Source organism: Abrus precatorius, unplaced genomic scaffold (assembly GCF_003935025.1).
Source record: "Abrus precatorius isolate BTA unplaced genomic scaffold, Abrus_2018 Scaffold7, whole genome shotgun sequence".
NCBI classification, from domain to species: domain Eukaryota; kingdom Viridiplantae; phylum Streptophyta; class Magnoliopsida; order Fabales; family Fabaceae; genus Abrus; species Abrus precatorius.
In genome coordinates this window covers 16024426-16096514 of record NW_020874417.1, presented here as the reverse complement: position 1 = coordinate 16096514, position 72089 = coordinate 16024426, and the positions used below count along the sequence as shown (strand labels likewise).

The 72089-nt window shown below is 36.2% G+C and overlaps 2 pseudogenes; both read right to left on the bottom strand.

The window, feature by feature from the left end:
* Nucleotides 1-38385: 38385 nt before the first annotated feature.
* On the bottom strand, nucleotides 38386-40509 carry LOC113873877 (annotated as a pseudogene).
* A 505-nt stretch (nucleotides 40510-41014) lies between these two features.
* Nucleotides 41015-45084, bottom strand: LOC113871545 (annotated as a pseudogene).
* Between the last annotated feature and the right edge of the window lie 27005 nt (nucleotides 45085-72089).

Here is a 72089-nt window from a genome sequence, read left to right as displayed (position 1 = left end):
CATAAGCTTAGAGGACCTTGATGGGAGAAAGTACTTTCCCAAGAATTAAGTGAGATCCTCCCAAGTTCTGATGGAGTTGGCTGAGAGTGAGGCGAACCAAGCATTCACCTTTTCAGATATCGAGAATGCGAAAAAATAGAGTCGAATATGCATTGTTGGAGACTCCATTGTATTTGATGGTGTCTGTCAATCGGAGGAACTTTGTCAAATGGAGATTGGGTCTTCATTAGGCATGTCTCCAAACTGTATGGAGTTTTGGACCATGGTTATGAGTGTTGGTTTCATTTCAAAATTGTTGGCCTTCACATTAGGTGCTGCAATGCTTCCAGGAGTGCCTCTAGCAGTGGGTGTCATGTAATCTTGGATCGATGTCCTTCCCTCTACCATTCTTTGCTCTCTCACTTCTTTTCTTTGTCTACGCATTGTTCTCTCAATCTCCAGATCAAATAAACAAGCTGTAGAGCACTTATAACGAGTGAGTATACATTAAAAGAAATTGTGAAATAAAAAAAATTAAAATAAAATAAAAATGAAAATTATAAAATATAAAAGAAAAATTTAACAATAAACAAAACAAAATAAAATAAAACACAAATTGCTTAAATAAATTAAATTTGAAATTTTCTTAATATTGAAAAAGCAATCCCTGGCAACGGTGCCAAAAACTTGTTCGGAGGGCAAGTGTACCCATCGAGAAGTAATAAAGGGTTCTTAAATTAAGTTCCCGAAATATCGTCCCATAAGGATTGTTTTCCAATTACTAAGAATTTTCTAATTCAATTGTTTAAGCTTTTAAAGGTACGAGATTAATTAAAAACAAGAATTTATAAAATCAATTATAAAACTAAGAGCAAGGAATACAATGCACGTCTTGGTTAAACTTATCGGAGAGGAACCTAGGGCATATGGGTTTTCTCATTCAATCCTTTATGTTCTTTTTCTATTTGACTCTAAATCTGATTTCCTTGTGATTACCAATCATCATATGAATACTATTAATACCCAATGGTCATGCAATATTAATATTCTTTTCTTTAAATTAACATCCCCAATGATCATGCAAGACAACAATTTAAGAAAGCGTAAGGAACCTATGAACTTGTTAATTTACTAACGATTAGAAGAGAAAGATTGGTTTGGTCCACCTAATCCTTTGTCTCGTTTTACCTTATAGATATATTAATTAACAGAGGTATGGTCGCCTGACGATATAATTAATTAGGATTAAGAAAGAAGGCAACAGGATAAAATCTAATCACAAAATGAAAATCAAATTTAGATTCAAATATCAAAATTCCATAAATTTGAACAATAGTTCTCATAGCCTAGCTGTGGACTTAGTTACTCTTGCTAAAGAAAAGAACTAAAACAATCATAAACAAAGACATAATCAAAAGAAATAGCAAACTAGAGTATGAGATGTGTTCCTGGTCTTCAAGTACAATCGCTTGAAGCTCCAAGTCTCACCAAGCATATGCTAAGGATCCTGTGCAAAAGAGACGAGATCAAATGTATTCTAGAGTCAAAGCCAAGATGTGAAAACAGTTTCTTATGATGCCTGAGATCTTCACTTTTATAGAATTTGAAAATCCTAAAAACTCTTCATAATTGGGCTTCCCGCAGATGAGCATGGCCGTGCAAGGCCTTAAGCACGGCCGTGCATGGGCTCGAAACACCCCGTGCTTATTGAATGGGTCTGGGTGTGCTGACTGCTGCGAAGCTCTAATCTTCCATCAATTTGGGCCCAGAATGCATCCAAAATCCACTTGTAGCCTCTTTTTACCAAACTGCATAATTAATATATAAATTAATGTAAAACCCAAATAAAAGAAAAGTCAAATATGAATATATGGACTGTAAAAGATGACCTAATTACAAACTTATCAAGCGAGGAGCAGCTCGCTTGAGTGAGGAACAACTCACTTAAGCAAGGAACTGCTCACTTGAGCAAGGAACTACTTGCTTGAGCGACGAATGTCTTACTTGAGCACCACATATCTCGCCAGAGCGAGATATGCAAACAGTGGTCTCGCCCACTATTTCCTGATATGCATGCTTGAGCGAGCTCCATCTCGCCTGAGTGAGAAGGCGTCCAGAGAGCACGATATTTTTCCTGTAAGTCGTCACTTGAGCAAGATTACCTTCACCTGAGGGAGATTGATGATTGCTTTTGCTTGAGGTGTTTAAAAGATTTGCCGCAAATCCTCATCAAAATTTAAACAAATTAATGTAGTACTAGGGTTACCCTAGATTGTCTCCCATGAACATTGGATATTAATCTTTATTAAACATGTTGAACGCATTAATTGAACAAGCAATTTAAATAGGGGGTTTTGTGGTTTCAAATCAATATAAAGAGCAGCAAGCAAACAAGTTTAATTAATTCAAACAATAGAAAGCAACAATCCTTAGTTCATCCACACATATTCTATCCTCATTCCACTAGAGATTTAACATTCATCCTCTCTCCCATGAATTAGGTTAATTTAACAAGCAAAAATCAACCTTATGGTCCCAACAAAATTACGTAATTTGTTAGGCTCTAATCCCTCATCCCAAGATTATGCAACCTTAGAATTAAACCTAGGATTAAGCAATCCTTAGTTTACAATCTCCTTAAAATTAATTAGGGTTAATTAAGGAATGTCCCCCTTATTCACCATTAATTCAATTCAAGAGGCAAGGAAGAAGTAATTCATGAAAAGAAAGGAGTTATATTATCATTAAAATCAAGGAACTCAAGAATCCATGTGAACTCACTAAGGATTACACAAAAATTTAGCCCTCTATGGAAATGGGGTAAAAAACACAGCTTGAAAATGCAGAAAACTCATTGGCATTAATGTAAAAGTAAGAGAAATAAGAAACCAAACCCTAGGTTAGACCCTTACCTGTCACCCAAGGTTGCCCTAAGCTCTATAAAATGTCCTAAATTTAGTAAAGAAGAGAAAAGGTACAAAAAATGTAAGAGCTCTCTACCTAATTTGGCAAAAATCTATTTATACTAAGGCTGCCCCCTCTAAAGTGATTACTTTCATTCTTTCATAGTAGACACACGCAGCATCAGTTGGTTTTTTCCTTTCTGTAGTGTCCACTATCAACTTTGATAGTAGACACGCGCAACACTAGTACATTTTGGGCTCTCTGGAGTGACTACTATGAACTTTGATAGTAGCTAGCGCAGCACCTTCAATTCTGCATGCTTTAGAGTTGACTACTATGAACTTTTATAGTAGCCACGCGCAGGCTTAGTGGATTCTGGGCTGCTGTAGTTGTCACTTTTAGCTTTGAAAGTGATCACTTTGGTCCCTTTGCTGGAAGTAACTTGCTGTAGTGGTTACTATCAATCTTAAAAGTAGTTACTTTCACCTCAAATTCCTCAAAATCCAATAATTCTTCAAAATAAGCTTGGGGATTCCTGCCACATTATTCAAATGATCAAAACATGTAAAATAAACTATCTAAATTAATGTAAATTAACTAAAAACTAAGAAACCAATATTATTTAGCCTAATTGGAATATTCATCTTATTTACACTATCTAAGTCTATTCTTTTCTATAAAAAGTAATAAATGATGTATAAAAATTTAGTAAAATGTGGCTTCATCACAACCTCAAACTTAAAGTTTTGCTTGTCCTCAAGCAAACCAAAATTCAAGGACTTAAGTAACAAGAGTTGGACTTATCCAAAAAAAAAAGTTTTCTCAAAATTTTTCTGTTCCAATCTTTCAACTCTAAAATACAATTCCTCCATTTCAAAATCATGGAGTCATTCAACAAAAAAGCACACTCATCAATTAATTTTATGCAAAGTCCCATACAAGTGAAACAAAAATTCAACAAGGTTCATTATACTTCACACAATGCAAGGAAATTATCTAGCTCACAAGGTGGTGTTTCACTCTTCACTCGTCAGTGTTTCAGGTTTGGTATTTTCCCTCAATACATGCAATTTGCTCTACCCTACCATATGCTTGCCCATATTCTCAATCTCCTTTGCCTTAATACAATGATTTACCTATCAAAAGGACTTGGTTGGTCACAACTAGGGATAGGTAAGGTTCAATTTGATCAAGGAGGCTCAAAAGCTCAAGTGAGTTTTCAAGATAAGGGACTCCTTTTGAGTGAGTGAATATAACAATTAAAATGAAATGCATCAAATGAGGTAGCCTAAGAGGTTCAAGCATTCTTTCACCTTGTTTTTCATCATTTTTCATTATGTGAAGATCTCTTCAATCTTTTGGACCTTGCTTCATTTTATTTTCTTTCCTTTTGCATTCTTTCTTTTATGATTTCTTGGACTTTGGCAACCACTCTTTTTCTTCAAATTTAAGCAAATTTTTTTGACATGTATTAGTAACATGTATGATGTCCATCACCCCAAACTTGAGAGGTTGCTTGTCCTCAAGCAACTACAATCAAAATCAACACCCTAAACTTAGCTTTTGCATTCACTCTTGATGTTACTCAAAAGAAATACATTCTTGATGGAAGAAAAAAAATGTTTTGGCAGACTAAGTTTGGCAAAAGAAGGGGAATGTAATACAATAAGATGCAAGGGTGGGCAATGGTGAGTGGGTGTGTGTAAAGGAGGCCTCAATCATCTAGATAAAAAAAAATTGCATAATGCATATTCAACTAAGAAGTAGAGCAAGTTCTAGAGGATAGATGCAAAATTACATGGAATATACACAAAGAAAGAAAATTAGGGGCTCAATTCTCTACCGTGGTAAAAATGGTGATAACTACTTAACATCATGTGAGGATAATTCACCTTGCAAGAAAAGATATTCAGCAAGGCATGGAGAGAGAATTATTTACAAAAGTAGAGTGTGTTCATGAACTGAATGAAAATTGCAGTAAGAGTTTAGAATTGGAATTACAAAATTAGATTCAATGAAAAAGAGAAAGAATAAAGAATTATTTTTATATTTTGATGTATAATTGTGCAAGAAAAATGAGGTTAAGAGTATATGAAATAGAGGCAAAGAATTTCACCCTCTTTTCATGAATGATAGTGCCTCAACTCATGGGCAAAAAAATAATGCTCCTCTTGATGGAACTGAGGGCATTCTCTGCACAAAGAGACAATAAATTCAGCACCAAAAGAGATAAAATAAACTTAAACTCAGATAATATATATATATAGCATAAAAGAGTTAACTTGTTGTTCAGAGTAGAAGCAATAAAGGAAAATTAAAAGCAGGGAAAATAAATGGAAAATTGTACTAATTACAGGGAAATTAGCAGAAAAAATATGTACAATGAAATAGAAGGGTAAATAAATAACATAAATAAAAATTTAAAACTAAATAGCATCCTCATCAGAGCTGAAGGAGAGGTCATCATCAGCTGAGTCAGTGTCTGTATCTTCATCATCCTTCTCCTCTACTGCTGCGACTAGGTCTGGTACTTGCTCCCCCTCTGAGCTGCTATCTACCTCTTCCTCCTCCTCTTCTGCTGTAGGTGTGCAAGGCAGAAGATCATTCTGAACAGCTGCTCTGAGATAAGGGGCTGAGAAAGTGAGGGCATAGTAAATTTGTTCTGCAGTCATCCCGCCTTTTTCTCTATGTTGAGAAACATAGTCTCTGTAAGGGTCAAAGCAGCCTTCTAACCAACATGTATGGCATCTTATCGCAGAGCTATTTCTTTCAACTGGTCCTTTATGTTGGGAGGGAAGCATTTCTTTCCTGCAGCTTGGGGAGGTGCCTCTGGGGCTGGGCTCTTCTTAGTCTTGAACAGCTCCTTCACCATAGCTGTGGTGATGCAAGGAGCTGCTCTGATTTTTTGCTAATATTCCCCAAAATCAACTCCAGCATCTTGGCAGAGCTTAGTGATGATGGAAGGAAAACCCATAGAATCCTTCTTCCTAGCTAGGATCTCCATGATGGCATTACTGATCACATCGCAAACATGGATGGGAATCCCTGTCATGATAGCATAAACTAGCTTTGCTCTCTTCACTGCCAAGGTAGATGAATGCATGACTGGCATGAAGGAGCTCAAGATGAAGATGCTCCAGACTTTGGCAGGTGGAAGGAGGTGTTTTGTAGTAAGATTCTTGGGTTGAAGCTTCATGTAAAATTCCCAGTTCTCTCCAGCCTTGCATATCTCTTGGAGGATTGGCTTGTAGTCCTTCTCCTCCAAGTAGCTGAAAATAGTGTAATCCAGCTGTCCAGGCCTCTTTTCAGGAAGAGGAATGTTAAGGATCCTTTGGATGTTGGCAGAGTTGAAGTCTTTCACCTTGCCTCTGACCATGGAGTGCCTGTAGGGGAAATCATCTCCCTTAACCCTGAAGGCATTGGCATAAAACACCTGGGTGATGTCCTTCCACCCATGCCCAGCACATGTGGTGAACAAATCCTACCCACTCTTCTGGATTTCCTGCTCAAATTGGGGTAGGTTCCCTTTTGTAGGTCAAAATTCCTGTCTTGCACAATGTGTCGCCTGAGAATATTTGCCTTGAAGTAATTCTCGTGGGCTAGAGACCTGAATCTGGGATCATGGGTAAGCTAAGGCCTGGAGGAAGAAGCAGCAGCTGTTTTGGCTCTCTTGGCCCTAGGTGTGTTCTTCCTAGGAGTGTTTGCTATTAATCTGCACATAGAAAAAGGGATAAATCAGTGATAGTGCAGAAATAATCATGTAGCAAGAATTTCACACCCTTTGGAAATGAAAGAAAGAAAATTCAAGCAATTTATAGCACGGTTGCAGAAGAAAGTAGCTACTATAATGAAATGAAAGTAGTTACTCTGTCAATAAAGCATGATAGAATGCAAAGGTAATGGTGTGAGCATAATTTCACAGTAAGTGTGCATGAATTAAAGAAAATTGAGGCAAATCAGAGTAATTTTGCATACAAAAGTAACTACTATGCTAGTTGATAGTAATTACTTTGACAGTGACAAAACAGACAGTTAGGCACATACAGAGTGGTCACTATGAAATGAATTATGCTAGTTTTTGCAATATTCAAATGGTAAAAGTGGCCACTATGAAAGTGGACACTTTCAGTGAAGCATATCAGCATGAAAATAGCATGTAGACACAAAACACTTGCAAATTCAAGCAACAAATTAGGTCCAGTGTAGAAGGAAATAGTTTTCAGTTCGGAGTGATCACTATGTGTTGGTAGGTAACTACTATGACAGCAAAAGCAATTTCAAAATGGAATCCATAATTCATGTGTTTAAAATGCAGAAAAACACATATCCTATATTGAATCATGGTCTGCAAAAGAGGTTCATTGGATAGTAGTTGAATGTAAAATTTAAACATAGAGTGCATTTGGATCCAAACAGACTAATTCTCAATTTCTAAGTCAATCTGCAACATGTGGAATGCAGAAAATAGCTATGGACAAGATTAATTCAACTAAATCAGCTAAGATAAAAAGTATGTGCAGCAATATGGGTCCAATTTCCTTTCAAATTTCTAGAATGCAGGACATGGAGTGAGTGAAAATGTGATTACATAGTAATGCAATTGAATCAGATCAGCAATGAATGTAAAAAGTGAGCAGACACAAGGTATTCACAGAGAGTGATCACTATGAATGTTGATAGTGACTACTCCAGAGCAAAAACACTTCAAATTCACAAAGGAAAAATGCAAATCGATTTCTAATCATGAGAATTGGAATTTCAATGCATAGAAATTACTACGAAGATTAATCACTACGAATTATGAGAGTAGCTACCCTAGGGTTCAATCATGTCAATTTGTATACACAAAATCAAATTAATCATCCCACTAACTTAAAATCATGTAATTATCCTTGCAGAAACTTATTCTAACCAGTAATTTCAATTAAAATTGGTTCTAATAAAAAAAATCCCTAATTTAAAAATGAAGAACCCTAATGCAGAGAGTGACGAAGAGGAAATTACCTAGATTGCAGTTCAAATCAAGTGCAAAAGTGCAGGAAAGTGATGTTCAAATGCAAGGAATCGAATTCGAGGGAGTGAGTGCTTAGAAAATTTGAAGGGAAGTGAAAAATTCTCAGAAATGAAAGTGAGAATGAACGTGAGAGGGACCCTATTTATACGAAAATGATGGGCGTGGTCACTCTCAAGAACCATAGTAGACACGCGCAAGAAGTTTTGCAAAAATGGGGTGCGCGTGGCTACTATGAACTTTCATAGTAATCACTACAAAAGCGCCTTTTTTCAGTTATTTCAAAAGAGGTTGTGCGTGGTTACTGTGAACTTTCATAGTAACTACGCGCGTCAAGTGTTCAAAAATGGGTTATGTAGTGGTTACTATGCAAAATGACCACTACAGAGGCACCCTTCATGTGTATTTTCCTATAGTGTTGCATGTGGCTACTATGAACTTTCATAGTAGTTACGTGCAGACCAACGAATTCAAAAGCCTTCAAAGTGGTTACTATGAAAGTTGAAAGTGACAACTATAGAGAGTAAAGTAACATACCTTGGTGGAAAGTGACCACTATAACTTGGGAAAGTGATTACCTTCATGGCGAACCTTAAAATTCTTCCTAAAGTGAATGCTTGGTGCCATGGAAATGATTATTCCTCCTTCTCCACTTGGACTTCCATGAATATATGCATAAATTGAGTCCAAATAAAGCAATTTTTCCTCTACAAAAATTATGAACAAATCATCAAACAAATAATGAGTCAAGTGTAGAACAAAGTGTTTGTGCAGCATGAACTAAGCAACATGACTAGTAACACAGCTCAAATGAAAGAATGCTTATTGAAATTAAAAGAGAACTAGAAAGTGTTATACAAACTGTGAGTTATCTCTCACAAAGCGCTTCTTTAACCTCAATAGCTTGACGTTTTATGGAGCTCTCACTCCAAATAACCAAAGAATCTAGAATAGCTGGAGGTTGCTCTAGGAAAGCTTCCTCCACATTAGCCTCAAGTGTAGGATTCCCATGGAAAGGCTTTAGGCGATGGCCGTTCACTTTAAAAACCTTGTTTGTGGATTCACTTTTTACTTCCACTGCTCCATAGGGAGAAATGGTGGTCACAATGAAAGGTCCGATCCATCTAGATCTGAGTTTTCCAGGCATGAGCTTCAAACGGGAATTGAACAGCAAAACCTTTTGACCTATGAAAAACTCCTTCCTTGCTATTTTTGCATCATGAAAAGCCTTTGTTTTCTCCTTATAAATTCTGGAGTTTTCATATGCTTCAAGGCGAAGTTCTTCTAATTCTTGCAAGTGCAGTTTTCTTTGTTCCCTAGCTTTGTCTAGGTCCATATTGCAGGCTCGCACTGCCCAATAAGTATGGTGTTCTACTTCCACTGGAAGGTGGCAGGCTTTTCCATAGACAATTCTGTAAGGTCACATTCCCAAAGGAGCCTTGTATGTTGTTCTATGAGCCCAAAGAGCATCGTCAAGATGCTTGCTCTAGTCTTTCCTATTTGACTGAACAATCCTTTCCAAAATCTTCTTAATTTCTCTGTTGGAGAGCTCAACCTGCCCATTGGTCTGGGGATGATAAAGGGTGGTTACTTTGTCCACTACTCCATACTTTCTCAGTAAATTCTCAATGGTTCTATTGCAGAAGTGGGTACCCTGGTCACTAATCAAAGCTTGAGGTACTCCAAACCTACAAAACAAATGAGTACGCACAAAATCTGCAACCACTCTTGAATCATTAGTTCTTGTGGGCTTAGTCTCTACCCACTTAGAGACATAGTCCACAGCAAGCAAAATATATAAGAAACCAAAGGAAGGAGGGAAAGGACCCATGAAGTCTATACCCCAAGCATCGAATACATCACAGTATAAAATGGATTGTTGAGGCATTTCATGCTTCAAGGTGATCACCCCTTCAATTCTTTGGCATCTCTCACATGTAGAACACACTTGCCAAGAGTCCTTGAAGATTGTAGGCCAATAAAAACCTGCATCCAATACTTTCCTTGCAGTCCTTTGGGGCCCAAGGTGGCCTCTTACAGTGGATGCATGGCAGAAATGCAAAACTGATGCAGCTTCTTCCTCAAGAATGCACTTCCTAATCACTTGATCACTACAGAACTTCCACAAATAGGGGTCAAGCATCTGCTGGAAAAAATCCTGCAACTAAAAAGTTTACAATGTCAGCAAACCAAGGCAACTATGAAGTACATAACTCTAATAGTTGCTCATCAGGGAAATCATCTTTTAAAGGAGTGAGTTCAGGGACTCCCTCTATCCTGCTCAAATGATCTGCCACCAAATTTTTTGCTCCACTTCTATCTTTTATCTGCACATCAAATTCTTGAAGTAGAAGCATCCACCTTATCAGCCTTGGCTTCGAATTTGTCTTCTTCAAAAGGAACTTAAGAGTAGAATGATCAGTAAACACCACAACTTTTAACCCTAGCAAGTATGATCTAAATTTATCTAAAGCAAACACTATGGCCAATAGTTCCTTTTCAGTTGTGGTATAGTTACACTATGCAAGATCTAAAGTCCTAGATGCATAATAAATGACATGTGGATCCTTACTAAACCGCTGTGCTAAGACAGTACCCACAGCAAAATTGGATGCGTCACACATGAGCTCAAATGGAAGTGTCCAGTTTGGTGGCTGAATGATGGGAGTTGTGGTCAAGGCTGTCTTTAGGCAATCAAATGCCTCCTTGCACTTGGCTCCAAACTCAAAATCAATATCTTTCTGCAATAATTTGGAAAGAGGAAGGGCTACCTTGGAAAAATCCTTGATAAAGCACCTATAGAAACCTGCATGGCCAAGAAATGCACGCACCTCTCGCACACAAGAGGGGTAAGAAAGCTGTGAAATGACATTAAGCTTAGCAGGATCTACCTCAATTCCCTTCTCAGATATTATATGTCCTAAGACTACCCTCTGCCTAACCATAAAATGACATTTCTCAAAGTTCAGAACAAGGTTAGTCTCTATACATCTTTGAAAAACTCTATTAAGTTTCCTAAGCATGCAGAAAATGATGAACCATATACAGTGAAATCATCCATGAAGACTTCAATACAATGCTCAACCAAATCAGAAAATATGCTCAACATGCATCTTTGAAATGTACCGGGAGCATTGCAAAGCCCGAATGACATTCTCCTATATGCAAATGTACCAAATAGGCATGTAAAAGTGGTCTTCTCCTGATCCTCATGAGCTATGCATATTTGAAAATAACCAGAGAATCCGTCTAGGAAACAGTAGTGAGACTTACCTACCAGGCGCTCCAGCATCTGATCAATGAAAGGTAGAGGAAAGTGGTATTTCCTGGTCGCCTGGTTGAGCCTCATATAATCAATGCAGACTCTCCAGTTGTTCTGCACTCTAGTGGACAAGAGCTCATCCTTCTTAGTCTTCACCACTATAATCCCTGACTTTTTGGGCACCACCTGCACTGGACTCACCCATGTGCTATCTGATATCGGGTAGATGATGCCTGCCTGGAGTAGCTTGGTGATCTCCTTCTTCACCACATCCAAAATGATTGGATTTACCCTTCTCTGGGGCTGTCTTACTGGCTTGGATCCCTCTTCTAACAAAATTCAGTGCATGCATAGGGAAGGGCTGATTCTAGGGATGTCAGCCAAGGTCCATCCAATAGCCTTTTTATGCTTCTGAATTACATCGAGCAACTGCTCCTCTTGGTCCTTATCAAGCTCAGTGGATATGATCACAGGGAGCTTCTCACCTGCTTCTAAGTAAGTGTATTTTAGATGCTCAAGCAGGGGTTTAAGCTCCACGGTGGAAGGCTGCTCAACTAAAGGAAGTGGTTTAGCACTCTCATTTGAAATGATCTCTGCAATATTTAAATCATAAGGGTTAGATTCAACTACACTTGCTGTACTCAATGAACCATATTTTATCCCTTTTGACTTTTCAATGTCATTAATGTCAGAAGTTGCAGAATTTAAATCCAGAAAATCAGAAATACAAGTATCACATAAAGATGAATTAGTACAATATTCACAAATTTTAGTATCTATGGTATGTACACAATCAGAAAAATCAAAGAAAGAGTCTCCTAAAAATTCAACAAAATTATCATTTATCAAGCTATCAAAAGTATCAATGTGGAAAACTGAATGCTCCTCAGGTGAGTGCTTCATGGCATTCATTATGTTGAAGCGAACCACACCCTCTCCAAACTCCATAGTGAAAGTTCCAACATGTACATCAATCTTAGTCCTGGCTGTCTTCAAGAATGGCCTCCCCAAGATGATAGGTGCAACTCCTTTTATTGGCTCTTCTTCTTGCATGTCCAAGATGTAGAAGTCAACAGGAAAGATCAAGTCATTCACTCTCACTAGAACATCCTCCATAAGGCCGACTGGATTAGTGGTGCTCCTGTTTGCTAGCTGGATGATGAAACCTATGGACTACAATGGTCCAAGAGACAAAGATGTGAAGATAGCTAAAGGCATAACATTAATAGATGCACCTAAATTAAGCATAGCATTATCTATCCTATTGTTGCCTATAATGCAGGGAATAGTAAACGTCCCTAGATCTTTGCATTTCTCAGGCATGGAAGTTTTCTGCCTCTCAAAAAGGGCTGATACATTCCTCCCTATGTTCACTCTTTCATTACCCTTTAGCCACCTTCTATGAGTGCACAAGTCCTTAAGAAATTTGGCGTACTTTGGGATTTGCTTGATAGCATCTAACAAGGGGATATTGACTTCAACCTTTCTGAAGGTATCTAGAATTTCTTTGTCAACCACTTCTTGCTTTTTGCTAGGCTAAGCCGTTCTTTGAGGGAAAGGAATAGGAATAGGCCTCTCTTCTTTGTCTACCACTCTTGGTTGACATGGTGTGGGCGTAGGTGCAGGCCTCTCTTGGCTCTTAATCTCCCCTCCTTCATCTTCTGAAGCTAGAGTGCAACTAGGATTCTTCTCCTTAGGCATCTCTGGCTCTTGCATCACCTTACCAGATCTCAAGGTAATGGCACTCACATTCTTTGGATTTGTTACAGTTTGTGCAGGGAGATTGCCTGAACCTTGAGATTGAAGTTGATTCAGGGATGAAGCAAGTTAACCCATTTGATTCTCCAAGGTCTTGATACTTGCTTGAGTTTGTTGCTGGAAGGCCTGACTCTATTGCTAGAAATTGAGATTACTCATAGTGAGTTGCTTCACAAGGTCTTCCAAGGATGACTCACTCTTTTGAGGTGCAGGAGCCAGTGAAGAGGATGCTTGATGGTGCTGCTAAGACGAAGATGATGGATGGTGATGTTGCTGGGCTGGATATGGCTTGTTTTGTCCAGCTTGATGCGGTTGGAAATGGTTGTTGGTTGGTTGGCTAGAGCTTTGATGTTGTGCATTTCCTCCCCACCTTAAGTTAGGATGGTTCCTCCAACCGGGATTATATCTATTAGAAGATAAATCCCAGCTTTGTTGTTGTTGTGGCTGTTGAAAAGGAAATTTATTAGCAAAAATATTAGCAGCATAAGCTTGAGGATTACCTTCCGAAGATTCAGTTTCTTGCAATGTGGGAAAACTATCAGTGAAGTGATCCATAGATGAATAGATCCCACAAAGCATGGCTGGAAAAGGTGGAGGCGAAGGTGTATATGCAGCAAAATTCTTTTGGATATATGTCAATTGTTTTACCATAGAAGCCAACTCATCTAGCTTATGCTCCAGCTTGTGTGAATCTGAAGTTTGAATTTCATTGACACTCCTGGACATGATGGAATTTTGCCTTGTAGCAAACTGTTGAGAGTTAGCTGCCATATTCTCAATGAGGTTTCTAGCGGCGACGGGAGACTTATCAACTCGGGCTCCCCCGCTAGCTACGTCGATCATGCTCCTATTAATTGGGTGTAACTCCTCATAGAAGTATTGGATTAGCAGCTAGTCACTTATTTGATGATAGGGGCAGCTAGCACATAGTCTCTTGAAACGTTTCCAATATTCATACAAACTTTCCCTCTCCAGCTGCCTAATACCACATATTTCCTTTCTTATTGGGCAGCTCTTGAGGTAGGGAAAAATTTTTCCAGGAACATTCTCTTGAGGGTGTCCCAACTTGTTATAGAGCCATATGGAAGATAATACAACCAATCTTTAGCCAAATCCATAAAAGAGAACGGAAAAGCCTTCAATTTCACATGCTCTTCAGGCACACCTTATGGTCTCATTGTAGAGCAAACAATATGGAATTCCTTGAGGTGTTTATGTGGATCTTCACCTGCAAGACCATGAAATTTAGGCAAAAGATGGATTAGGCCAGTTTTAAGAACAAAAAAGGCATTCACATCCGGGTATTGGATACACAAAGTCTGGTAAGTCACGTCCGGTGCAGCAAGCTCCTTAAGTGTCAGGTCATTTTCTGTCATTTCTAAAGGTTCAGAAATTAAAGAATGCACAAAAGAATATATGGAAGATGGAGAAGATGGTTCCTTAGTATGTGCAGAGTTTTGTCTATTTGTCCTAAGGTTCCTAAGATTCCTACGGAATGTCATATCAATTTCAGTATCTAGAGGATATAAATCTCCCAGATTTGATATAGTTATTCATTAGGAATTAGCTATGGGAATTGAAAAGAAATTAAATGAATGAGGTAACTAAAGTGCAGATTATGCAGGAAACTATTATGCAGAAAAATTAAATACAATGTGCAGTGAAAACGAAACAAAAAGTGTGCAGTCTAATTGATTAAATCCTGTAGAATCATGTAGCAGAAACAGGGCAATTGTGTAGCAAACAAAAATGCAGTGCAACAAACTAAAGTGCAGAAATCAGAATTCACAAAATGTAGAAAACAGCAATTGGTTGTACCTAAATGCAAGATATCTCTACTTACCTATGAAACTACAACTATACTAAAGTATTCACAATGCAAAAGTTCAAAGAGAATTTACTAAACATGCAGAAAACGAAAATAAAAATAGAGCAAATAACATGTTTATGAAAAATCAACACCAATGTCGCCGGCAACGGCGCCAATTTGATTATTGCTTTTTCCTTGAGGTGTTTAAAAGATTTGTTGCAAATCCTCATCAAAATTTAAACAAATTAATGTAGTACTAGGGTTACCCTAGATTGTCTCCCATGAACATTGGATATTAATCTTCATTAAACATATTGAAGGCATTAATTGAACAAGCAATTAAAATGGGGAGTTTTATGGTTTCAAATCAATATAAAGAGTAGCAAGCAAACAAGTTTAATTAATTCAAACAATAGAAAGCAACAATCATTAGTTCATCCCCATAGATTCTATCCTCATTCCACTCGAGATTTAACAGTCATCCTCTCTCCCATGAATTAGGTTAATTTAACAAGCGAAAATCAACCTTATGGTCCCAACGAAATTACACAATTTGTTAGGCTCTAATCTCTCATCCCAAGATTACACAACCTTAGATTAAACCTAGGATTAAGCAATCCTTAGTTTAGAATCTGTTTAAAATAAATTAGGTTAATTAAGTAATGTCCCCCTTATTCACCAGTAATTCAATTCAAGAGGCAAGGAAGAAGTAATTCATGAAAATGGGGGTCAAAAATACAGTTTGGAAATGCAGAAAACTCATTGGCATTATGTAAAAGTAAGAGAAATGAGAAACCAAACCCTAGGTTGGACCCTTGGCTGTCACCCAAGGTTGCCCTAAGCTCTGGAAAATGTCCTAAATTTAGTAAAGAAGAGAAAAAGTATGAAAAGTGTAAGAGCTCTCTACCCTAATTTAGCAAAAATCTATTTATACTGAGGCTGGCGCCCTCCAAAGTGATTACTTTTATTCTTTCATAGTAGACACGCGCAACATCAGTTGGTTTTTGCCTTTCTATAGTGTCCACTATCAACTTTGATAGTAAACACGCGCAACACTGGTACATTTTGGGCTCTCTGGAGTGACTACTATGAACTTTGATAGTAGCTAGCACAGCACCTTCAATTATGCACGCTCTGGAGTGACTACTATAAACTTTCATAGTAGCCATGCGTAGGCTTAGTGGATTCTGGGTTGCTATAGTTGTCACTTTTAGCTTTGAAAGTGATCACTTTGGTCCCTTTGCTAGAAGTAGCTTGCTGTAGTGGTTACTATCAATCTTGAAAGTAGTTACTTTCACCTCAAATTCCTCAAAATCCAATAATTCTTCAAAATAAGCTTGGGGATTCGTGCCACATTATTCAAATGATCAAAACATGTAAAATAAACTATCTAAATTAATGTAAATTAACCAAAAACTAAGAAACCTATATTATTTAGCCTAATTGGAATATTCATCTTATTTACACTATCTAAGTCTATTCTTTTCTATAAAAAGTAATAAATGATGTATAAAAATTTAGTTAAATGTGGATTCATCAGAGATCACTCTCGCCTGGGCGAGGTGACAGTTGAGCTAAATTTATCTTATCTTGCCTGAGCGAGATTACCCTAAAATAATTTGTTTTTGGGTGCTCAGTCTCGCTTGAGCGAGATTCCCTGCACCACTTCTTCTGAGACTCTTCAATTCACTCCTAATCACATCCTAATACTATTTAACATTAAATAAAATATTATTTTCTGAATAATGAAAAAGAGAATGTTAAAGCAGTCGCTTCCACCCACCTAGAGACATAATCCACAACAACCAATATGTATTCATTATGAAAAGACTTAGGAAAAGGTCCCATAAAATCAATACCCTTAACATCAAATATTTCACAAACCAAAATATTGTTAGGGGCATATCATGCCTTCTAGAAATATTACCACTCCTCTAACATTTATCACATGATTTAACAAAATTATAAGCATCTTTAAAAAGTGTAGGCCAATAAAAACTGCTTTACAAAACTTTATGAGCTGTTTTAGTGGCACTAATGTGGCCTCCTACCTCTCTAGAATGACAATGCTCAAGAACTGCTGTAAATTCACTCTCAGTAACACATCTCCTAATCATATTATCCCCACTAATAGTATTTAACATCAGATAAAAATTTCCTCTTTTGTGAGGATAAAAGTCCATGGGGAAATATTATACCAGCCAAGAAATTTACCAAATCTGTATACCATGGTGCCCCAGAAATAGCAAAAATCCTTTCATCAGGGAATGCCTTTTTAATTTCTACCTTGGTGCTCTTCCTCACTGAGGGGTCTAATCTGGATAAGTGGTCAACAACAGAGTTCTCACTCTGTTTTTTATCTTGAATTTCCACATCAAACTCTTATAGCAAGAGAATCCATTTGATAATTCTTGGCTTAGCATCCTACTTAGCCATCAAATATCAAAGAGCAGAATGGTCAGTAAAAACAATGATTTTAGACATAATCAAATAGGAGAAAACTTTATCAAATGCAAATATCATGGCTAACATCTCTTTTTCAGTGGTGGTGTAATTTCGATGTGCTCCATCCAAAGTTCTACTATCATAATAAATGGCTTGAAAAATCTTGTCCTTTCTCTAGTCCAAAACTGCTCCCATAGCTGTATCACTAGCATCACACATAAGCTCAAAGGGTAAAGACCAATCAGGAGAAATAACAACAGGAACATTAATTAACTTACTTTTAAGGGTATTGAAAGCTGATAAGCAAGCATCATCAAACTTAAACTCTATACTCTTAGCCAATAAATGAGAAAGAGGTTTTCATATTTTTGAAAAATCTTTAATAAACTCCCTATAAAATCCTGCATGCCCTAAGAAACTTCTAACAGATTTAACACATTTAGGAGGGAGAAGTTTAGCAACAAACTTACCTTAGTAAGGTCTACCTCTATACCCCTACTAGAAACTTTATGCCCCAAAACAATACACTCATCAACCATAAATTGACATTTTTCTCAATTTAAAACTAAATTAGCCTTTTACAGATTGGAAAACCAAATCAAGGCTTTGCAAACAATTATCAAAAGTGTTGCCGTAAACAGAAAAATCATCCACAAAAATTTTAGTACAATTTTCTAATAAATCAGAAAATAAGACCATCATACATCTCTAAAATGTAGCAAGGGCGTTACATAATCTAAACAACATCCTTTTATATGCAAAAGTACCATAAGGACATGTAAATCTTCATATCTAAATCTTTATCTAAGTTTAAATTTTAAATTCAAAATTCAAACTCAGATTCATATAGCACAGTCAAGGACTAAAAGTATCTAATTTTATCCAGAATATCTACATAATGCGCTAATAAGAACATTCAGCTAAACTACAACAATTAATAACATAATTAGTGTAAATATATATAAATTAGGATTTAAGTGTATAAATATAAGTCATAAAATATATCAAAATATAAACTTATCAATGATTTTCAAGGAGAAGTCATTGAAGAGGCCACCTACGCATGCAGAGATGTTCATGGAGACACACACTCATAGAGGAGACAAAATCTTGTGGGTTGATACACGATCTAAGGCCATATATGTAAGTGGAGTCACTAACACTATTTTATTATTAAATATTTATTAAATAGTTATTGAGGCTAATATATAATTATTTGCACTAAACTATAGGATGACTATGTTTAAAGGCTAGAGGAGACATCTTCTCAGGATCGAGAGTCTGTTGATAAGGATGCTATATGGTCAGAGACGGTGTGTGACTTTTATAAAGGTCTCATTTATGGCATGGGAGACCGCTTTGCAGACTCCATGTCCCCTGCATCTGTCACCAGATATGCTTTGAAGAAGTGGAGGACATGGTCCGCACTCAGGTCCATGCCCTAAATGAAGAACTCCAAAAGAAGTAAAATGAAGAGATGTGGAAGACGAAGTAGAGTTTATGGAAGAAGAAGCAGGTGAAGAAAATAGAGAAGAAGATAGAGAAGAATGTGGCATCGAGCATGCAGAGGAAGGTGCAGCAACATATGTAGATGCAGTAAATGTATGCATACTTGAGAACAAGCAGTTCCACACCTTTTCCTCCTCCTCCACCATCTCTAGCACTATCAATTTTTGACTCCATGTGACATTCCTCCTCCTTGTCCTCTACTAATGGTGATGCTCCTTCCAATGATGATCACACCTACTATTCATGATAAACATTATTTTTTTTTTTTGACATTATTTATTTAGATGTTTACATCTTTAATTTTAATGACATTATTTGAATTTAACATTTTATAAATATTTTTGAATTTCAATTTATAATTTTATAATTTTTATTTGTGATAATTAAGAAAGTGAGCAATAATTATACAAATAAATAAAAAGTAGAAAAAATAAAAAAAAATATCACATACGGATTAAAAAGAAAAAACTCTCGAGTTATTGAAGAAACGAGTAAGTAGTTTATTTAAAAGCATGGTTTCAAAAGCTGAAGCCCACAACTTTCTTTAAATGTGTTGATTCAAGCCCAATTGCAAATATAATTCATAGCTTAACTAAAAAATATAAAGTACAATTTTATTATCAGTATAATCATCTATACTACGTATGATTTTTATTTTTTTAATTAAGCCTCTCTGTAAAATAAAAGTTCAAATTAAACTCAAAACAAATAAAAAATGGTTCAAAATTTCTTGCACGTGTTATAAAATCCTTCAAGCTAGAGTGAGAAAATATATTTTTTAAATATGGTAATTGGTAACCGATCGAACAATGTATAATTAAAATATTTGCTCAATCCAAAAAAATGCAAACGTCATTACAGTTCATTAAATAAAAGTATATAAACAGACGAGTCATTGAATGCATACTTTACTTCAGGAATATATATATGTATATAAATTAGAGAGACACAGGCATATATATAGAGTGAGAGAGAGAGAGAGAGAGAGAGATTGAAAGTGGAAAAAAGCTAAAGAAAAATGACTCTTGCACAGAAGTACGTCTTGGGAGCCATGATAATAGTTCTACTATTCTCCGTAGGTAAGTCGAATAAAATACTTTAGTAACATATTTTGTATTTAACGAACAGAAAACAGAGTTCTGTTATCAATTAAAGTATATTAAAAATTACTAAATTTGCATTGTGAGCAGGGATGAGCGCAATGCATTGTCTGGGGAAGTGTGCAGATATTGGAGACTGTAATGGCGCATGCAAAAGAGCTGGGTACGATATAGGGCGATGCGTTCCCCCTCAAAATTTCTTCTGCTGCTGTGCTAAGTACGGTTATAATAATAAAGTTGAAGACTCTAATTAGAGCTTTTCTTCTCATATGAAGAAACATTGTGATCTGTAAATAAATAACCTTTATTGCTCGGAATCAAATTAAGCATTATATTTTATGGAGAAACAGATTGTGTATTCCGTTTTTCTAATTAACTTTATTTCTTTTTTCCCTTTTTCGCTCATCAAGCTTAACCAATTCTCACCGCTTTTCAATGTATTTAATTTGTTTTTTGTTATAACAACACTATACGCAAATTGAAAAATAATGAAAGAGAAGGAAAAGAAAAACAATTACCAAAATATACATTAACAACCAATGCATATCTAAATGAAGATTTATGTTTATGGTCTTATTAATTATTTTAAATTAGTACATAGGCAGGGTTAGATGGATTATTTTACAACTGAGCAGGACAAGCCTTGGACTAAAGTTTTTTTTTTTTATTACAGCTCCAAATAGTAACACTCTTTACTCATATAATTTAAAATATTTATTCAATTAATACATAAGGAAGCATTTAATGTTATGAATATTTCTGAAATAAAATATAAATTTATATAATATATATATATATATATATTTGTTACTTTTTATTATTTTTAATAAATTATGTTTTTATTTCACATAAACAAAATTAAAGGTAATGTTTTATTATGTAAAATATATATGTTTGTTTAAATTTATATAAATATGATTATTTTTAATTCTCTTGCATTCTTATTTTTCACTTTGGTAACACTGTTTGTCAAATTTAAATACTTACATTTTTTAATAACTTTTCATAAACTGTAAGATTGACTAATTTAACCATTAGATTGAAAGTTAATATGATAAAATATTTTCTTTTACTTACTAAAAATGTTTAATATCTTTAAATGTACAAAATTTATTCAATTAAAAAAATACAACATATTTTATTTTGACAAAATTATTCTTTTTATCCTTTAACTTTAAGGTAAAATTTTATTTTATCTTCTAACTCTTTTTTTTTTGTTCACTTTAGTCCTTTACCTTCTACAAAAATTTTAAATAGGTCCTTTCATTGTTAAAAACCCTAACTCTAATATAAAAAATTTGTCATTTTTGTGTCACATGTACTATGTATACTATTCATTGTCTTCCTCCTTAGATCTCCAACCTTATCTTCGACACCTCTTGCTCTTCTTTTTTTCTTTCATCTTCATCTTCTTACCATCAACATCAAGCATCCACCCCGAATCTCAAACCATAAATAACTTAACTTTCTAAATACTCATTTCTCATCTCGAGTAAATCTGAATGCAAAAATATTCATGCTCTCATTTTTCATTTTATTGATTTTTCATGCTACCATGGTCTCACCCACCCCTAAATCTCAAACTGTAAATAACTTAACTTTCTAAATATCCATTTTCCATCTTTGGTAGATTTGAGTGCAAAAATATTAATGTTTTCATTTTTCATTTTATTGATTTTCATACTATCATAGCCTCTGAAGCCTTCACTAACAAGAATACCACATTTGAGAAGCTCAAAGCACAATTTAAAAACAAGGTTCTTTCAATTTTTGGTTCAAATCTACCTGATATGGAAAATGGGTATTTAAAAGGTTGATTTGTTTATAGTTTAAGATTTTGGGATGGGTGCTTGACGTTGATGGCAAGAAGATGGAGTTTTGAGTATAAGAAGATGAAGATGAAGTTGAAAAAGAGAAAGAAGAGGAAGAGGTTCCAAAGATAAGGTCAGAGATATGAGAAGGAAGACAATGAACACATAGTATATGTGACACAAAATGACAAAATTTGTTAACAGAGTTAGGATTTTTAATGGAGAAGGACTTATTTGAATTTTTTTGTAAAAGTTAGAGGACTAAAATGAAAAAGAAAAAGTTAAAAAATAAAGTCAAATTTTATCTTAAATCTAGGAACGAAAAAACTTATTTTGTCTTTTATTTTTTGTTAAGAACTACTTAAATTTATAAATATTTGTGTTGTCTACCAAAAAAATTTCTAATTATTTAATAAACATATTAAGGAAGTGGTCTGATAATAGACGCTTGAAAAACAAATATATAAATAATTATAAGAATAACTTATAATTTTTATAAAATTTTAATTTATTTTAGTATTTATAAATATGACTTATTAAAGTAAATTTTTCAGCATATAAAAATAAATGAACTATTTTTATATTTTATTTTAATATTTTTAATTCAATTTATGTCATAAATAATTTTTAGTTATTATTCTAATTTAAGCAAATCAAATAACAAAATAGCTTACAACTTTATTATATAAAAATTTATCACACCTAACGTAAAAATGAAAATGTGATTGCTCTGTGTTCATGAAACCATCAAAATGACTAAATTCCATTTCAATTACAATGGTGTCATCACATTTTATGTATTTTTTTAATATTTTTAAAGAAAAATTATATATATCTTCCTTTTTTTCTTTTTTTCTTTTATTTTTGGCCTATGTTTTAGAAACATCTTTTCAAAAAATATTTAAAAAATTGAAACAAACATGTTTTAAACTGTATTTAAGGTTTAAGAGAAAATTCTTAAACCAAATCAACACTTGAATTATGAGCCAAGACCAACACAACCTATTAATTAGTGAATAGTGAATAATGAATAATGAATAATTTTTTTTAAAATACTCAAAGATAAATAATTAAAAAATTAATAACTTATTAAATATTTAGATCCTATAATTTTTTAACAAAAACTTTTTTTTTAATACAACAAAATAATAAGCAACAAAAGGTCTTTGAAAATAGAACAAATGATATACAATTTTGGCAAAATCCATGCATGCACAAATGCTCTATTAGTTTAAGTTTAAATTTTAAACATCATAACTAATATGGAATTGTACGTAATAAGAAAAAGAAAAAAATATGGGATTGCACATATACCATTGTGAATGTAATATCCTCAATTTTTTATAATAAAAAAAGAAAATAGAAAAATTTTATTCTATTTTATAGATTTAAGAATTGAATAAAAGCAAAATTTACATTCCTTTTATGAAAATATTACAAAATTTGAAAGTATTTAAAACTTTCAAAGGAATAATTTTGAGACTTTAAAGTGATAAATAAAACTTAAATTTACGTCTAAAAAATTATTTGGTTTAGAATACATGCATATAATTCTGAGACATAATCAGTGACACTTCAAAAATTATTAATTACAACAAAATTTATCAAGTACTTTAAAATTCTAAAATGGAAATTTAAAATATTTACAGAACTTTGTCAACTTAAAATGTAAATCTAATAAAATATTACAATTCTTCAAATTATTTTAAACCCTATAGAGCAGTCTTCTTTCACAAGGTCATTGGATTATAGACCTATAACGCACGAACCACTTTTACCTTTTTGCTTCCATTACCTGAAAAATATTAATAAAGAAGAGTATTTCCCACCCCACTAAATCTTTTACTTGACATAAAATTTATCTAATACGAAAAATATTAGCTAACGCATTTCTAACATACATTGGTTAACAATAACACTTAAATCAGACAAGTCATTATTCCAACAGAGCACATACAATAATTCAATCACCTTTAAAATATCTATAATGCACTTTTCTACACTAATCTGAATGTCATAATACATGTATTCTATAACATCAATCAATATGTCACAATACATGTGTCCTAATCGCACACGTCGATGTATTACAACACATATATCATAACAACATCAATTGATATGTTACAATGCTTATATTATAATCATACAATATCTATACTACTTCATATTTGTGACGACCCCTTTTATAAGGAACCGAGAACATTGTTTCTACATCACAAACTTATTTAAGATAAATAAATAATAGAGAATATAAGTATAAAATTCACTTCTCATTCAAAATAAAACAAAGTTTCTTACAACAAATATCCAATAAAACAACATAATATTACATTTAGTTCATAATATTCAAAATACCCAAAATTATACTACGTAGCTCCCTCTACATGAGGTCTCAAAATATAAGGAAAAAGGACTTTGATGCAATATTACTTGACTCTAACTTCTAACATTTTTTCACTGGCCTCTTAGCCTGTGAAGTAGATGCAACACCTGCTACATCTGCTCACGTACCACCATACAATCATCGTAGTACACACGCACACAACGACATAGAAAGAAATGCAAGGGTGAGCTTACCAAACATAAAATAAAATCATATATATAAAGCAAAATATTTCTCACAGCAATGACCCCATGCATTTCCAGCCCATCTAATGAACAGTATGAAAATGGTTTCCAACTGGTTTCACAACCTAAGTAATCCAGAAGGAACCGAGTCGGTCCAGGAGTGACCCATTCCGGTATCTGGATCCAGACAACACAGCACAGCAGCTCAGCATGAACTTACCGTTACACGTCTACCCACCTAAACATGTAACTCGGCTCTATAATGATGCAAAGCATATATCTCAGCATGATGCACACTGCTAAAATTATTTTAACAGCTCAGCTAAGGCAAGTTTAAGATAGATCAGCCAAAATCTCAGCATTTTAAATCAATTAATAGCTGTTAAGCTTAGAAAATAGCTTTTATTCAATAGATCTAACAAAATCATATCAAAACATCTTGAAATAGCATATTAAACCATTCAAAACGTAGTTCATAGGTTAAAGTAAACTCCCCTTACCTCAGAACGATGATTCACACTAAATCTATCGGATATTACTTGTTTTATAGCAAGATTCACCGAAGATTTGGCTTTAGAACGGAGTTTCTCCTAAGAACACTATGAACTTCTATGAGAAAGAGAAGAAGAAGAGAAACGAACAGTAAATCTAGCTTCAAACTTAAAGAAACTTACTTCAAATCCCCCAAAATAGACGTAGAATCTCAGATCTGACGAGAAATCTAAGTTTAGGAGGGTCTAATATGAGAGAAAATGGTGATATATGGCCTTAGAACCTTTGAGAACCTTGGATATGAGGAAAAGGAATGAAAATTTCGTGTGAAGCCCCCTTTTTATAGAAAATTTTCAAAATTTACTGTTTACTGCCGAAATTTACTGTTCATCGTCGGAAACAATGTTCATCGCCTTACTGTTCACGCCGGAAACACTGTTTAGGACACTATTCACGCCGAAAACATTGTGCACGCATACTGTACATGCACTGTACGCGTATGTGACATCAGCCATGACGTCAGGATGATGTCACTGATGACATCAGCGGTCACTATACATACGCAATTTTTACTGTTTGTACGCGATTTTACTGTTCATCTGACACTGTTCATACAGTACTGTTCATTTTTTATTTTTATTTTTTTAAACTTCAAACTCCATCTAATTATATTCCAATACCAAATAATCCTTCAATTAACATTTAACAAGTATAAAATATTATAAATTACTCAATAATAAATCACAAGCCTGACAATTCTTCCCCCGAAAATAAATTTTCGTCCTTGAAAATTTTATCGCTCAGAGAAAAGATGAGGGTACAACTCTCTCATTCTTTCCTCTAACTCCCATGTGGCATCACCAGGTACTGGGTCCTAAACAACTTTTACTAACCGAATAGACTTGCCTCTAAGTTCCTTAACTCTAGTATCCTCGATACGAGCAGCTGGGACCTCCACAGACAAATCATCTCGTAACTCCACAACATCAGGCTCAATTACATGAGACGAACTAGAAACATACTTTCTTAGCTGCGACACATAGAAAACATTATGTAGTCCTGACAACTGAGGTGGTAACGCTAATTCATAGACTACTGGTCCTCTACGATGTAATATCTGATACGGTCCTATGAACTTAGGTGTTAACTTCTTGGCTCTTAAGGCTCGCCTCACACCTATAGTGCGTGATACTCTCAAGAATATATGATCACCAACCTCAAATTCTAGAGATCTTCTGCGTTGGTCAGCATAAGATTTCTGTCGACTCTGGGTAGCTCTCAGCTTTTCTCTAATAAGTTCAACTTTCTCCTTAGTTTCTTGCAGCATTTCAGGTCCAACCATCAAATGTACTCCATCTTGGAACCAACAGATAGGGGTTCTACACCTTCTACCATACAGAGCCTCAAATGGTGCCATATCTATACTCGAATAGTAGCTATTATTATAAGTGAATTCTACTAAAGGAAGCATATCATCCCAATTACTCTTCTGCTCTACAATACAAGTCTGTAATAAGTCCTCTAAGGTCTGAATAGTACACTCAGATTGACCATCTGTCTGCGGATGATATGCAGAACTCAACCTCAACTGTGTGCCCACAGCTTCTTGGAAACTCTGCAAAACTGGGAAGTGAATCGAGGATCTTTATCAGAGATAATACTATAAGGTACTCCGTGTAACCTGACAATCTCTCTAATGTACAATTCTGCTAATTTCTCCAAGCTAAAGGTCATGTTAATTGGCAAGAAATATGCACTCTTGGTTAGCCTATCAACTGTGACCCATACGACATCATGATTTTTAACTGTCCTAGGTAGATGGGACACAAAGTCCATAGTCACATGGTCCCACTTCCACTTTGGAATTTCCACTGTCTGCAACTCTCCTAGAGGGCTCTAGTGCTCCGCCTTTGCCTTCTGGCAAGTCAAACAAGCTTTAACAAATTCAGCTATCTCTCGCTTAATGCCTGGCCACCAAAACATCTGCTTTAGATCTTGATACATCTTGGTAATGCCAGGATGAATGTTGAGATTACCTTTATGTCCTTCTTCTAGAATTGCTCTCTTTAATTCAGTATCTTTAGGGACACTGATGAATCTATATTTTATTGGATTTTTACTTGTCATTTTAATGTTTCTTAATAGAAAAAGTAAACTTAGGAAGTGCAAATAACATAAAAACATCATTTTGGTCAAATATCATAGGTTTCTTAATTTTTGGTTAATTTACATTGATTTACATAGATATAGTTTGCAATTTTGATCATTTGAATAATTGTGCAGGAGTTTCTAGACATTTTCCATGGATTTTTAGCATTTGAGAAAGTTTGAGGTGAAAGTGATCACTTTGGAGTCCATAGTGAACACTACAACAAGTTAGTTCCAGAAAGGTAGACCAGAGTGATCACTATAAACCCATAGTGACAACTCCAGAAAGGCCAAAAAGTACAAGGTTTGCGCGTAGCTACTATGGAACCATAGTAGACACTCTGGAGCAGCCAAAGTTATCACTTTGATGCAAAAGTGACAACTCCAGAGAGGGCAAAAACATAGGACCTGCGCGTAAACACTATAGAGCGAGAGTAATCACTTTGGGGTGTTGCGCGTTATCACTATGAAGCCAAAGTGATAACTCCAGAGAGGCCCAAATCACAGATCTCGCGCGTAATCACTATGGAATGGGCGTAAACACTATGGAACGTTGCGCGTTATCACTATGAAACCATAGTTGTCACTTTGGACGAAAATTTCTGCACTATAAATAGAATTTGAGAAATTAGGGTACGGGGCTTTTTACACACTTTTAACTTCTTTTGCCATTTTTGGGGGACACTTGCAGAGCCTAGGGTGGCCTTGGGTGACAGCCAAGGGTCCAACCTACGGTTTGATTTCCATTTTCTCCTTACCTCTCTTTGACTTTTGTATTGATGTTATTGATTTCACTTTACTTTCATTTTGTAATTGTGAGACCCATCCTCATGGAGGGTTAATTTTCTTGTAATCTCTAGTGAGTTCATATGGATTCTTGAATTCTTGGGTTTTTGAATGTTAATGCAAATCTTTTTCTTCCATGAATTTCTTCCTCCCAAACTCTTAAATTGAATTAATAGTTGAATGAGGGGAGCATTGTGTAATGAACCCTAATTCATTTTAAGGAAATTCTAAATTTGAATTGCTTAATTCTTGTTTAATTCCAAGATTGCGTAATCAAGGAATGAGAGACTGGAGTTCATTGGATTGCTTAATCCATATGAAAACATAAGGTTGATTTTCGCTTGTTAAATCAACCTAATTCTGGGAGGAGAGGAAGAGTATTAAATATTGAGAGGAATGGGGATAGAGTTTATATGAATGAACTAGGGGTTACTACATTTTATCGATTGAACTTTGCAATTTAATTTTCTGCTTAAGTTGATTGAACTTGAAATCACAAAACCCCCCTTTTTACTTGCTTTCTAAATACATTGCACACTACATGTTTGATATTTGGTCACTCGTCCAATGATTCATGGGAGACGACCTAGGCTTGCATCCTTGACTACATAAATTTTTTTGCATATTTTGATGAAGGTTGACGACAAATCTTTTTGCAAATGAGAAAATATTTCGTTCATCAGACACAAACTCGACCTTGGCATCTGAGAATACCATTAGCACCTTTACTAAAAACCTTTGTCATATCTGTCCCTAAAAGAAATACAATTCGACATAACATCGGATCCCACAGTTGTTTGTCTTTAATTTCCTGTAAGAAATTATTAGTCACCACAATTCGGCTGCAACTAATCTTTTCAGGTGATAAGTCCACATGTATGTTCAAGTCTCGGAATTGTTCTACCAAAAGGGTTTCACTAACTCTTAAGGAGAATGCTTGAACCACATTCCTACTTAATGCATTGGCCACCATGTTAGCTTTTCCTAAATGGTATTAAAGCTAAAAATCATAATCCTTAAGAAATTCCACTTAACGTCTCTGCTTTATATTTAACTCTTGCTGATCAAATAAATACTTCAGACTTTTGTAATCACTATACACATCAAACTGAGCTCCATAAAGATAGTGCTGCCACACCTTCAAAGCAAAGACTACAACAGCTAACTCAAGGTCATGAATCGGGTAATTTCGCTCATGAGTTCGCAATCCCTGATGGGAAGCATCACAGTACACCTCGAACGGTCGACTAGTATCAGGGAGAATTAACACCGGCGAGGAAGTTAGTCTTTGCTTTAACTCATTAAAGCTTTGTTCACATTCCTCAGTCCATACAAAGGGTTGATCACGGCGAGTTAACCGTGTTAATGGTGCAACTATCTTCGCAAATCCCTCTATAAATCTCTGGTAGTAACCTGCTAGGCCCACAAAACTACAAATCTCTGTGGTTGTCTTTGATGAAATGATTTTTACTACTCGTCATGCAAAAGATTATCGTTAATCCTCATCAAATATGCAAAGAAATGAATGCAGTACTAGGGTGTTATCCTAGGTCGTCTCCAATGAATTTTTGGTTGGGAACATACATCGAACAAGTGTAAACATGTATTTTAAAGCAAGTAAATTGGGGGGAGGTTTGTCAATTTCCAGATTTTAATCAAGAGCAAAGTGTAAATTTAATGAAATTCAATCAATAAAAACGAGTAATCCCTAGTCAAGCAATGAGTTCTATCATTATTCTTTCTAATGATTCAATAATCCCCTTTCTTTCCCTTGAATTAAGTTAATCTAACAAGCGAAGACTAACTTTAACATCCCAATTAAAATTAAGCATCTTAATGGGCTCCAATCTCTATCCCAAAGATTAAGCAACCTCAAGGATTAATCAAAATTAAGCAATTTTGAATTAGAATTTCGTTAAGTAAATTAGGGTTCATTAAGCAATGTTCCCTTCATGCAAATTCCATTTCATTTAGAGATTGGGGTTAATAAATTCAAGGAAAGAAAGATTTGTATTGCAATTAATCCCAAGAATTCAAGATTCATGTGCATTGACTAGGAATTACAAGAAAGTTTAGCCCTCCATATGGATGGGCTTCACAAATGAGAGAAAGAAATGCAAGAACGTAAACATCATTAATGTAAACTTAACAAAAATCAAAGGAGAAATTGAAAATTAAAACCTATAGAGGACCCTTGGTTGTCACCCAAGACTCCAATGTCGTAAGCAATTATCCCAATTTGGCAAAGGAAAAATGTGTAAAGTGTCAAAAGTCCCGTACCCTAATTCCTAAAATCTATTTATAGTGGATGACATGTCACCAAAGTGTCCACTTTTGCCTTTGAAAGTGTCCACTTTGGGCCTTGAAAGTGTCCACGCGCAGAATGGAAGGAATGCCGCTTCTCTGGAGTTGCTACTATTTGTGCTGAAAGTAGCTACTTTGGTGCGCGTAGCTACTTTGGTGCGCGTAGCTACTTTGAGAGCCCATAGTAACCACGCGCAGGAAGGCTTCAAAATCAGCGTCCTGGAGCTTCTGAAGTTGCCACTTTTGGTCTTGAAAGTAGCTACTTTGGATGCGCGTAGCCACTTTGAGAGCCCATAGTGACCACGCGCATCATGCTTCAAAATTGGCGTCCCTGGAGCTTCTGGAGTTGCCACTTTTGCTCCTCAAAGTGGCTACTTTGTGGGCAACTTTCATCCAAGGACCAAGATTTCTCAAATTTAACTTGGGCATTCTGCAAAATCATCAAGATAATTAAAATTGCAATCTATATCTATGTAATTAAATGCAAATTAACCAAAAATTAATAAACCTATGATATTTATTCAAAATGTGATTTCTATATTATTTTCACTATCTAAGTCCATTTTTTCTATCAAGAAGCATAAAAAAGGCAAGTAAAAATATAATAAAAAGTGGATTCATCACAACCCCAAACTTAAACTTTTGCTTGTCCTCAAGCAAATCAAAATTCAAACAAAACAAATGAAGAGGGTTGGATTTATCCATTTTTTTTTTAAGAGATTTTCATTCCAACTTCATGCTTTAATTAGCATTTCCAACATCTTCACAACCAAAGACTCATTCAACAGAGGAATCATATTCATGTCAAATATTCCATGCAAAGTCCCACTAAATTGAAACAAAAGAATCAAGCAAGGTTTCATGTGACTCTCATAATGCAAAGAAACTATCCATCTCACAAGGTGGTGTTTCACTCATCACTCAACAACATTTAGGCTAAGTGTTTTCCCTCAATCCATGCATTTAGCCTCACCCTACCATAGGCTTGCCCATATTCTCGATCTCCTTTGCCTAGATACAACGAACCACCTATCATGAGGGCTTTGTTGGTCACAAATGGGGTTAGGATAGGCTCAAATTTTAACCAAGGAGGGTGACAAGATCAAGTGGGTACTCAAGAGGAGGGAGTTCTTTTGAGTGATTTAGTGCAACAACTAGAGTGGAATGCCCTAAATGATGTAGCTTAAGAGGTTAAAGCATTCTTTCACCACATTAAATTTTTTTTTTATTTGCCTTATGTGGAGATCCTTTTTCAACTCAAATGCCTTGCTATATTTTTCTTTCTTTCTTTTCTCCTTTTTCATTCATTCATATTTTTGTGATATCAAGGACTTTGACAATCAAATTTTTTTTTTTTTTTTGACATGTATTATGAACATGTATGCTGTCCACCACCCCAAACTTAAGACATTGCTTGTCCTCAAGCAACTACAAACATAATCAACACCCCAAACTTAGTTTCTTGCACTCAATCTTGAGGCAACTCAAAAGAAATACCTCTATTAAGGAAAGGGAAATATATTTGTTGACTAAGTTTGGCAAAAGCAAGAAGTGGGGAACAGGGAAGTGAAGTGCAAGGGTAGGGGGGAAAGGTATGTGCAAAGAAGGCCTCAATCATTTAGATGAAAAATTGCACAATGCATATTGAATTAAGAAACAGGGCAAGTTCTAGAGGATGAATGCAACAATACATGTAATATGCACACATAAAAAGAAGTAAGAGGCCCAATTCACTACCATGGTAAAAGTGATAATAACTTGCAAAATGAGAGCACAATTCACCCGACAAGAAAATATGTTCAAAATGGTAGGGACAGTAAATATGTACAAAAATGAGAATGAGTAGGAGTTAGATGGGAAATTCAATCAGAGCATAAAAGCAAAATACGAAAGAGAACTAGATTAAAATGAAAATAGAAGAAATGAAATAAGGGAAATATATTTTTTTTAATTTTTTTATTATTATTAGTATTGTGCAGGAAAAGTAAGCTACAAATAAATGCAAAATAGAGACAAAGAGTTCACCCCCCTTTTATAGATGGTGTATTCAAAGTTCAGGGTAAAATGATGCTCCTCTTGATGGAACTGAGGGCATCTCTGCACAATGATAACAAGAGTTCAAAAAAAAAGAACGAAAAGGGAGGTAACATAACTGTTTGAAGGAAAATAACATAAAAGCAGGAACGGAAAGACAATAAAAGGAGAAGTGGTTCCTAATTACTTGGGAAAATAAAAGAAAATAAGTACAAGCAGAGAAATAAAAGAAAACACGAAAAGTGGACTAAATGGCATCTTCATCAGAGGTGGATGAGGTGGCGCCTTCATCTTCTTCTACTTCTTCTGCTTCCTCTGAGGAACTGGAGTTGCGGACATCTCTGGGAGCATTGGGATTGAATGGGGGCAAGTCATTCTGAACAGCAGCTCGGAGGAAAGGGGCAGGGAAATGGTGGGCCTGATATATCTGGTCTGAAGTCATCCCCATCTTCTTGCCAATGTTCAGCATCATGGTCTCCATGAGGAGGAGCATGTTGGTTTGACCAGAGTGGATGGCAGACTGCCTCTGTGCTATTTGCTGCTGCTGCTCCTTGATTGTTGCAGGGGTCTCCTTCTTGTATTCGGGTGGCAAGGTGAGACCGGGGTCTGAAGACTTCTTTGGCTTAAATAGGTCCTTTACCAAGGCAGTGGAAATGGGAGGAAGTGCTCTAATTCTCTGCTGGTAATCTCCAAAATCAACACCTGCATCCTGGCACAACATAGTGATTAGAGAGGGAAAAGCTAAAGAATCTCTGCTCCTTTTAAGGACTTCCAGCATGGCGCTGCTGATGACCTCCCCAACATGGATGGGCATGCCAGTGAGAATAGCATAGATGAGTTCTACCCTCTTTACTGTAATGGTGGAGGTGTGGATGACTGGCATGAATGAGCTGACAACAAAGATACTCCACACCTTGGCAGGAGGGAGAAGGTGTTGAGTGGTCAGATTCTTGGGCTGCATTTTACAATCAAATTCCCAATTTTCTCCTTCAATGCAGATTGCTTGAAGTATAGGCTGGTAATCCTTTTCCTTTTGTTTGGATAATGCAGTGAAATCCAATTGGTCAGGTTGCTTCTGCAGAGGAGGGATGTTTAAAACCCTCTGGATGGTGGCTGGAGTGAAACTAACTTGCTTACCCCTGACCATGGTGTGCCTGGGGGGGTAAATGTCATCTTCCAGGCGCAGGGCATTAACATAGAACTCCTGGGTGATGTCCTTCCACCCATTGCCTGCACAAGAAGTGAAAAGTCCCCAGCCACGTCTGTCTATCTCCTCCTGAAACTGTGGAAATGTCCCCTGCTGGATTTCAAAATTCCTGTCTTGGACGATCTGGCGCCTCAGGATGTTCTCTTTGAAATATTGTTCATGCTCTGGGGACCTAAACCTTGGGTCATGAGTAGGAGGGGGTTGTGATGAAGAGGCTTCAGCTGTCCTACTCCTCTTGGTTCTAGGTGTGTTCCTTCGAGGATTGCCCAACATTATCTGCAGAGAAGAGAGAATATGTGAATGAATAGTGCAGGGGCTGCAAAATAATTTGATATCATCTTAAGTGATTTGTGTGCAATAGGGTGTGTAGTGCTACATATGACCCAGAGGGCAATCAATTTCAATCATAGCCTACAAACATAGAGCTCAAATGGTATAGACAAGAGCAATTAAGCACAAAGAATGGTGTGACATACGTACACTATGTATAGCAATCCAATGGATAGTAGAATATGACTATTAAAGTTTTGAAACTCAAGGATCATAATGCAGCAATTAGTGAAATTAAAGTCATGAAAAGCATGTTCAACACCCAGAAAGAGCAACAATTATGGTTAATTTTGTAATATGCATGAGAATCAAGTGCAGCAAAAGTAAAATGGCATGGGATTGAAAAGCAAAACAGCAAAATGGAGGGGTCACAACTAAATGGAAATAGGCACGAACCAAATTTAGGCATTAACACACATGAACAAGAAGTTTAAAAGCATTATTGGCATGTTTAGAGCATAAAAATGAGGGAGGGGAGCATAACAAAAACAACAAATGAGAGTCATGGCAAAGAGGAAGTGGGCGTGGCCACTATTGGGGCCAAAAGTGGGAACGCTCACTCGAATGGGATTAATACGCCCCTTTGGGTGTAGTTTAGTGACCTCTCCCTCTCTAATTCAAGTAAGAATGCTCAATTATACAAGAATTACACCTCAATTTCAAGAAAAAACAAGTAAAATTGAAAAGCCCCAAATTGGGGAATCTATGAACCCTAACCATAAATGGAGAGAAATTGAGAGAATTACCTTGTTTGAAGCCTTGGGTGTGGTGAGGGAAGGTGCGTTTTGGGCTTAGGAGTGAGTGGGTGTGAGTGAAAATGGTGCGTGTTGGGTGTTGGGCGATGTGAATGCGTCGTGAATGGGAGGAGCGTGTGTGAAATAGTGAGCGTGTTCACTTTGAAGGGAATTAGTGCCTACTATGGGTTGGGCCAAAGGGGAATAGTGCAAATGGTGTACGTGCCTACTCTAAACAAGTAACGTGGGGCACCTAAAAAGCTAAAATTTGGTTCCAAATTGCGCGTAGCCACTTTCATCCAAGAAAGTGACAACTACAGTGAGGGTGTGAGGCATGCCATTTGCGCGTGGCTACTTTGAAGCTCCAAAGTGGGAACTCCAGAGAGGCATCTTTTGTGGAGATTTGCGCGTGGCTACTTTGGTTCTCCAAAGTGGGAACTCCAGAGAAGGCTACAATGCAAAATGATTTGCGCGTGGCTACTTTGAAGCTCCAAAGTGGGAACTCCAGAGAGGCATCTTTGCAAAGAGAATTGCGCGTGGTTACTTTGAGAGCCCGTAGTAACCACGCGCATCATGATTGAGCTCCTGGGCGCCAAAGTGGTCACTCCCACTCTTAAAAGTGGGAACTACAGAGAAGGAGTTGCTTACCTTGAGCCAAAGTAGCCACTATAGCCTACGAGAGTGGCCACTTTCATGAAGGATGAATTCCATCTAGCAAGAATGAGTGCCCAAAGTGGTGCTGCTGCTAGAATTCCTACAAAATTGTGCATCCACAAAGAATTATTTACACAAAATTGAAGCATATCAGAAATTGCTTAGCTCATTACACCTCAAATGAAGACAAAAATGTAATTGAAAGAATGCAAAGGAGAAATAATGAAAAGACAAAATTGCTTATCCACTTGTGAGTTGCTTCTCACAAAGCGCTTCTTTAACGTCATTAGCTTGACGTGTGAAGTGATTTACTCATGGCAAGGGTCTTGGTTGGAGGTAATGATGGGGCAATACACATCCATCTCTTCAATCTCCTCCACAGGAACTGAGTTCTCTAAAAAATGCTTCAGGCGATGTCCATTCACTGTGAAACATTTGGTAGTGGATTCACTCTTGATTTCCACTGCACCATTAGGAAACACCTGTGTGACTATAAATGGACCAATCCACCTTGAGCGAAGCTTTCCAGGCATGAATTTGAGGCGGGAGTTGAACAAGAGCACTTTTTGACCAACACAAAATTCTTTCCTGGCTATCAACTTGTCATGGTATCTCTTGGTTCTCTCCTTATAAATTCTGGAATTTTCATATGCCTCTAGACGTAACTCTTCCAACTCTTGTAATTGAAGCTTTCTTTGCTCTCCAGCTGAGTCATAGTGCATATTACAAGCCTTCACTGCCCAGTATGCCTTGTGCTCTATTTCTACTGGTAAATGGCAAGCCTTGCCAAAGATTATTCTGTAAGGAGACATGCCCAAGGGTGCTTTGAATGCAGTTCTGTGTGCCCACAAGGCATCATCTAGCCTGCGACTCCAATCTTTTCTGTGGGGCTGTACAACTCTTTCAAGTATTTTCTTTATTTCTCTGTTGGAAAGTTCTGCTTGGCCATTCGTTTGCGGGTGGTAGGCTGTGGAAACTTTGTGCAGAACTCCATATTTTCTCAGCAGGACCTCCATTGTCTTGTTGCAAAAATGACTCCCTTGGTCACTAATGATGGTACCTGGGATGCCAAACCTGCAAAATAGGTTGGAGCGAACAAATTCTGCAACAACTCTAGCATCATTAGTCTTGGTAGCTTTAGCTTCTACCCATTTTGAAACATAGTCAACAGCAAGTAAAATGTATAAGAAACCAAAGGAAGAGGGAAAGGGACCCATGAAGTCAATACCCCAGACATCAAAGATGTCACAATATAGGATAGGTTGCTGAGGCATTTCCTGTCTCCTGGTGATCATTCCTCCTGACCTCTGGCAACTCTCACAGACAGAATATGTTCGCCAAGAGTCCTTGAAAATGGAGGGCCAGTATAATCCTGAGTCCAACACCTTTCTTGCTATTCTTTGAGGTTCAAGGTGTCCTCCCACAACCGAATTGTGGCAAAACTGCAGTATGGATGGGATTTCCTCATCAGGGACGCATCTTCTGATCACTTGATCATTACAGAACTTCCATAAGTAAGGGTCGTCCCACACATAATGTTTGGCATCGCTCTTAATTTTGTCCCTTTGAATTTTTGATGCATTTATAGGGAAAATTCCTGAAACCAAAAAATTAACCAAATCAGCATACCAAGGTACATGTGATGTGCACAACTCTAAGAGTTGTTCATCAGGAAAATCATCCTTGAGGGGAATGAGTTCAGGGACTCCCTCTATTCTGCTTAAGTGGTCTGCTACCAAGTTTTGTGCTCCACTTCTATCTTTAATCTCCAAGTCAAATTCTTGAAGTAAGAGCATCCATCTTATCAGCCTGGGTTTAGAATCTGTCTTTTTTAGCAAAAACTTCAAAGCAGAATGATCAGTGAACACCACAACTTTTGACCCTAACATATATGATCTAAATTTATCTAATGCAAATACGATGGCCAACAATTCCTTTTCAGTTGTGGTGTAATTGGATTGTGCAGTGTCTAAGGTCCTAGAAGCATAATAAATGACATGAGGGACCTTACCAACCCGCTGTGCAAGGACAGCTCCCACTGCATAATTTGAGGCATCACACATCAGCTCAAAGGGTATTGACCAATCTGGAGGTTGGATGATTGGTGTGGTGGTTAAGGCTTTTTTAAGGAAGTTGAAAGCCTCCTTGCAGTCCTCATCAAAGTCGAATTCAACATCTTTTTGCAGCAGCTTTGAAAGAGGAATTGCAATCTTGGAAAAATTCTGGATAAACCTCCTGTAAAATCCTGCATGGCCCAAAAAAGAACGAACCTCCCTCACGCATGAGGGGTAAGGAAGGTGTGAAATAACATCCAATTTTGCAGGATCAACCTCAATACCTTTTTCAGAGATTATGTGTCCTAGAACTACACCCTGCTCTACCATGAAATGACATTTCTCAAAGTTAAGTACAAGGTTAGTTTCAATACACCTCTTCAAGACTTTTTCTAAATTGACTAAACATGCATAAAAGGAGGTGCCATAAACTGTGATATCATCCATGAATACCTCTATGCAATGCTCCACTAAATCAGAAAAAATACTCAACATGCATCTCTGGAATGTGCCAGGAGCATTACATAGGCCAAAAGGCATTCTTCGATAAGCGAAGGTGCCAAAGGGACATGTAAATGTGGTTTTCTCCTGGTCTTGAGGGGCAATACAAATTTGAAAATAACCAGAGTAACCATCTAGAAAGCAATAGTGGGATTTACCTGCCAATCTTTCAAGCATTTGATCAATGAAAGGTAATGGAAAATGGTCCTTCCTTGTGGCCTGGTTCAGCCGCCGGTAGTCTATGCAGACTCTCCAGCTGTTCTGGACTCTGGTGGGTATCATTTCATTCTTCTCATTCCTGACCACTGTAAGTCCAGATTTCTTTGGGACCACTTGCACAGGGCTAACCCAAGTGCTATCAGAGATTGGGTAAATGATCCCAGCTTGAAGCAACTTGGTGACCTCCTTCTTCACCACATCTAGGATGATGGGATTCACCCTCCTTTGAGGTTGTCTCACCGGTTTAGCATCTTCTTCTAACAAAATTCTATGCATGCACATGGAGGGACTAATTCCTGGTATATCAGCAAGTGTCCACCCAATGGCTCTTTTGTGCTTTTTTATCACTTCTAGCAACTTCTCCTCTTGATCACTATCAAGCTTGGTGGAGATGATAACTGGGAGCTTTTCATTTGGTTCCAAATAGACATATTTCAAATGCTCCGGTAAAGGCTTTAACTCTAATGTGGGAGGTTGCTCTATAGATGGAAGTGATTTAGCCTTTTCATTTGACAAAATTTCTGCAACATTCAAATCAAAGGGGTTAGATTCAACTGTATTTGCTACATCCAATACTTTACATTCTACCCCTATGGAATCATCAATTTCATCAACATTAAAAATTTCAGAGCTTTCATTCAAATAATCAGAATTTTCAGCATAAGTATCATACAAAGAATTTTCATATGATTCACAAACAAAAGCATCTACACAATGGGAAAAGTTAAGAAAAGAGTTTCTCAAAATTTCGGTCCAGCTCTCATCCACTAATGCATCAAATACATCAATATGGAAGACAGAATGTTCTTCAATCGGATGTTTCATGGCATCCAATATGTTGAAGCGCACAATGTTATCCCCAAATTCCATGGTGAGTGAACCGGCATGTACATCAATCTTCGTTCTTGCAGTCTTCAAGAACGGTCTTCCCAAAATGATAGGTGCAGAATTTTTGAGTGACTCTTCTTCTTGCATGTCAAGGATGTAGAAGTCAGCTGGAAATATGAGGTCATTCACCTTCACCAACACATCTTCAACAAGTCCAGCTGGGTGTGTTGTGCTTCTATTGGCCAACTGAATCACTACACCTGTGGGCTGCAAGGGACCAAGAGATAGAGAAGAAAAAATAGACAATGGCATAACATTAATGGATGCTCCTAGATCTAGCATTGCATTGTCTATCCTATTATTACCAATGATGCATGGAATAGTAAATGTTCCTGGGTCTTTACACTTCTCAGGCATTGTGGTTCTTTGTTTCTCAAAAAGTGCAGAAACATTCCTACCCATGTTGATTCTTTCATTACCCTTCAGACGCCTTCTATGTGTACATAAATCTTTCAAGAACTTGGCGTACTTGGGTATTTGTTTAATTGCCTCCAGCAAGGGTATGTTTACCTCAACTTTTCTGAAAGTGTCCAAGATTTCTTTGTCACTCTCCTCAGCTTTCTTACTTGGTTTGGCAATCATAACCCTTTGAGGGAAAGGTGGTGGAATTGCCCTTTCAGCTTCTTCTACCACTTCTTGAGTGGTGGGTGCATTTTCTTCCTCCCTTTCATCAACCAAGGGGCTTGGGATCACCTTCTCCCTAGGCATTTCAGGCTCTTGCATTACCTTCCCAGACCGCAGAGTAATTGCACTGACATTCTTTGGGTTTGTGACTGTCTGTGCTGGGAGGTCGCCTGAACCTTGGGACTGAATTTGATTTATAGAGGAAGCCAACTGTCCCATCTGGTTCTCAATTGTTCTGATACTGGCCTCTGTGCGCTGTTGAAAATTAATGTTGCTCATGGCCATTTGCTTCACAAGCTCCTCCAATGATGGCTCATTTTCTGACAAGAAGAGGCTTGGGATGAGGATGCTTGCTGCTGTTGGTGAGGTTGTTGCCCATGTTGTTGATCATTCCATTGGCGTGGCTGATGTGGCCTACCTTGACCAGCTTGGTAATTGTTGCTTTGCTGATTTTGCTGGTTGGAATTTCCTCCCCACCTCAAGGTTGGATGATTTCTCCAGCCCGGGTTGTACCGGTTTGAAGAAAGATCCCAGTTTGGTTGTTGCTGTTGCTGCTGAAAAGGAAATTTGTTAGTGTAAATATTTGCAGCATAGGCCTGGGGGTTACCTTCAGGAGTATCTGACTCCTGCAATGTGGGGCAGCTGTCTGTATAATGATCTGCAACTGAGCATATTCCACAAAGTGTAGCTGGAACTGGTGGTGGAGGTGTTGCAGAGATAGCACTCTTTTGCATTGCAGCTAATTGCTTTACCATGGAGGCTAGCTCATCAATCTTGTGCTCCAATTTGTTTGGTTCTGTAGCTTGAACTTCATGCACACCTCTAGTAACACAAGAATTCTGTCTAGTTGCAAATTGTTGGGAGTTGGCAGCCATGTTTTCTATCAAGTTCCTGGCTGCCACAGGGGTCTTGTTTACCAAAGCTCCTCCACTCGCTGCATCGATCATACTCCTATCCATTGGGTGTAATCCCTCATAGAAGTACTGGATCAGCAATTGATCGCTAATTTGGTGTTGGGGGCAGCTTACACATAGTCTTTTAAACCTCTCCCAGTATTCATAGAGTTTCTCTTTCTAGCTGCCTAATTCCACAAATCTCCTTTCTTATGGATGCAGCTCGGGAGGCCGGAAAGAACTTCTCTAGAAAGAGTCTTTTGAGGTTGTCCCAACTTGTTATTGATCCCGGTGGAAGGTAGTACAACCAGTCCTTTGCAGTGTCCATTAATGAGAAAGGGAAGGCCTTCAATTTGACATGCTCCTCTGGGACACCTTGAGGTCGCATGGTGGAGCAAACAATATGAAACTCCTTCAAGTGTTTGTGAGGGTCTTCACCTGCAAAACCATGGAATTTAGGTAGAAGGTGAATTAATCCAGTTTTTAAAACAAAAGGGGCATCTACATCTGGATATTGGATGCACAATGTTTGGTATGTGACATCCGGTGCAGCTAGCTCCTTAAGAGTCCTCTCGTCACCTGCCATTGCTCCAAAACTAGAGTTAAGTGAAAATGGAGAAGAGTAAATAGAATTTGGTGTCACAGATTACAAAGATGCAGTAGGTGATGATAATGATTCAGAGTGTTCAGAGTGATCCCTATGTGTCCTAAGGTTCCTATAAAAAGTCCTATCAATCTCCTGGTCTAATGGATACAAATCTCAAGGGTTTGATCGGGTCATGCACTAGATATCAACTAACTAAATTGAAAGCAAATTGAGTAAATGAAATGACAAGAACAATTTAAAATTTCTTTGCAGAATTCTGCAGAATTATGCAGCAAAAAGTGCAGAAAAACAGAGAAATATGCAGTAAAATGAGTGCAGAAAATTGAAAGTGAGTAATTGAAAAATTGTGGCACTAGAATGAAGGGAATGATGCAGAAAATCATGCAATGATAATGTAGAAATAGACCATAAAATTCGTATGACTATCAACACAATACAAACACTCAAAATGAAACAAACGTACTAACATGCAAAACACAAAAACAGAGCACCAATCATGTTCAACATAAGTTCAGTACCAAAAATTCCCTGGCAACGGCGCCAATTTGATGAAACGATTTTTACTACTCGTCATGCAAAAGATTGTCATTAATCCTCATCAAATATGCAAAGAAATGAATGCAGTACTAGGGTGTTATCCTAGGTCGTCTCCAAGGAATTTTTGGTTGGGAACATACATCGAACAAGTGTAAACATGTATTTTAAAGCAAGTAAATTGGGGGGAGGTTTGTCAATTTCCAGATTTTAATCAAGAGCAAAGTGTAAATTTAATGAAATTCAATCAATTAAAAAGAGTAATCCCTAGTCAAGCAATGAGTTCTATCATTATTCTTTCTAATGATTCAATAATCCCCTTTTTTCCCCTTGAATTAAGTTAATCTAACAAGCGAAGACTAACTTTAACATCCCAATTAAAATTAAGCATCTTAATGGGCTCCAATCTCTATCCCAAAGATTAAGCAACCTCAAGGATTAATCAAAATTAAGCAATTTTGAATTAGAATTTCGTTAAGTAAATTAGGGTTCATTAAGCAATGTTCCCTTCATGCAAATTCCATTTCATTCAGAGATTGGGGTTAATAAATTCAAGGAAAGAAAGATTTGTATTGCAATTAATCCCAAGAATTCAAGATTCATGTGCATTGACTAGGAATTACAAGAAAGTTTAGCCCTCCATATGGATGGGCTTCACAAATGAGAGAAAGAAATGCAAGAACGTAAACATCATTAATGTAAACTTAACAAAAATCAAAGGAGAAATTGGAAATTAAAACCTATAGAGGACCCTTGGCTGTCACCCAAGACTCCAATGTCGTAAGCAATTATCCCAATTTGGCAAAGGAAAAATGTGTAAAGTGTCAAAAGTCCCGTACCCTAATTCCTAAAATCTATTTATAGTGGATGACATGTCACCAAAGTGTCCACTTTTGCCTTTGAAAGTGTCCACTTTGGGCCTTGAAAGTGTCCACGCGCAGAATGGAAGGAATGCCGCTTCTCTGGAGTTGCTACTATTTGTGCTGAAAGTAGCTACTTTGGTGCGCGTAGCTACTTTGAGAGCCCATAGTAACCACGCGCAGGAAGGCTTCAAAATCAGCGTCCTGGAGCTTCTGAAGTTGCCACTTTTGGTCTTGAAAGTAGCTACTTTGGATGCGCGTAGCCACTTTGAGAGCCCATAGTGACCACGCGCATCATGCTTCAAAATTGGCGTCCCTGGAGCTTCTGGAGTTGCCACTTTTGCTCCTCAAAGTGGCTACTTTGTGGGCAACTTTCATCCAAGGACCAAGATTTCTCAAATTTAACTTGGGCATTCTGCAAAATCATCAAGATAATTAAAATTGCAATCTATATCTATGTATTTAAATGCAAATTAACCAAAAATTAATAAACCTATGATATTTATTCAAAATGTGATTTCTATATTATTTTCACTATCTAAGTCCATTTTTTCTATCAAGAAGCATAAAAAAGGCAAGTAAAAATATAATAAAAAGTGGATTCATCAGTCTTCAGCCTTTCCCACTGCAACATTGCTTCAACTTTGAAAGGATCAACTGCAATTCCTTTAGCCGAAATAACATGACCAAGGAACTTCACTTCTTCTAGCCAAAACTCACACTTAGACAATTTAGCATACAACTGTTTCTCTCTTAAAATACTAAGTACAGTCCTCAAATGTTCTGCATGTTCCTTTGATGAACTAGAATAAATCAAAATATCATCAATAAAGACTACCACAAATTGATCCAAAAAATGTCTAAAGATCCGATTCATGTAGTCCATAAACACAGCTGGAGCATTTGTGACTCAAAGGGCATCACTATATACTCATAGTGGCCATATCTAGTGCGGAAAGCAGTCTTAGGAATATCTTCATCCTTCACTCGGATCTGATGGTACCTAGTCTTCAAATCAATCTTAAAGAATACCTTAGCACCTCTCAGCTGGTCCATCAAATCATCGATTCGCGGCAATGAGTACTTATTCTTAATTGTCAACTTATTCAACTTGCGATAATCAACACATAATCTAGAACTTCCATCTTTCTTTTTGTACCAAGAGAACTGGTGCTCCCTAAGGCAATACACTCGGCCTAATCATCTGTTTCCGAATTAGGTCCTCGATCTGCTCCTTAAGCTCCATCAACTCTTTTGGCGTCATTCTGTAAGGTGCTATAGACACTGGCTCAGCTCCAGGAATCAAATCTATAGAAAACTCCACCTCTCTACGTGGAGGTATTCTAGGAATATCCTCTGGGAAAATCTCAGGGAATTCCCGTACTACTGGTATTGACTGAAGGTTTTGCTCCACTTCTGCATTCATAACTCCCAACAAAACAAAACAAGATACTCCCTCACCTAAGGATGTTTCTACTTGGCGAGTATAAATCAATTCTACACAGCCTTGCTGCTTAGGAAAGATTAAACACCTCTGGCCACAATCAATTAGCACACGATTGGCAGTTAGCCAATCCATACCCAGGATTACATCTAACCCTGACATCGGCATACAAATAAGATTTACTTTGTACTTTTGTCCCTCAATTACTATAGGACACTTAACACAAACCGTTGAAGTCTTAATCGAACTTAAAGTAGGTGTCGACACTACCAATTCACATCCTAGATCGCTCAACAGTAACCCTAAGTTTCTCACACAAATGTCTACAATAAAAAAGTGCGTGGCTCCAGAATCAAACAATACAGAAAGAGAAGTACCTGCCACTACCACTGTCCCCTGAACGAGGTCTGCCGCCTGAGCTGCCTCTGATGCAGAAGTAGTGAATACACGTCCCTCTACTCTCGATCTGGTTGTCGTCGGAGCCCTAGTCGCTTTAGGCCTAACAGCGTGCAAGGCGCTAGCAGAAGATGAAACTACCCCATTAGGCGCAGGACAGTCCCTAACAAGATGCCCTGACTGTTCACACGAGAAGCAAACTCTGACATCAGTTTGTGGGCACTGGCTCAGGTAGTGTGGCCCACCACACCTGAAACATCTAACAATCTGCAGCACTGAGGCTCTAGGAGTGGAAGAAGTTGCTCCTCTAGGCTGAAATGCAGAAGTAGCAGTCTTTACTGGCACCAGGGCTGATGCTGCCGATTCTCTCGACTGAGATGGTCGAGACTGCTGTTGGCGTAGCGACCCACTGTAAAGGCCCTTCTTAGCACCCTTACTTCCATTACCATAGCTAGTAGTAGCTCTACTAGATGGAGCCTTCCCAACTCCACCAACATCCTCTACATTAAGACTCTCTATAATGGTGGCTTGATCTACCAAGTCAGCAAATTTCGTGATCCTGAGTGGGATCAAAATCCTCTTTATGTCAGTTCTCAGCTCGTCTGAAAACCTCTGACATCTCCACTCCTCCGAGGTCGGGTGAGAATAAAATCTGTAGAGCCACTCAAACTGTATTGCATACTCATAGACTGATGAGTTTCCTTGCACCAAGTTTAGAAACTCCTGCTCTTTGGCAGCACGAACATGAGAAGGGAAAAACTTTCCCAGAAAACTACTTCTAAGTACAGCCTAAGTGATAACTTCACCTCGGGCCTCCAACATAGCACGAGCTCCATGCCACCACATCTCTGCATCCCCTGTCAGCATATAAGTAGCATATAACACCTTCCTCTCCTTGGCGTAACCCATAGTTAGGAAGATCTTCTCGATCTCCCTAATCCAGAGTTCAACAGCATCTAGTCCATCCATCCCCGTGAATTGAGGAGGATCATTCTTCCTGAACTCTGACAACCCTTGGTATTCAGGAGGAGGTGCAGCTGAGGCAGCAGCTGCTGCTGCCTATGCTGCAGTAGCGGCTTGGTTTGCAGCTTGCTGCTACTGAATCATATCTAGACTCTGCCTCACAGTGGCTGCCATGGCCTCCATGGTGTGAGCCATTTGGTTCACGTCAGCAGGAGGAGGAGGGTTTGCAGTAGATCTTCTCGGTCTAGCCATCCTAATATATAGACTAGCTTAGATTACTAACGTTTAACACATTCAGCAATACCACTATATAGCTATATTCACAGATTCAACTTACAGTGATATATTCATGTGTAGTATATAATAACAATTTAATCAATTTAGCACTGAGCATAACATCATATCAGCATTCACATAGCATAGCAAACACACTTATCTCCGCAATCATTTACAGCATAGCTTAACAACCTATTATTCATGCAGCATGAATCGCCTATAGCTCACCCAAGTATCATATACCAAATTTCTTACATCTGTCGTGTCTGAGAACCAAGGTGATCAAGCTCGTTCCCTCATAACCTGATGATTAGAAATTATGATATATGATTCACAACTAAAATTCACATGTCTAATATGCACAACTGACGCCTAACAACCTCACCCCGTAGGTTTACCTAGACCATGCTCTGATACCACTAAAATGTCACGACCCCTTTTATAAGGAACCGAGAACATTGTTTCTACATCACAAACTTATTTAAGATAAATAAATAATAGAGAATATAAGTATAAAATTCACTTCTCATTCAAAATAAAACAAAGTTTCTTACAACAAATATCCAATAAAACAACATAATATTACATTTAGTTCATAATATTCAAAATACCCAAAATTATACTACGTAGCTCCCTCTACATAAGGTCTCAAAATATAAGGAAAAAGGACTTTGATGCAATATTACTTGACTCTAGCTTCTAACATTTCTTCACTCGCCCTCAGCCTGTGAAGTAGATGCAACACTTGCTACATTTGCTCACGTACCACTGTACGATCATCGCAGTACAGACGCACACAACAACATAGAAAGAAATGCAAAGGTGAGCTTACCAAACATAAAATAAAATCATATATATAGAGTAAAATATTTCTTATAGCAATGACCTTATGCATTTTTAGCCCATCTAATGCACAGCATGAAAACGGTTTCCAACTGGTTTCACAGCCTAAGTAATCTAGAAGGAACCGAGCCGGTCCAGGAGCGACCCATTTCAGTATCTGGATCCAGACAGCACAGCACAACAGCTCAGCATGAACTTACCGTTACACGTCTACCGACCTAAACATGTAACTCGGCTCTATAATGATGCACACTGCTAAACTTATTTTAACAGCTCAGCTAAGGCATGTTTAAGATAGATCAGCCAAAATCTCAGCATTTTAAATCAATTAACAGCAGCTAAGCTTAGAAAATAGCTTTTATTCAATAGATCTAACAAAATCATATCAAAGCATCTTGAAATAGCATATTAAACTATTCAAAATGTAGTTCATAGGTTAAAGTAAACTCCCCTTACCTCAGAACGATGATTCACACTAGATCTATTGAATATTACTTGTTTTATAGCAAGATTCACCGAAGATTTGGCTTTAGAACGGAGTTTCTCCTAAGAACACCATGAACTTCTATGAGAAAGAGAAGAAGAAGAGAAACGAACGGTAAATCTAGCTTCAAACTTAAAGAAAAATACTTCAAATCCCTCAGAATAGACATAGAATCTCAGATCTGATGAGAAATCTAAGTTTGGGAGGGTCTAATATGAGAGAAAATGGTGATATATGGCCTTAGAACCTTTGAGAACCTTGGATATGAGTAAAGGAATGAAAATTTCGTGTGAAGCCCCCTTTTTATAGAAAATTTTTGTAATTTACTGTTCACCATTGGAATTTACTGTTCATCGTCGGAAACACTGTTCACCGCCTTACTGTTCACGTCGGAAACACTGTTCAGGATACTATTCATGCTGGAAACACTGTGCATGCATACTGTACATGCATTGCACGCGTATGTGACATCAGCCATGACGTCAGGATGATGTCACTAATGACGTCAGCGGTCACTGTACATACGCAGTTTTTACTGTTTGTACGCGGTTTGCACTGTCAATAGGCAGTTTTACTGTTCATCTGACACTGTTCATACAGTACTGTTCACTTTTTTTTTCTTAAATTTCAAACTCCATATAATTATATTCCAATACCAAATAATCCTTCAATTAACATTTAACAAGTATAAAATATTATAGATTACTCAATAATAAATCACAACCCTGACAATATTCATCATACTTTAACATTCATTACACTTTTCATATTCATTGCCCCTGGGATCCCTTAAGGACTTCATAGCATAGATAGCTACTGTTAGCCGCAACAACATAGATACACGTATGTCAACCCAACCCCTTTTAGCAAAGGTATAGTCAGGAGTCTCGTTAGGAAATAAGTGTGTGGCCTGTTGATGGAATGATTTTTCACTACTCGTTATGCACAAAGATTGTCGTTAATCCTCATCAAATATGCAAGATATAAATGCAATACTAGGGTGTTGTCCTAGGTTATCTCCAAGGAACTTTTGGTTGGGAACATACATTGAACAAGTGTAAACATTTATTTTAAAGCAAGTAAATTGGGGGGAGGTTTGTCAATTTCTAGATTTTAATCAAGAACAGAATGTAAACTAATGAAATTCAATCAATTAAAAAGAGTAATCCCTAGTCAATCAATGAGTTCTATCCCTATTCTTTCAAATGATTCAATAATCCTCTATTTTTCCCTTGAATTAAGTTAATCTAACAAGCAAAAATTAACTTTAGTATCCCAATTAAAATTAACCATCTTAATGGGCTCCAATTCTCTATCCCTAAGATTAAGCAATCTCAAAGATTAATCAAAATTAAGCAATTTTAGTTAGAATTTCATTGGGTAATTTAGGGTTCATTAAGCAATGTTCCCCTCATGCAAATTTCATTTCATTTAGAGATTGGGGTTAATAAATCCAAGGAAAGAAAGAGTAATATTGCCATTAAACTCAAGAATTCAAGAACCATATGAGTTGACTAGGAATTACAAGAGAATTTAGCCCTCCATATGGATGGGCTTCACAAATGAAAGAAGGGAATGTAGAAACGTAAGCAACATTAATGTAAAATGAAGGAGAATTAAAGGGAAATTGGAAATTAAAACCTATAATGGATCCCTGGCTGTCACCCAAGAATCCTAAGCTTTGCAAAAAATGCTCCAAAAGTGGCAAAAGAATCTAAGGAAAATGAATCACCGTACCCTAATTTCTAAAAGTCTATATATACTAAGTCTGACATGGCCCTATAGTGATCACTCTGTAAAATAAGAGAGTAAACACGCGCAACAACTTTAGCTTTTTCCCTTTCTGGAGTGATTACTCTCATTTCTGAGAGTAAACACGCGCAGGGCACTTCCTTCTGGGCATCTCTGGAGTGATTACTCCCATTTCTGAGAGTGTTTACGCGCAGGACACTTGGGGTCTGGGGCTTCTGGAGTAATCGATCTAATATCTAAAAGTGGTTACTCTGGCCTATCCCTTGAAACCAGCTCCCTGGAGTGATTACTCTGGTATCTGATAGTAGTTACTCTCAGTTCATATTTTTTCAAAGAGCCAAAAATTCATAAAATTTGTCTATAATTTCCTGCACAATTATTCAAATGATCAAAATTGCAAAATATATTCACAAAAATAAATGGAATTAAGACAAAAATTAAGAAAGTTATTGTTTTCTACCTAAATAAGATTTTAATGTTATTTACAATCTCTAAATCTATTTTTTTCTATTAAAACTTTATAAAAACCAAACAAAATATCTATAAAGTGTGGATTCATCACAACCCCAAACTTAGACTTTTGCTTGTCCTCAAGCAAACTAAAACTTAAGAAAATTGAAGGTAAAGGGTTGGATTTATCCAAAAATTTTCTCAAAGATTTCCATTCCAATCTTAGACTCCAATTAGCACTTTCAATATTTTCAAAATTATGGATTCATTCAACAAAACAATCACACTCATATCATCTATTTTCATGCAAAATCCCACTAAACCGAAACAAAAGTCCAGCAAGGTTTCATGCAGTCCACACAATGCAAAGAAATCATCCAGCTCACAGTATAGTGTTTCACTCTCACTCATTAATATTGTAGGCTCAGTGTTTCTCTCAATTCATGCATTTTGCCTCACCCTACCATATGCTTGCCCATATTCTCAATCTCCTTTGCCTAGATACAATGAACCACCTATCAGAAGGGCTTTGTTGGTCACAAATGTGGTTAGGTTAGGTTCAATTTTTTATCAAGGAATGGCAAAAGCTCAAGTGGGTTTTTAAGAAATGAAAATTCTTTTGAGTGAATGAGCACAATAACTAGAATGGAATGCACTAAAGGATGCAATTTATGAGGTTTAGGCATTCTTTCATCATTCATTTTTTTTTATTTTGCCTTATGTGGAACTTCTTTTTCTATCAAAAAGACTTGCTGTATTTTTCTTTTTCTTTTCCTTTTTCCTCCATTCCTTCATTTTATTATTATTTTTTTTTCGATTCGTTGGACTTTGGCAATCATTCTTTTCTTCAAATTCAAGCATTTTATTTTTTGACATGTAATATGGACATGTATAATGCTCACCACCCCAAACTTAAGATCTTGCTTGTCCTCAAGCAACTACAGTCACAATTAGCATCCCAAACTTAGTTTCTTGCAATCATTCTTGACGCAACTCAAAAGAAATACCTCTCTTAAGGGAAGGAAACTATGTTGACAGGCTAAGTTTAGCAAAAGAAGGGAGTGTAGAACAAAGGAAATTTGGTGGGGGGTGTTCTAGGGTGGATATGTGCAAAGAAGGCCTCAATCATCTAGATGAAAAATTGTACAATGCATATTCAATTAAGAAACAGGGCAAGTTCTAGAAGATGAATGCAAAAGTACATGTAATGTGCACACAAAAAAGAATTTTAAGGCCCAATTCTGTACCATGGTAAAAGATGATAATTTCATAGCAACATGTGAATACAGTTCACCTTACAGGAAACTATGTTCAGTATGGTAAGAACGATAATTATTGACAAAACAGAGAATGATTGAGTTGAATAGGAAGTGCGATCAGAATATAAAATCAGAATTAGAAAACTAAATTTCATCAAAAATAAAAAGTAAAGAAACAAAGAGGTTGTTTTTGTATTTTATCTATGAACTATGCAGGAAAAACAGACTAAACAATGCAAAACAGAGGCAAAGAGATCACCCCCCTTTCAGAGTCACACTCAGAGATCAATTTCATGCTCCTCTTGATGTTACTGAGGGCATTCTCTGCACAAAGACGCACAAGGGATTCAACACAGAGTATAAGAATAGAATTTAAACTGCAAATAGTATATATATAAAAGCGTCAAAGAGTGTTCAAGGGGTGATGCATGAAAATAAAGGGGAAAATAGTACTAAAGATGATTATTACAATGAAAGTAGTATTTACTAAATACAGGGAAATGAGCTAGAAATTGTAGAAATATAAATGACAGAAAGAAAAGCAAAGCCATATAAGATCTTTATTTGAGTTGGAGGATGAAAGATTGTCATCATTCTCATCATCATCCTCTTCCTCCTCTTCCTCCTCTGAAGAACTAGAGCTGTTATCCTTCTCAGTTGCAGGTGCATGGGTGGTGGTGAATGGAGGTAAATCCTGGTTAACTGCTGCTCTAAGGAAAGGGGCAGTGAAGGTAGGGGCGTCATAAATTTGTTCTGATGTCGTGCCCAGCTTCTTTCCTATATTGAGGGACATAGTTTCCAGGAGGGTCAGCATGGATTTCTGGCCAGCATGGATTGCATCCTGCCTCAGTGCTATTTGCCGAACCTGTTCTCTAAGATTCAACTGGCTTCTCTTCCTATATTCAGCAGAAAGGGAGAGACCTAGGTCAGCAGACTTCTTCTTAGCATTGAAAAGATCTTTCACTATAGCAGTAGTGATGGGAGGGGCAGCTTTGACTCTCTGCTGATATTCACCCATGTCTACTCCAGCATCCTGGCAGAGCATGGTGATGATGGAAGGAAAAGCAAGGGAGTCCCTCTTGGTGCTTAAGATGCTCATGATGAAGTTGCTTATAATGTCTCCCACATGGATTGGCATACCAGTGAGGATGGCATATAGAAGCTCAGCTCTTTTGACAGCCAATGTGGAGGAATGGCGTACTGGCATGAAGGAGCTTAGCAGGAAAATGCTCCACACCTTGGCTGGTGGGAGGAGGTGTTTGGTGGTCAGATTCTTTGGCATGAGCTACATGTCAAACTCTCAATTTTCTCCTGGTTTACAGATGGCCTGGAGTATGGGCTTGTAGTCCTTCTCTTCTAGATAGCTGAATGTAGTGAAATCAAGCTGTCCAGCTCTCCTTTCCACTGGAGGTATGTTCAGAACCCTCTGAATGTTAGATGGAGAAAAATCAATTTCTACACCTCTTACCATAGTGTGCCGAAGGGCTAGCTGGTCTCCTTTTACCCTCATTGCATTAGCATAAAATTCTTGGGTGATCTCCTTCCACCCATTTCCAGCACAAGAGGTAAACAGATCCCAGGCCCTCCTCTGAATTTCCTCCTGAAATTGAGTATAGGTGCCCTCCTGGATCTCAAAGTTACGATCTTGCACTATCTGCCTTCGCAGGATGTTGGTTCTGAAATATTCTTCATGAGCTAATGAGTGAAACCTCGGGTCATGTGCAGGAGGGGGTCTGGATGATGAAGCTCCAACAGCTCTAGCTCTCTTGGCTCTAGGGGTGGTCTTCCTTGGTGTATTAGCCATGTTGCTGCAGATTCACAGTTTAAGTGATGTCAGAGTGTGCACTGTGAGGTGTTGTGCTGCCAAAGTGTTCACTATGCAAAATGACAGTAACTACTTTGGACACAGGGCAGCAACAATTTATGCAGAAAGGTTAAAACATATCAGTTCAAAAGGGCAAACTTAACAAGAAATAGTGTGTAGAACTGCTGCTGCATGTGTGGTGGCAGATATACTATACATATGCAGTAAAGAACATGGCAAAATGATGATCATGGCACACAGTAATCACTCTAGAATCTAATCCTGACAGGTATGATGCAGCAGATTGCAAAAATAACTAGGCTAAGCATGTGGATGAAGGTTCAGAGTGAGTATACATGCTTCAGAAATTGTACACACAGTCAGTGAATGCATTTGAGCATGAGAGTGAACAGATAGTGTTATGCAGTGTATGATTATGCAGATTTTCAGCAACATGAAAGAGGTGCTTAAGGGTGATTGAATGTGTATCATAAAAGTGCAGCAATGATAACAATCTATCACATTCAAGACAACAAAGAATCCCAAAATATCACATTGTGGTGAGGGAGGTGCAGACAAAATGGTTACTTATGTTCATGGCAATGATCAGTACAAGGCTTAATTGCTGTCAAAATAACTAGGATAGCACAAGGGAACTGTGTAATTAGTAGTGAATTCAGGAAATGCATCAAAAATTAAAAATTACATATCCTAGTTGAACTATGTAAATATCAGCACAGCAGAACACTCAAAGTGAAAACTATTGCAAATGGGAGTGGTTACTCCTAAGGTAACACTTCTTAATTCAGCAGAACAATCAGATGAAATGCCCCCTTCATCTTTCAATCATCCAAACATCCAATTAATAACTGCAGCAAGTTAACAATTTCAATCCAAAAGGTCCAAATGCAGAATATCCAAAGTGAGCACTCTGGGCACATAGGGCAACTACCCTAGGGTTTAAAATATCGAAAGTGCAGCAATTAAACGCAAGTGACTGGTCCATTAAGTCTGAAATGCAGAATTATTGATGGAATGACAGATTAAAACACCCAATTGCAGTCCAGGAAGTTGCGAAATTGAATTCCCTAATTTCACAGCAAGAGCCCTAATTCCAGAAATTAAAAGTTAAAAATTACCTGAATTGGATGTGTAAGGTGCGAAACAGATGTGAGCAACTGAACCTTTGGGGCAATGAATCAAATACGAATGGAGGAGGGGGATGAATTTGAGAATGGCGGTGAGAATTGTTCAGAACTGGGGTGAGAGTGTGTGAGAGAGTGAGCACTATATATATATAGGGGGCCAGAGTGGTTACTCTCAAAAGTTAACAGTGAACACGCGCACAAGGTTTTGGTGCAAATGAGCTGGGCATGTTCACTCTGCTTTTTAAGAGTAAACACTCCAGAGGCATCTAAGTTCAAAAAGAGGAATGAGTCTGCGCGTGTTTACTACCAACTTTACAAGAGTAAACACTCCAGAGGCTTCTAAGATCAAGGTGAGTAAAAAGCTATGCGCGTGTTTACTATCAACTTTTGAATAGTAAACACTCCAGAGGCTTCAGGGTGAAAGTGGGTAAAAAGCTCTGCGTGTGTTTACTGTCAACTTTTCAATAGTAAACACTCCAGAAGCTTCACCTTGGGCGCTGTGCTAAAAGGCTTGGGAGTGTTCACTATGATTTTTAACAGTAAACACGCGCAACACCTTGGGCTTACATGCAATGAAAGTAATCACTATTAAATGTGAGAGTGTTCACTACAGAGAGTGAAAATGCAAGTTAGAATTGAAAGTGATTACTTTTGTTCAGGAAGGTGCTTACTTTCATGATGATCTTTTGTTTTCTTACCAAGGGGATTGCCTTAAGCCTGAAAAATATTTACCATCCTGCTGCATTCAAACTTGCTTGACTTTGTGCAGCATTTAGCCCCCATAATCATGATCTCACTCTGCCAAAATGGAGATTATGCAGAAAAAACCATGTTAGTTAATGCAACAAGGTATCAAGACAAGGAAGTATCAAAATAGAGAGGCTCAAATGTAAGACCAGCATTTATTGCAGAAAAATAACTAAAACTTCCTAAGATCTTTTGTGAGTTGCCTCTCACACAGCGCTTCTTTAACGTCACTAGCTTGATGCATGAAGTGGATTACTCAGACCATAGGTTGTAGGAGAGATTAGTGCATGGTGAGTGCAGTTCAATCTCCTCAACTTCTTCCAAGGTAACTGAATTTTGTAAGAATGGCTTCAACTGATGTCCATTCACCATAAAGCTTTTGCTAGTGGAGTCACTTATGATTTCAACTGCACCATGGGAAAATACCTTCGTAACAGTGAAGGGTCCAAGCCATCTTGATTTGAGCTTTCCAGGCATGAGTTTAAGACGAGAATTAAACAAAAAAACCTTTTGACCAACGTAGAACTCTTTGCTTGAGATCTTCTTGTCATGATATTGTTTGGTCTTTTCCTTGTAAATTCTGGAGTTCTCATAGGCCTCCAGACGTAGCTCCTCCAACTCTTGCAGCTGTAATTTCCTCTGTTCTCCAGCTGAGTCATAATGGATATTGCAAGTTTTTACTGCCCAGTAAGCTTTGTGTTCTAGTTCAACTGGTAGATGGCAGGCTTTTCCATAGACCACCCTGTATGGTGACATTCCCAAGGGCGTCTTAAATGTTGTTCTATGTGCCCACAAGGCATCATCAAGCCTGCGGCTCCAATCTTTTCTATGGGGCTGCACTACTCTCTCAAGTATTTTCTTGATTTCCCTATTGGAGAGCTCAGCCTGCCCATTTGTCTGTGGGTGATAGGCAGTGGAAACTTTGTGCACAACTCCATATTTCTTCAATAAGACTTCCATAGTCCTATTGCAGAAATGACTTCCTTGATCACTAATGATGGCTCTAGGGATTCCAAACCTAAAAAACAAGTTGCTACGGACAAAATCTGCAACAACTTTAGCATCATTAGTCCTGGTGGCTTTAGCTTCCACCCATTTTGAGACATAATCAACAACAAGAAGTATATACAGAAAACCAAAAGAGGAAGGGAATGGTCCCATAAAATCAATACCCCAGACATCAAAGATGTCACAGTACAGGATGGGTTGTTGGGGCATCTCCTATCTCCAGGTAATTACTCTGCTTGCTCTCTGGCATCTTTCACAGGTGGAATATGCTTGCCATGAATCCTTGAAAATGGATGGCCAATATAGTCCTGCATCCAATACTTTTCTTGCAGTCCTCTGGGGTCCTTGATGACCTCCTACAGCTGAGGCATGACAGAACTGCAGTATGGATGAGACCTCTTCATCAGGCACACATCTTCTAATGACTTGGTCACTGCAGAATTTCCATAAATAAGGGTCATCCCAAACATAGTGTTTGGCATCACTCCTTATCTTATCCTTTTTGGCTTTTGGTGCATCTGTTGGAAAAACTCCTGCAGCAAGAAAATTAACAATATCAGCGTACCAAGGTGCCTGTGAAGCATACAACTCTAAGAGTTGTTCATCAGGAAAATCATCTAAAATTGAAATAGGGTTAGGAACTCCCTCTATCCTGCTCAGGTGGTCAGCTACTAGATTTTGGGTTCCGCTTCTATCCTTGATCTCCAGATCAAACTCTTGAAGTAGAAGCATCCATCTTATAAGCCTAGGCTTAGAATTTGTCTTTTTCAGTAAATACTTCAAAGCAGAATGATCAGTAAAAACCACAACTTTTGACCCTAACAAATATGATCTAAACTTATCCAGTGCAAAAATAATGGCCAACAATTCTTTTTCAGTTGTGGTATAATTACATTGTGCTTGATCCAAAGTTCTAGAAGCATAATAAATGATGTGAGGAAACTTACCAACCCTCTGAGTCAATGCAGCCCCCACTGCAAAATTGGATGCATCACACATTAATTCAAATGGTGTGGTCCAATCTGGAGGTTGGATGATGGGTGTGGTAGTCAGGGCTTCCTTAAGCATATTAAATGCTTCTTTGTACTTTTCATCAAAATTGAACTCAGCCTCCTTTTGCAAAAGCTTAGACAAGGGAATGGCAATTTTGGAGAAGTTCTTAATGAATCTCCTGTAGAACCCTGCATGACCAAGAAAAGCACGAACCTCTCAAACACAATAGGGGTAAGGTAGTTGTACAATAACATCAAGTTTTGCGGGATCTACTTCAATTCCCTTTTCAGAAATGATATGGCCTAAGACTACACCTTGTTCTACCATGAAATGACATTTTTCAAAATTTAGCACAAGGTTAGTATCAATACATCTTTTCAAAACTTTTTCCAAATTAACCAAACATGCAGAAAAAGATGGGCCATATACAGTAAAGTCATCAATAAAGACTTCTATGCAATGCTTCACTAAATCAGAAAAAATACTGAGCATGCATCTTTGAAATGTGCCTGGAGCATTGCACAAGCCAAACGGCATTCTCCTATAGGCAAAAGTGCCAAAAGGACATGTAAAAGTGGTTTTTTCCTGGTCTTCAGGTGCTATACAAATTTGAAAATAACCGGAAAAACTATCAAGGAAACAATAGTGAGACTTACCAGCCAACCTTTCCAACATCTGGTCAATGAAAGGCAATGGGAAGTGATCCTTCCGGGTCGCTTGGTTAAGTCTCCGGTAGTCTATACAGACTCTCCAACTGTTCTGGACTCTGGTTGGTATTAACTCATCTTTTTCATTCTTCACCACAGTGAGTCCAGATTTCTTGGGAACTACTTGGACCGGGCTGACCCAAGTGCTATCAGATATAGGGTAGATAATCCCAGCTTGCAGCAACTTGGTGACTTCTTTCTTCACCACGTCTAAAATGATGGGATTTACCCTCCTTTGAGGCTGTCTCACTGGTTTAGCACCCTCCTCCAATAATATTCTGTGCATACAAAGAGAGGGGCTGATTCCAAGAATATCAGCAAGCGTCCAGCCTATAGCCTTCTTGTGCCTCCTTATCACTTCTAGGAGCTCCTTCTCTTGATTGATATTCAGCTTAGTGGAGATTATCACTGGGAGCTTCTCATTTTCCTCTAAATAGGCATATTTCAAATGCTCTGGCAATGGTTTAAGCTCTAGTGTAGGAGATTGCTCCACAGAGGGAAGTGACTTGGCACTTTCAGTAGAAGAAATTTCTGCAACATTCAAGTCAAAGGGGTTAGATTCAATTATACTTGCTGAACTCAAAATATCACATTCTTCCCCTATTGATTTTTCAATTTCCTCAATAACAGAAGTTGCAGAATTCACATTCAAAAAATCAGAAATACAATTGTCACATACAGAAGAATTATTACAGTATTCACAAATGGAATTGTCTATAAATTCAGAAAAATTAAGAGCAAAATCTTCTTCTAAAAATTCAGAACATTGATCATCTATCAAATCATCCAGCAAATCAATTTGAAAAACAGAGTGTTCTTCCAATGGATGCTTTATGGCGTCCAAAATGTTGAAGCGCACAATGCTATCTCCAAACTCCATAGTGAGCGTCCCAGCGTGCACATCAATTTTCATTCTTGCAGTCTTCAAGAACGGTCTTCCCAAAATGATTGGTGCCGCACCTTTCACTGATTCTCCCTCTTGCATGTCCAAAATGTAAAAGTCAGCTGGGAAGATGAGATCATTCACTTTGACTAATACATCTTCAACAATCCCAACTGGGTTTGTTATGCTTCTGTTAGCTAACTGAATAACCACATCTGTAGGCTGCAGAGGGCCAAGAGACAGTGAAGTAAAAATGGACAATGGCATGACATTTATAGATGCTTCTAAATCTAGCATGGCATTCTCAATCATATTATTACCAATAATGCATGGGATAGTGAATGTTCCTGGGTCCTTACATTTCTCAGGCATTGTGGACCTTTGTTTTTCAAAGAGTGCAGAAACATTCCTACCCATATTTACCTTCTCATTACCCTTAAGACGCCTCCTATGGGTGCATAAGTCTTTCAAGAACTTGGCGTACTTAGGTATTTGCTTGATTGCATCTAGTAGAGGTATGTTCACCTCTACCTTTCGGAAGGTCTCAAGGATCTCTTTCTCAGCCTCTTCAATCTTCTTGCTTGGCTGGATAACTCTCTGAGGAAATGGTAGAGGAATTGGCCTATCAACATTTTCTGCCACCTTAGGTTGGGCAGATGTAGGTTCTGGTTGTTCTTGAACCTTTTCCTCTCCATTTAGATCAACTGTAGATGGAGCACATTTTGGGTCTTCTTTCTCTTTGGACACTGTGGGTTCTTGCATCACCTTTCCAGACCTCAGAGTGATTGCACCCACATTTTTAGGATTTGCTACAGTTTGTGCAGGGAGGTTTCCTGAACCTTGAGATTGCATCTGGTTCAGAGATGAGGCTAGTTGTCCCATTTGGTTCTCCAAAGTCTTAATACTAGCCTCGGTTCTTTGCTGGAAAGTGATGTTGTTCATGGTCAATTGCTTCATGAGCTCCTCCAGTGATGGTTTATTTTTCTGGGGTGCATTTGGTTGTGAGGAAGATGGTTGGTGATGTTGTTGGGCTTGTTGTGGTTGATGTTGAGATGGATGGAATCTATTTGGGCCAGCATGATGTGCTTGATATTGAGTGCCGTGCTGCTGGTTCTGTTGTTGAGAATTGTTTCCCCATCTCAAATTTGGATGGTTCCTCCAGCCTGGGTTATATCTATTGGAAGATAGATCCCAATTGGGCTGTTGCTGCAAATTTGGAAAAGGAAATTTATTAGTGTAAATATTTGCAGCATAGGCCTGAGGATTACCTTCTAAAGTATCAGACTCTTGTAGTGTAGGACAACTATCAGTGTAATGGTCTGTAGCTGAGCAAATACCACATAACATGGCTGGAATGGGTGGTGGAGCAGATGAGGATGCAGCAGCACTCTTTTGCATAGAAGCCAATTGCTTCACCATGGATGCCAATTCATCAAGCTTGTGTTCTATTTTACTAGACTCAGCAACTTGAACTTCACTCACATTTCTGGTAACACAAGAATTTTGCCTTGTTACAAATTGTTGTGAGTTGGCAGCCATATTCTCTATCAAATTCCGGGCTGCAATTGGAGTTTTGTCAACCAACGCCCCTCCACTTGCGGCGTCTATCATGATTCGGTCCATAGGGTGCAGTCCTTCATAGAAGTACTGTATGAGCAATTGATCACTAATTTGGTGATGAGGGCAGCTAGCACACAACCTCTTGAATCTTTCCCAATATTCATAGAGGGTCTCTCTTTCAAGTTGCCTTATCCCACATATTTCCTTTCTTTTGGACGCAGCTCTTGATGCTGGAAAAAATTTCTCTAGGAAAAGTCTCTTCAAGTTGTCCCAACTAGCAATAGATCCTGGAGGGAGATAGTAGAGCCAATCCTTGGCTGCATCCATCAGAGAGAATGGAAAAGCCTTTAACTTGACATGCTCCTCAGGCACACCTTGTGGCCTCATAGTTGAACAAACAATATGGAACTTATTGAGGTGCTTGTCCGGATCTTCACCTACAAGGCCATGAAATCTTGGCAACAAGTGTATTAGTCCAGTTTTTAGAACAAAAGGAGCATCAATATCGGGATACTGTATGCATAAGGTTTGATATGTCACATCCGGTGCAGCCAGTTCCTTTAATGTTCTTTCATTGTCAGCCATGTTTTCAATTCCAAATTCTAATGAATGGGGTGATGAATAGATAGATGAAGGAGATGAAAACTCTTCAAAATGTTCAGAACTATTCCTATGTGTTCTAATGCTACTATGAAATGTCCTATCAATCTCTGGGTCAAGTGGATACAAGTCCCCAGGATTCGATCTGGTCATGCACTAGAAACTAATTATAAGGAATGAAAAGAAGTAAGCTAGATGAAATAGCAAAAAATGCAGAAAAAAAATCAGATGACAATTATGCAGAAAACTAATGTCTATGTGCAGTAAAATGAAGCAAAGAGGTTAAGCAACAAAAACAGAAAAGAAATTGCAATTATTTGCAAGAAAACGCAACACACGCTAACAAATGCTGCAGAATTATGCAGCAAAAACAGAGTAATAATGCAGAAAAACAGGAAACAGAACACTAAAACAGAGCAACTAACAAGTTCAATGCAAAATTAACACCAAAGTTCCCCGGCAAGGGCGCCAATTTGATGGAACGATTTTTCACTACTCGTTATGCACAAAGATTGTCGTTGATCCTCATCAAATATGCAAGATATAAATGCAATACTAGGGTGTTGTCCTAGGTTATCTCCAAGGAACTTTTGGTTGGGAACATGCATTGAACAAGTGTAAACATATATTTTAAAGCAAGTAAATTGGGGGGAGGTTTGTCAATTTCTAGATTTTAATCAAGAACAGAATGTAAACTAATGAAATTCAATCAATTAAAAAGAGTAATCCCTAGTCAATCAATGAGTTCTATCCCTATTCTTTCAAATGATTCAATAATCCTCTATTTTTCCCTTGAATTAAGTTAATCTAACAAGCAAAAATTAACTTTAGTATCCCAATTAAAATTAACCATCTTAATGGGCTCCAATTCTCTATCCCTAAGATTAAGCAATCTCAAAGATTAATCAAAATTAAGCAATTTTAGATTAGAATTTCATTGGGTAATTTAGGGTTCATTAAGCAATGTTCCCCTCATGCAAATTTCATTTCATTTAGAGATTGGGGTTAATAAATCCAAGGAAAGAAAGAGTAATATTGCCATTAAACTCAAGAATTCAAGAACCATATGAGTTGACTAGGAATTACAAGAGAATTTAGCCCTCCATATGGATGGGCTTCACAAATGAAAGAAGGGAATGTAGAAACGTAAGCAACATTAATGTAAAATGAAGGAGAATTAAAGGGAAATTGGAAATTAAAACCTATAATGGATCCCTGGCTGTCACCCAAGAATCCTAAGCTCTGCAAAAAATGCTCCAAAAGTGGCAAAAGAATCTAAGGAAAATGAATCACCGTACCCTAATTTCTAAAAGTCTATATATACTAAGTCTGACATGGCCCCATAGTGATCACTCTGTAAAACAAGAGAGTAAACACGCGCAACAACTTTAGCTTTTTCCCTTTCTGGAGTGATTACTCTCATTTCTGAGAGTAAACACGCGCAGGGCACTTCCTTCTGGGCATCTCTGGAGTGATTACTCCCATTTCTGAGAGTGTTTACGCGCAGGACACTTGGGGTCTGGGGCTTCTGGAGTGATCAATCTGATATCTGAAAGTGGTTACTCTGGCCTATCCCTTGAAACCAGCTCCCTGGAGTGATTACTCTGGTATCTGATAGTAGTTACTCTCAGTTCATATTTTTTCAAAGAGCCAAAAATTCATAAAATTTGTCTAGAATTTCCTGCACAATTATTCAAATGATCAAAATTGCAAAATATATTCACAAAAATTAATGGAATTAAGACAAAAATTAAGAAAGTTATTGTTTTCTACCTAAATAAGATTTTAATGTTATTTACAATCTCTAAATCTATTTTTTTCTATTAAAACTTTATAAAAACCAAACAAAATATCTATAAAGTGTGGATTCATCACCTGTGAATGCTTTTACTTTCAGCAAATCGTTGTGCACTCATGTACAAATAGCATCCACCACCCTCATTTCTCTAAGATTTCCCAAATCTTCTCCAGACTCTATACCCCCAGTGTATCTCTGTGACTATCTACACTTATTCTCAATATTTCTCATTTCATTTTCACATCCTTTTCATCGATCAACATGTTATGATGCATGAGTTATGATTTATATAAATCCATGTATTACAATACATGTATTATAAGTACACCCTTAGATGTATTACAATACATGTATCATAATCACAGTTATTAGTTAGTTAAGACTCACGTATTACAATCACACATCTTATAATTTCACAATCATGTCATGTTACTTACTTTTTGCTCAATAACTCAAATCCACTAATTTCAACATACATCAGTCATCAAGCAAACATTCATAGTTATCATATTATATCAGTCCATTACAAAGGGATCATCAATCAATTTCAGCCCACACAAACCAACACAATATGCCAAAGGTTGAACACCTTCTGACTCAACCTAGTCGTACAATCCAATATACACACTTTCTCAGTATTAATAAAATCCTAAAGTTTGGCATAATCCAATATTCATAATATGTCTATTATTTCATAAACATCAAATAGCAAATCTTAACTACTCCTAAACAATGTTTGCTTAGCAAATCATAATATTCTTCAAAAATAGTTTTATTTAGAACTTCTACTACAAGTTACATTTAGATAGTTTTGAAAGTAATCAAGGATCTTTCATGTTCAACTCTCTATTCCTACACTTTAGATTTTAAGAAAAATATTAGGGTTCTAATAGAAAATTTGTGTTTTCAAATCAAAATACCAAAGAGCAGTTAGGGTTTAGGATTAACTCACTTACCTGAAAATGGGTCTCTCAGATCAAGTTTTCCTAGAGATCCAAGGGAGAGGCACAACGTTTTGAGAAAGGATATCAGCTTTAGGGTTAAGGTTCTCTTCAGTATTACAAAGCATACAACTTTAGATCAGATAAAACTGAAAAATAAGAATGAAGTTAAGGAACCAAGATACAAGAAACTTACTTCGATCTAAATGGTTAAACTTCCATGTGCAGATTTGAAGGGAGATTGAAGTTTAGAGGAGGATTTCTAAGAAGAGAGGGTGAGGGATTATAAAGAATAGAGGAGAGGTCAAAATTTTGGATTGTAATCCAAATTTTCTAGGTTGAAGACCCTTAAATACTCCTTAACTCTTACAGCAGGAGCTTCTCGCTACAGCGATCCCTTCTCTCTCTGCAGTGAAAAATCAAACAAAATTTCCCTTTGTTGTTTGTTATTGTAGCTACAGCGAGAGCTCCTCGCTACAGCGAGATACCCTACACCAAAATTCCTATTTTTTCATACAATAGCAGCAAAGTAAAAATTTGTGGATGTAAAAGTTATATTTAACCATAACTATCAAGAATAATATCTCATCAACTGTAGTTGAAAAATAGTACATAAATCCACCTTGAAGACTAATCTATATATTGTTTTCTGTTCTAGAATATGAGATAAAAATTACTAACCTTCCTAACTTTTACTATTGTCGCCTATCTATCTATATGATTTTTATCTTATCAATTGTACTTCAAAAACAATACCTGACAACGTGTGAAACTTGCCAAAGCGAGATAGAAAAAGTCATAAGGATATCTTGCTTAAGAGACCTTATACTTTCTTAATTAAAATAAAATTCACTTAAGTGCTTCTAAATGAATTTAATTAGTCTTAACTAAAATAGGACAGAGAGTCATTGACTTTAACCCTATAATTCACTTAAGCGACTCATTATTCACATAAGCAAATTGAGATTCGCTTAAGTCATGTCAGGCAAATTTAATTAAGCTTAAACGAATTTGGGATAAATACCATTGATTGGTAATCCTATCATTTGCTTAAGTGAACATTGATCCACTTAAGCTAATTTGGTATTCACTTTAGCCAATTTAGCTAAAATGCAACGAATTAGGATTCACTTAAGTGAATAATGCAAAAAATGTAGGTATTAGGCAAATATAGTTAGCATGAAAGGTTGAAAAAGTTTTAATATAGTCCATTTTATTCCATTAATGAAACGTAATTGTTCAATAACTCTAACAAACTATAAATGGATATTTTGAGAAGATTTTATTAATAACTTTACTTGTTATGTACCCTAATCATAATATTATGATGATTTTATATTGTTCCATGTAACACCCTCATTTTGTAATTTATTATTATTGCGATTAATGTTAGTTATTGGTGCATGTTATTTGAAATTAGAAGTGTTTAATTTATGTGAATTGTAGGATATCTCGCTGTAGCAAGAATAAGAGGGTGAAAATGGAACATTCTGGAGCCCTCCTGCTGTAGATAGAATCTCTCGCTGTAGCTAGAATGACAGACAGCAAAGGAAGAAAACTTCTAGTTTTTTTGCTGTAGCGAGAACCTTTCATTGTAGCGAGAAAGTTGCGAGTTTGAGAGATATTTAAAGAACTCTCACCCTAAAATCTTCATTTTCAACCAAATCACATATCCCTCTCCATCCTCTTCGTTCTCTCCCTCTCCCTTCTCAGAGAAAACCTCCATTAACTATGAATCTCCTTCAAATTTGAGCTCAAACATCCATTCTTCTCGAATATAAGTAAATATCTAGAGCTTATCCCTTGGATCTCCTTCCTATTTCTTTTTTCTCTTTTTCATAATAGAAATATACTTTGTGATGTTAAACTCTTGTCCTTTGGTAGTATTTTAGATCGATATGTGGAGTTTCTCTTTAGAGCACACGAAGAACATAGTTTTTGAGATCCATTTCCAGGTAAGGGGAATATTCTCAAGCTTTAGTTTTAAATACATATATAGTGATCTTAGGAGAATCTGAGTAACCTATTTTAGTAATAATTCATAATTTCTATGAAATCATACGGTGAAAATGTATTTTGATATAAAGAAAGGTTTTGGGTTTATTTTAAACTAATAAAATCATATTTTTAGAGAAAAATATGGGCTTGAGTAGCATTAAGAGGTTTTAGAACTGAATTACTTAAAATGTATATGAGTTAAGTAATAAAAGACACAAAATAATGAACTTTAGGTTAGAAGATTATATTGAGATTGTACGAGTTGGGCTGAGTCCGAAGGTGTCCAACCTTCGGCATATTATACTGATTGTATGGTGTGATATTGTGTGGTAATATCTATGCTAAGATTGATGTATTGTATTGATTGCGTGATATGATATTGTATGATAACTTTATATGTTGGACTTACATGATGCAACAAGTATAGATATGATTTGATTGCTGAAATGTATACAATATGAGCATAATCATATGAATGATTGAAGTGTTGGTTGATTTTGAAAGCATGTAATATATGAATGAGTAAGTAAAATATGACTAAGAAAGAATATGATGCGTGATTATGATACGTGAGTCCAAGTAACTTGAAAAGTGTGATTATAATATAAATTATAGCACACTAAAGGGTGTATTATCATATATATTATGATCCACAAATTTATATAAATTGTAACTTACGTATCATGACATGCTGATTGATGGAAAGAATATTGGAATGTGAAATATTGAGTAAGAGAAATAGAATAAGTATAGATAGTCACAGAGATACACTAGGGTGTGGAAGACGAGGGCAATTGAGAAATCTGGGAGAAATGAGGGTGGTGGATGTCTTCCCATGATTGCACAAGAATTAATGAAAATAGAGAGAAAAGACACCACAGGCCTCACACTCATTTCCTGATCTAAACCCCTGACTACATCTTTGCTAAAAAGGGCCGGGCCGCCACACGTGTGTATCCATGTTGCTGCGGGTAACTAGCAGCTATCTATGCTATGAAGTCCTCAAGGGATCCCATGGGTAATGAATATGAAAGTGTAATGAATGTGAAAGTGTGATGAATATGATATAGTATAGAAATTGTATGATTATAATATATGTATTGTAACAAATCGATTTATGTTGTTATGATATGTGTGTTGTAGTACATCGACAGGTGTGACTGGAACACATGTATTGTGACATATTAATTGAAATGATATGATACACGTATAATAACATACACTTCAATAAAGAAATGTATGTATAGCGAGTGAATTGTTGTACATGCTCTGATTAATGATTGCCTTATTGCATGTGCTTGGATATGATAAGTTTTAATATGAGTTGTTCACTATTGGTAATGAATTTGAAAAGGATGTTAGGCAATAACTTTAGTTCTTTTAAGATAATTTATAATAAAAGAGACTTAGTGGGGCGAGAAATACTCACCCATACTGATATTTTCAAGTAATGAAAGAAAGGAGATAGAGATGGTTGATCCGTTCTAGGGTCATACTCGTCAAGGATTGTGGGAAAGGAATTGCTCAGATGTAATTAAATTAAATGTAATAAATGTATAAATCTTTTGATGTATTTTATTTCATTGATGGACAAATTTGAATTTGAAAAATATTATAAATCTGTTAAATTTATTAATCGGTATTCCCATATTGTACCATTTTGGCAAAGTTATACAAATTATTACCATTTTATTATATATATATTTTAATAATATAAATTATTTAAAGGAATTATTTAAAGAAAAGAAGGGTGTTACATTCCATGACTTGTAATTGTTTTAATAATTCTTTGAAATTTTACAAAAAGTTAGCATTTTCTATCTTAAAATAACTATTATTTTCTATAAAGAGTCTTTTTTGTGCATGTATGAGTTCTAACCTTTGTTTGCTATTTGAGTGGTATAATTACATCAATCTTTTGTAAAATTCATGATTGGACTTTGGAATAGTTAGAATTATTTTATATTACTTTTTATATTAGAAATTTTCTAAAATCATGAAATTTATTCTTATAGGCCAGAACATAGTATTTTATTATTCTAAAATTGTTGGAATTATTTTAAATTTAAATAATATTTTTAGTTGATTTTTGAAAATTTTGAAGAATAATCTTAAGAGAGAATGCACCAAAATTATAAAGTGACCATGAAAAAAATTTTGGAAACCTTGGACAAACTTGTAGACCTTATGATGAAAAAAGATTTGCATAAAGATTTGTCGCCAATCTTCATCAAAATATGCAGAAAAATATACGTAGTCTAGGGTGCAAACCTAGGTTGTCTCTGATGACATTGGTTGAAAATGTGCATTAAACATGTTACAAAAACATTCACTATGAAAGCAAGTAAAAAGGGGAGTTTGTTTGATTTTCATATTTAATGTAAAAAGCAAGTAACAAGATTATCAAATTCAATCAATAAGATATAGTAATCCTTAGTTCATTCACGTGATTCTATCCTATTCCTCTCAATATTTAACACTCTTCCTCTTTCTCTGAATTAAATTAATTCAACAAGTGAGAATCAACCTCAAAACCCCATATGAATTTAAGCAAATTCAATTAGGGATGGCAATGGGTAAAGTACCTGATGGGCACCCGCAAAATTTACTCATAATGGGTAGGGTATTTACCTGCTATATGGGTATGGGTATGGGCGTGGGTAAAAACCTGCAAATTTTAATGGGGATGCGTGCGGGTATGGGTATCTAAGTACCCACCCTGCCCCATACCCGCATATATATATATATGCTTGAACTTTATTCTACAATTATACATTAAATTTTTGTATTATTATATTACTTATGTGAAGTTATATAAGATTAATATAAAAATATATTTAATAATAAAGTAAACTAAAAAATTTATTTTGATTTATATTTTTAATAGAAAAATTTATTTACTATTTTATATTATTTAATTAATTATATAATTAATATGAGATTGACTTTTTTTAAAATATTATTTATATATAACACAAAATATTTTTCACACAAATATTTTTGTTAATAAAATCATATTGATGTTTAAATCATAAAGTGAATGATAAATAATAAATATATTGTAAATACTTTATAAATTTTACAATCACCTACTATTACCGTAAACTTATTATTTATTAATAATATTTAAATTTTATTTTTTATATTTTAATTTAAAATAATATTTTTCTATGCAACATATGTATTACAAGTACAACTATAATCTATTGAATCTAAATAATATTATTCTTACTATTTATTCACGTTCAAAGAAGTTTTTGAAAAGATATAAATATAAAAAATTATTGTTAATTTTTATTTGTTAATTTTTTTCAGATCAAAAAGTATAATTTTTTTAATATACATGTACATTTCTTTATTATAAAATTTTATTGTCACCATTTATCTTTAATTCAAATTATTTCTTTTAAAATTTATATACATTATAAATACTTAATTTATCAAAATAATTTTTTAAAAATTTATATTTTTGATAAAATAATTTCGTATAGTATATGAGTTAAAAATACTAGTATTAATATATATATATATATATTAATTATATTATATCATTTTAATTAAATCTATTATTTTTCTTACAATTTCAAATTCAAAAGTTAAAAAAATATTTTATGTATCCACTTTTTGTTGTTAGTATTGAACTTCTCTACTCTAACTCTATTCTCATTATCAATGTCTGTTTCATTAAAACCTAACAACTATGAAACGTTATTCATTAGAGTTAGTTGTCAATGCCGTCACAAGAGGTCACCAAATGATCCCACACGAAGAGACAACCATTGTGCAGATTTATTTCATTGTCGCTCTGACATTGTCAATTGATAAAATCTCACACAAGATAGGATTATCACTGACAAATAACTTGTGTGTTTAGTTTCGCTTATTGTTTCTAAGAATTTTAGTTTAGAAAATTATTATATTAAGATACATTTAGCATTTATGATCTTTGAATATTTGTTTTTTTTATCTATGTTTGTACCTTGTTTGGCAACTACATAATGAATTTTTGTATTATTATGCTACTTATGTGAAGTTATATAAATATATTTTTCTTTATAAATATTTTTTCTCAAACAAGCGCGGGTAATGGGTACAAGATGGGTATGCGGGTACCCAAAAGGTACGGGTACGAGGATTAATGTTCATACCCACGTGGGTATGGGGCCGGGTACGGGTATTTTTTTAAAACGCGAGTATGGGGATGGGTATTATAGTACCCTACCCATTGCCACCCCTAAATTCAATGGACTCCAACCCCTTTTTCCAAGATTACATAACCTTAGAAATTAACTGAGAATTAAGAAACCCAAGTTAATACTCTCATTAAAACAAATTAGGGTTAATTAAGCAATGTCCCCCTCATTCAACCATTAATTCAATTCAAAGGATTAGGAGAAAGAAATCCAAAAAAGAAAAGGAATTATATTAACATTTATAACCCAGGAATTCAAGAATCCAAGTGAACTCACTAAGGATTACAAAGGATCTAGCCCTCCATGAGGATGGGTCTCACAAATACAAGAGGGAAATAAAAAGAATTCAATGACAGATGTAAAATCAAAGGAAAGTAAAGAGAAATATGAATCAAACCCTAGGTTGAGTCCTTGGCTGTCACTCAAGGCTGACCTAAGCTCTCTAAGTGTTTCCAAAATGGCAAAAATCTAAAAGTGTAAAACACTCTTAACCCTAATTTCTAAAAATCTATTTATAATGGAATAGTCGTCACCCATTGTAGCTACTATAAAAGTCATAGTAGCTACTATGAAAGTCATAGTAGCTACGCACAGCCTCCCATCATGTCATCCCTCTCTGGAGTGGTCACTATGAAATTCAAAGTGCGCGTAGCCACTATGGTTTTGAAAGTGGCTACGCGCAACGCTACAACAATGTGGCCCTTGCTGTAGTTGTCACTATGGTTTTCAGAGTAGCTACAGGTAGGCCTTCTTCAGTCTGGGGTCTCTGTCCATTATCACTCTGAAAGTGATCACTTTGCTCTGCCGTCTGGATCTAGCTTGTTGTAGTATCTACTATCACTCTGAAAGTGGTCACTTTCAACTCAAATTTCCTCAAAGGCCAAAGATTCATGGAATAAATCCAGAAATTCCTGGACAATTATTCAAATGATCAAAATTGCAAATTATATCTATGTAAATCAATGTAAATTAACCAAAAATTAAGAAACCTAAGATATTTGACCAAAATGATATTTCTATGTTATTTACATTTCCTAAGTCTACTTTTTCTATTAAGGAACACTAAAAAGACAAGTAAGAATCTAATAAAATGTGGATTCATCACCTTATGAAATATATGAAGTTGAGAAAGGTGTTGGAATAAATTTGAAAGATTAAACGTTAAAATAAGAAAATACTATGATTTTGATCTAAATGGACTCCAAAATTTAAAAATACTAGATGATGTGTGGTAAGGCCAAAGGACTATTTTTAACCATATTAAGACCTAAATAATGACTTAGAAATTGGAGAAAAATGTGACTTGCAAGTGAAACTTACCATTTCTTTAAAAAGGGCTTTTCTACAAATAATAAAAAGTTTATAGGCTAAACTACAAATTTTATAAATTTTAGAGACTGTTAAAAGCTTATAAAGGCATTTTATTTAGGTAACATACTATACTAAGAGTAATTTTTCATTGGTTTCACCAAAATTTGACTTAAATGAATTAATTGTGATTTTTACACTAAGTTATTATTAGAAAAACGGAACTCTATTAAATGTAGAAGCAAATTGTGCCACGTTGAAAATTTTGAAAGTGTTTAAGTTATGTTTATATTTTTTTTTAAAAATAGATACCAAGAGGGAAATATTTCCATTGATTTTATCATTTTTAGATTTAAAATGAATTATATACAAATTCTCTAACACTATTATGTGAAAAGCAAAATCTTGTAACCTGCAGAGAAAGTTTATTATCAGTAGAGTAACTTGTGAGTCTCAGGTATAAATAGTTATTTTTCTTGAAAATAGATACACATAGAAGAATAGCATTACTTATTTCATAACATTTGGATTTAAATGAATAAATTATGATTTTTCCAAAAATCTGTTACTAAAATATGACAACTTGTTACTTGCAGATAGAAAGTAGGTCTGAAGTTAAAATTTGTACATGTTGGTTCTATACGGGTATTTTTGTTTGATAATAGACACTTTGAGAAATACAACTTGATTGATTTCATTAATTTTTTGAGGTATAAAGAATTAGTTAGATGGATTTTTCAATATATTGGATTTGTACAAGGTATAATGATATGTTGTAACGAGGGAAGAACTGAGATTATTGTCACTCTTTGTTATGATTTATGTGAGCATTTTTATATGAAAATAGATACTTAAAGAAAGAAAACTCTAGTGATTTCATTATTTTTGGACTTGTATTGATTTAGTTATAAATTTTACAAATTGGTGTATAAATAACCATGTCAATAATAATGATTGTTCTCTTGTTTAAGGGATGTGTAATCATATTAAAACTTGTACCAAATGAACTTAAATGATGGTTGTGAATTATTTGTGATTTTGAATTGATTTCATAAGCAAAAGTGGTTGAAAATACTTGTATAGGCGTGGGACAAATAGAGTTGTGACCATAAGGGATAGTTAAGTACTCAAGTACTTCAAGAGACCAAGTCTAGCTAACGTATGTATTAGGTAGTAGGAATTGTGCTAACTTACATTGATAAACACTAAAACATTCCATGATTGGTGTAAGTGTATACTGCTAGAAGTAACCATAACAAAAATAGTGCACTAAAAATTTGCAGAAAGAGATATTGGTACTTATGACACTATCTGGACTACGGGGCATAGAACCCCTACTCTTTGCCAGAAGGGGATAATTAACTAATTAATCTATGGACTAAAACATATATAAAAGACATTACAATGCTTGTTTGTTGGATTGATTAAATGGTTATGTCTTTTACTCATTAAATAATTAGTATTGTCTTATGTTATAATTTATGAATATTTATACTCACTATTTCTTTTGTTTTATGTCTCTTAACTATGTTATGTGTGCATAATAGTTTTTGGAGTATACCCATTGTTCTTGAACAGAACATGTCCTTTAGTATGGGAGTTAGATTTGATTGATTTTGATACTATTGTTAATGTAGGGACATTCAAGTCTGATGTCCTAAATTGCATGCAATTAGAATGTTCTAAAATGTTCCATGAAGTTAGATGTTAAAACTCGCACTACTCTTTACCATGTTTAGGAGCTATCTTATTAGGACATTATAGGATTAATGTCCTAACTCACACTAATGATTAAGGTTTTTAAGATTTAGAAAGTGGAAACATATAAATTTGAACATCTCAACTATCTATACCAATATCATACTCATTAATTTTGCAATAGTCTTCTACACCACAATCTCTTTCCTATGCTTTTGATTAATTCTACACTTCAAAACACCTAAGAAATAACAAATTATATTGTGAAATACCATTATTTTTATTTCTTCTAGATTGTGAAAAATTGAGCTTATTCAATTCATTTTTAATGTATTTTCTATCATAATTATGTTTATTTCCTGCATAATTTGCTGTATAAATCAATTTAAAATTATGAATTTATTACATACATGATAAGAAGTTCAAACCACCTAGCATTAACATTGCATATTATATATGTAATGTATAAGGATTTATGGTCCTTTTCATTGCTCTATGATGCTTTTCTTTTGGACAAGCTAGTTAGGAGATCTTCATTCTACATATCTATTATGTGTTTGAATCTTTTCTCATTTTTTTTATTAGTATCTTATAATTATCACATAATGATCTTTTCATGATTATGGTAATATGAAGTGGTCGGTCAGGATAGTCAACTAGGATATAGGAAGCCACATTTTCCTATTATCAATCCTAAACACAAGAATACATCTCCAAAGTTAACACTTTAATCTCTACAGTTTATACCCTGTTTGCACTAGCATAAGTTACATCTATAATGTCAATGCATATTTATGTACAAAAAAA